Genomic DNA, 72,089 nt, shown 5'->3' on the forward strand with positions numbered 1-72,089 from the left:
AATAAGAAGACAGCATAAAGGTTTGGGGTTTCCGGCCCCGTATACTGAATTATTCTCCACAGTAAACAAAAATTCCAGGTCAATACATAAATCAAAACAAATACATATGCACGACACCGAAAATGGAGTCGGCGGCCATTTTATGAAGGAGGAGCCGGAAGTGGAGGAATGCTGGGAAAGAACCATGGGGGAAGATGGGATCGATGATGTCAGGAACAATGGAGGAGGAAGGGCGGAAGTAACGTGCTGCAGGGAAAATGAGGCTTATGGTGGCGGAGCGTCTTTTTTTCTGTAAGAAAGCAAAGGAGAAAAGTTAGTACCCCGCCACTCCCTGCCGACGAATGTCTTCCCAAGCGTGTTAAGATCTGTCCGCGGTCTCCTACTCACGCGTGCGTGACAGTCTGTAAAGACTTTAAAAAGCCTACTTTGCCATTTTTTCCAGCCATATTTCAATGGCTCAGCGATTTTCAGTCATGTAAATTGACATGGTGTAGCAATGAGACATAGCCAACGACTACAAGTCATGGAATGTGATACCAGCTTTAGGCGATGCAACAAAGAGATCTGACATGATCTTAACTAGGATTCCTTGAAAGAAACTGCTCAAGTCCCTCACCAGTCACTGGTGAGATGAAACTGGTTTTAATGAAAGCATAGCACCATCTTTTCAATATCACACAACTGTTTATGCAGACTTTACTGCATGTTCATCTATTCCATATAACAAATTCTATTCTTCAAGAGTTTCATGTGTCTTTTTGGAAATTATTACTTGTTGAGTAATCTTTGATGTTTTGTAGGTATTGCCATTTCGGTGCATTTGTTTAATGATTTTATATTTAGACACTGGTTCTTGTGGTCATTACATACATTATTAATATTAAATCTAATCAATAAGGAGGATATGTGGGCAGCTTGGAATGGATAGTCTTTGAAATACAGCCTCTCACCACCATCATTTAGCTGAAACTTGATTGTTACAGAATGGTGTCCTCTCTAATTAACAACTTCAGGTTAACAGACCATCTGATTCAGAATATCTAGAACATGGTACCTCACCAGGATGAGAGTTTCATTGTCAGAGCCACCACTAGCAACCACCTTCACTGTTTTGGCAACAGTTTTGGCCATCACCTCTGTTAATTCATTGACCAGTGCAATTTGCTGAAGGCTGAACTTGCTTGATAAAAGCCCAGACTGCCCCAGTGGATCACCTGCTATGTTCCAGTCATGCACCTGCCTCCTATCAGACTTCATGACTGTGCTCCCACCATTGTCTTCTACTTTTCACCCATTGAATTTTGGGATTTAGGCTTTTTTACAAGTAATGGTGTTGTTTAACTCTTATTTTGCAGTCCCTTTGAGCATTTCTGTCCATTCCAGATCCTTTAAACCTTTATGTCTTAAGCCTACAAAAAGACAGTGGGCATACTTTGATATTTTTGCCTTACAACAATGATAGTTCACACTATAATTAAGTGACTTATATCCTCCTCTTCACCCTAAATGAATCTTTCCACTTTTGTCCTTTCCTAGGTTTCAGTGTTGATTGCATATGCCTTCTGTTGGAATGAAAACTGCACTGCATGCGTGACAAATGCCTTGGATTGGACAGGTCAAAGAATGACACCCTTGAGTGACAGGTCAGGAGTGACATTGTATGTATTACAGTTCTGGAATTTAACCAGGTACTAGGAGAGAAAACTGTAAGTCAGTAACCAAGCCAAGTTCATAACCAAAGAAATGTCTCTGTGGTGAAGTCATACGCTATTGGGTCACTGGTCAAAATCCCTAGCAACATGGTGGCAACCACACCACTGCAGAAAGGCCACTATGAAAGCCAACATGGTGTTGAGGAATGACATAAATAATTTTTAACTACATGGACACTAAGTAAAAATAGACAAAGATGCATTAGAAATAGATTCAACGGCCCCAAAAACTATTATAGCCATACATTTCTGTGTAGAAACATCTTCCAATAACAAGGAAAAAAACTAAAAGTGGAGCACAATCACAATAGTGGACTACAGTTCCACTCTGTTCAGTTAATTAGACGATGTTTTTACACCTAAAGTTAGGCACTTGACCAAAAGTACATCATTTATCATTATAATGTTGGGATACCAATAAGATTTATAAAGGGTAAACCATGAGAGAGACACAAAACAGAAAAGGGTCAAAACCAGAAGATCGAAAAGTGCTAAAGCAAAGCTACAGAGTGTCAGGGCAGAAAATGCACCAGAGGTTCTCACATCGAAAAGAAGGCTCTAGGAGTCAGAGGATAGGCAAACAGAGTAATTAGCTTTATTGCAATAAATTATAATGCAGACTCAACCCAATTAGGCCAAACTAAGTTATACCCTGAACAAGCCAAAAGTTACAGTTTAAATAACCTTTTCTTATCATCCTGACTTCACTCAAGACAGCTCATTCACTATGTATTTTGACCCCCTTCTCCAGCTGACCTCTTTCAAGTCCTCATGGAAACCACCAATATTCCTTGTGCTTTGCATCTTCATCTTCACCTTTTGCTCCCCTTATTTTCTAACTGGCCTTCAACTTGTAGGTGTTCCCCCATCTCCCATCTCGGGCTGTCTCTATTTATCATTCTCCCCCTTCTCCGTCCTTCAGGTTTATAAGATATTGGTGGTTTCACGCTGAGCTTAATTAAAAAAGAAATATGGCAGGTGCCTTTATTTAACTATTTGCTTGGCATACCTGATTCTTACACTAAGTTTAATACTTACAAGTTTTCATATCTACTTATGCTAATACAAGAATACATTCAGATTTTAATTTTCCAAAAGAGCAAAATGAATATCGAAGTCAGAAGCATAAAACAAAAATCAGGAACCCAAAAGATCAATTTAGAAAACAAGAAATACAGTATCCATCATAGGTTTATCACACTCTAATCCTCTGTTCTTGATAAGGACATAGAGAAGTAGGCAGCTATTTAAACCCATTGCTGAAATTACCAGTAGGTGACGATCCTGGAAGCAACGCCCCCAATGACAGGAAAGGTTACCCTGACAACTGGAACAACCCTGCAGTGCACTCAAGGCGGCCACCAAAAGAAATAAACTTCAAAGATCTAACAATCATTCACTGGGCCTGCTAGTACTAAATCGTTGTGTAGACGGATCACACAGTGATAAAACTGGCTCATTCGCCTTGTGATCGTCTTCTCTGATACATCATACAGATCTGCAATCTGTCGTACTTTTAAACCGCATAACAGAAGGTGTTCTATTGACTAATCTGGAATGTCAAAGGATGGACGTCCAGAGCAGGGAACTGCGTCACCTGAACTGGAGTGTAGTCGAGTCCGTTCCACTTGTTCTTCGATAATTTCAAAAATAGTTTCATCTATATCGGAGTCTAAAAGGGCCGCCAACATTGTAATTTCTTCCGATAAATCTTCAATTCTCTCTCTGAAATACGTAATATCTTCGGCAGAACCCATTTCATCGGCAGTAATAAGCATTTTTCGAATTAATTCTTGTGCTATCGATTCACCAATCAGTAACTAGAGGGCGTGTTAGAGCCCACCCTCTCAGCTTTGACGAGTGAAAGTGACAGTTTTATTTCAAGTCGCATTTCATGACGGTTTGCAGGAATGTTAAAGACAAAATGAAATAAGTAAATAAGCAACGAAAAACATATTTCGTGACACATTTATTTATTTATGCTCTCATTTCATGACATATTTATTTATTTAGGCTCTCATTTCATGACACGTTTATTTATTTACGCATTTATTTATTTATTTATTTAATTTTGTCCGAAATATTCCTCCATAGTATTAAGTTAGCTTATGCCAATTCTGCTTCAAGGGATATGATGTGATGTTCAAAAACATAAGATGTTTGAATCTGGTTAGTAAGTAGCTAAGCTGTCTGCTTATTTCCTCCAGATAGCTTGATGTCCCTGGTTTGAATCACCACGTGGAGTTTGCATGTTCTTCTTATGTTATTGTGGGTGTTTCTCCCAAGGGCATGCATTGTAGTTAACTACTGACTGGTAATGAGTGAACTCAATGGTGTTCACTTCCCCTCTAGTTTGGAGAAATCACAGAAGTGTTCATTAATAACTAGATTTGACTGGATTATAATGGTGCAATCATCTTTAAAGTGTCCCTGAGGGCTAAGGAAAACATCTGCTAACTATACTGGACTACTTACTGTTTTGCAAAAAGGTGACCCGAGCTGTGCGGCAGCAGTGCTAACCACTGCACCACCATGCCTATGTGAGATCAAAACAGAAAGAACACAGTCAGAGACGTGCAATCAGTTTCATCAAAATAAAGCGGAAATGTCGAAATCTTTGTTGAAAAAAATACATAGGTCTTTTAAAGGCAGAAAATTCAAAGTGGCGTGTCGTCATGACTGAAGCCACTGGCTCGTTCTGTTTTCTGAAGTCGCGCTGAAGGCTCACTAAACTGTCTGCACTGATGCTTTGCACTTTTTCTTCTATCAAAGAGATCGAAACATCTTACAACTATTAATGTCTTGTTTTTATTTCATTGAGTCTCCTGTGTTGGGGGGCATCAGGGTCCTTCACTGTTTGTTTTTTTAATTATGCATGCATAGGGCACGGGCCTCCTTCTCATATATTTCCATGGAACTCGAAGAACAACCTGCACATTTGGCAACAAGCAGTGATAACTTGTTATTTATGCTGTATATCTCTCTATTATAAAAAAAAAAATCCTGGGACGAGACAAGACTTTTTTTTTTTACCTGCGACGAGACTTGATCTTTTGAAGAGAGACAGAGAAGAGAGAGACAGAGAGACACTTTCACGTCCCGTGAAACGGTCAAGTCACGTCATACTTACAACCTTTGGAAGCAAATCCCGTAAGACGTTGACTTTTGCAAGTCACGCCCTAATTACAACCATTTTCAAACAAGACCACGGTCATCTAACCTCTCAGTTGTTGGAATGCTTTTGGCAGACACACTTCCTGTACACTCTTTGTGCCAAGAGATTTAACCACAACCGGGCTGGAAAAAGACAAAGTAGAACATCGTAAAGAATTCAAAAACGTTGGTGCGATACACAAGCAGAGCAGGTTAGAGATAATGAAAGTACGAAAATTCGAAAGTCTCAAAAAAATGACAGTAAAGATCGTATTAGCACAAACAAATGGAAAATAATACTCGGTGAAATAATGGAACAGCTAAAAGAGATCGAATAGTGTTTGAGGATGTCTGAGGGAGAAGAGAGACAAGGCAATGAGTCAAAAGGACATCTGCTGTACAGGCTTTTAAACATTTGAAACGCCTCACGAGATGAAGATCACGCGGCACGGCAGCAGCTGATCGAGCAAAGAGGAGGGAAACAAATAAAACTGTTATCTGTTTTCCATTTTATCACCATTTACGAGGGTTTTCAGAGAAACAACCACTTCTCTTTTGGGTGTGTTCAGCCCCCCTCTTCACAACGGGGCGTAGCGCTGGTGGGGGTGGGGGAGGGGTCGAAGCCCCCTAGCATTTCATAAAAATACATTTTGAAAACCTGTTTTACCACTTATTAAGTACCACAGAATCTGTGATGCAAATGATCAGTATGTACCCGGGTGGGGGATCTGGGGCAAAACGTTCTCCTGAACCGGTCAAATTATCAGTAAATAATTTAATGAACAAGGGCAAACATGAACGTAGCAGAATTGCTGTGAATAATGCTTTGGTGAAATTTGCTGATTAACGCTACTGTTAAAGTCCATCCATCCATTTTCTAATCCGCTGAATCCAAATACAGGGTCGCGGGGGTCTGCTGGAGCCAATCCCAGCCAACACAGGGCACAAGGCAGGAATCAAACCAGGGCAGGATGCCAACCCACCGCAGGACACACACAAACACACCAAGGCCAATTTAGAATCGCCAATCCACCTAACCTGCATGTCTTTGGATTGTGGGAGGAAACCGGAGTGCACGGAGGAAACCCACGCAGACACGGGGAGAACATGCAAACTCCATGCAGGGAGGACCCGGGAAGTGAACCCGGATCTACTGTTAAAGTCATTCAATCATAAAAATTTTGCCTTCCTACATTGCAACTCAAATATGCTTCAGATGCTTTCTTTGAAATCTCCAAGACACCGTAGGACATTTAGTACATACAGTTTTTCACGATGATATGAATACTTCTGCTGCTGAGGATATTAAGTGATTGACAATGTGATAATTTAAAAGAGACATTTCTCCTAAATTACATATTTTTCTTTTTATCTATTTGCCTTTTTCAAAGTACAGTACGACCAAAAAAGATAAACAACATTTTACCATTTTGTGGAGGTGCACACTGTGTGAAAGTTGGTTCTCCATAGACCTCCACTTCACAGAGTGTCAAGTACTGGTTAGGCAGCACAACGCTGACGATATTGGCCTTTCATTCCATTACAGCAGATGGTGTGAGCAGATCCGGGGTAAACTGCAGTGATTGTGCCACATCTAGAAGAGAAAACCATTGGAAATGTATAGCCTGTACTGGTACATTGACTTGATACTTTTTCATTTGTAATTACTCAATGTTTTGCTCCTCCATTTATGATTGTAGAGTAGTGTACAACTTTAACAACAGCATCTACATTCTGAACCATCTTTCCTGTGAACAATAAAACCTGCTTAAAATGGATTGTGAGAAGGCCAAATAATCCCATTTTGCACATTTTCTTTAATAATCCTTCATATTTGGGCCCAATAATATACACAATCTGTACCAGGCAAAAGATCAGTGGCAAAAGGAATGTGCGAGTTACTGATTTTCAGATGTATTCCCTGTAACACTTGTCAGGGATGCCAGGGGCCATGACCCGGCCAGGACGCCAGGAGGGACCGGAAGAGGGTCAGAGCCCTGCCTGGATCACGTGGGGTTTGCCTTCTGGGTTGCTTTGGGGGCCACGGGTCAAGGGCATGGAAGCCCTTCCCTGTAGGGGCCCGTGGTCACCGCCAGGAGGCGCCCCGATGTCTTGGAGACTTGTTGCCCCAGCACTTCCGCCACACCAGGAAGTGCTGGGGGGAAGACCTTGGGTGTTACCCGGACGGCTGTCAGGAGGACAGCCGGCACTTCCGCCACGCTGGGGCGTGGCCAACGGAGGAATGCCGGGAACACCTGCTGCTCATCCGGGCACTCTATAAAAGGGGCCATCCTTCATACATTCGAGGCTGGAGTCGGGTGGAAGTAGGACAAGGCAGGAGCAGAGAGGATGAAGGCGGCCCGAAGCAAGGAATTGTGAGGCCAGGACTTTGAGATAAAGGGTTTGTGCACTTGTGTGGGTTTGTGTGACCAAAGGACTGGGGTCTTTGTGACCAAACAATTGTAAATAGTGTAAATAAACGTGTGGTGGTTGTGCAAAACAAGATGTCTGCCTGTCTGTGCCCAGGTGCCGTTGACACACTGTAAAAAAAAAAAAGAAATACACTAAATTGTCAACATCATGCACTTTGTTTCATAATTACTTTAGTTTTGTTCATGTGTGTGGTGCACCATTTACCAGGATAGAGAAGTAATGTATTTTGTTTCTACTAAAATGCACTCCTTCTACTGTAGTGTGTGATATTTTCACAGTGCACTCTTAAAAATAAAGGTACCAGTGTGGTTCTTCAGAGCGATGCCATAATAAGGGAACCAACTTTGCTTTTTACAGCACCCATGCACTTGGAGATTCCAGAAATAACCTTTATTTATTTGGATACATTACAGGCTCCACACAGTAAATAGCCATGAAAATGGGACCAAATTTGTGAAACACCAGTGGGTTCCTGATCTTCAAAGGACCCTCGCTGCATACAATAACACAGGCCACGTTCAGGTTTTCTTAATCTTTTAGTGTTCTGTTAAGTATAGCCTACCAAACATTAAAGATTTTTGCTTTTTTCTATGTATTTGGAAGTTTTTCAAAGCACAAAGAGCCAACTTTGATGTGCAGAGAACTATTCCAAGATTAACATGGCACTTTGTCAAGGAACATACAATTCAGTCAAGAACTATAAAGTGCCATTAAAGAACCAGAGATGAAAACACTGCATTATGTGAAATACAAACACATTGAAGTCACTTACTTCACTTGCTTTGAGACGTCACGTAAGTCACCCACTCGGATTTCAGCCCCCATCAGTATATTGTCACAACAGTCCTCTCTGTTGTAGACCACCACTGCAGAGACAGCGTAGGTGGCTTTCAGATTCACTCTCCACCAGGACGGAGTGTCCTTCTGAGTGTGGGTGCAGCTCCCCTTCCCGAAGATACCATTTCTATTCCCATCTATGGCATGGCTTGGAGAGCCGAGGTATGAATAGTAAGAAGACTGATCTGCAGTGCCCTGTTTAGCAATATTGATTGCTGCCAAAACAAAAAAGAAAACATTTTGTTGAACACACTTTTGTAGGGTGACACAATTGAAATCAATCGGAGAAGGCTTTTGATAGTAAAGCACTGAAGACATTTTTGCATTTTGTTTATTATCATTAGCTTTTTTTGTTTTAACTAACTATAAAAGCATTATAACATACTTTTATGTCATCATACTAAAAACTACCACCACTGTGTTTGATCTCATTTCACACTTACTGATCATTTACAGAAAATGATAACAATGCTTTGTGTAATAATTGCATTTGGTGAATTATGAACTAACACAAAAGCTTTTAATACACATGTTTGCATCTTGTCATTGTGATCTTTCCAACAAATGGTGCAGTTGTGAGCCAAAAGTAGAGTAAACTTAATAAAGAGAATCACTATGAAGTATCAGACAAACAAACCTGCTTCAGGGAGAACTTCCAAAATGGCAACGGCTCAATGAGTCCCAAAGTGTAAGATATGCAATGTCACGCATGCGCAACAGTGGATTATCTTCCAGGCTCGCCTGTGGAATGGACTACCCCCATGAATTGAGAGGGGCGATGGCGCTAACCTGATTCTCTTTTATTCCCTCCACAGTACTGAGAAGACTCCCAGTGAGGGAAATTGACTCCGCCCCTTCCAGTCGCTACACGTCCTGCGGTTCCCGGAAGAATTCGTCATTCGTTAAGTGAATTTACTGCAGGACAGAGCTCCTTTCCACAGAGATTAATACAAGTTTTGTTGCTCAAGAAAGGTTCCATTTTCAAATGTAAACAATTAAATGGGGATGACTGGGTTGGTGCCCCATCATTTCACCTGCAGGACCTGCAGTTCCTTCCATCAACCACAGTATATATTAGTCACATATGAAGGCTTCGGATTCAATTGTAGTGAAACAAATAGGGAAGACTGAGGGGGTGACACACTTACTAACCTCTATTCTGCTTCTGTCCTCCTGCCACCAAAAAACATCTGAAATCACTTCTGGTCAAAAAATGTTAGGCATGACTCTTCTGTCTACGTGTTAGAAAGTCAGCATTCATTGTGAAACAAGCTACCTAGGATGGCTGAACTTTAAGGCAGCATTTATTGAGCTCTGGCTGAAATACGTCAGGCTTTACATTTTGTTGTAATCAGCCATTCCATTTTTCACCAGACATAAAATATAGGCATATGTAAGGTAGGTAACAATCTAATAATCAGATTGCAATTCAGACTTAAAAAGAATATATATATTGTGACGGATGGCTGGGACCCTTGCTCGGCCAGGTCACCTGGAGAGCTGAAGGACAGGGAGAGAGGCGTTATCTTCCCCACGAAGCAAGAGGGCAGCCCCACTGGATTGCATCAGAGCCATGGGAATGGAGCTTGGAAGCTCAACTCTGTTGGGGCTTGTGACCACCACCAGGTGGTGCCCGGATCATTCCGAAGCCATTGACTGCAGCACTTCCACCACTCCAGGAAGTGCTGCCGGAATGCAGTACTTCTGTCACACCAGGAAGTGCTGCAGGAAATTCATCAGGAAGCACCTGGAGCACATCAAAAGGGGCTGCCTCACTCCATTCAAGGAGCCGGAGTCGGGTAGCAGAAGACAGAGATTGCGAGAGAGGAGTGAAGGCAGCAGAAGAAAGGAAAGAAAGGACAGTAAAGAGGACTGTGAGCTATTTGTGCTGATTTGTGCATTTTTTTGGTGCTGTGTGCAGAAGACAACAATAAAAGCTTGTGTTTGGGACTTTTTATCTCGGTGTCTGTTTGGTGTCCTGGCTGAATCTTCACAATATTATATATATATATATATATATATATATATATATATATATATATATATATATATATATATATATATATATATATATATATATATATATATATATTTTATTTATTTATTTATTTATTTATTTATTTATTTATTATATAGTTCTTGTTTTGTTCTAGAATACCATTTACTAAAAATCATTTCCATCTTCCCCTGGCTCTAACTCTGTAACTCTAGAAGGAACTGGAAGTCTATTTGCAGTTTGTTTTGTTCTGTTTTGCAGTTTTCATCTTACCTTATAACTGCAAGGACTTTAGTGATGTGTTTAGCAAGCAAAAATTACCGGAACTAGCCCCTCACAGGCTGTGTGACTGCACTACGGATTTGCTGTCCAGGGTTTGATTATTCAAGGGAAGATGGTAGGCACTGTTACAGCCAGAGGCAAAGACAAGGGGAAAATACCTCCAAGAAAATCTATGCAATGGTTTTATTTGACTAAGTACCAGTTCTATAGGGAATGATGTCTTGTTTGTGATGAAGGATGGCTCATTACATCCATTGATTGATGTGAATGTGATAACATCTCAGTGATTAGTAATTTCAGTCCTTTTGACTCGAGAAACAGACTCTACTGTTTTCCAAAAACCTAACCTGCATATTGCCAACAACCTAATTCATGTTAGGGAAGGACTCAAGTATAATATGGCATTGTACATTTCCTCAGGGCCTTGCAAATATCTAATAAACATTATTTGGAGTGACAAATGTCCTCACTGTTTTCCCACCATCTGTCCACTTTTAAGATTTTGTAGCATTTAACTGTTTTTGGGCTGAATACTTTTTTCATCCAAATTTATTTAGGTTGAAGTTATGTTTTAAACACAAAGGATTTCAGAGATAATATTAGTTTCTTAAGTTTAAAGTTGTTTTCTGCTACTTGAAACTTGGCACTTTCTTATTTGTTTATTTATTTTTACCATGATGTTTTGTGGGTGCTGCCATTTTGCTGTCCTGTTGCTAGTATGTAGGTAGGTGTTGCTAGGGGCCATGTCCCCAAAAGGTGTGTCAAATGATGTCATCAGCACAACGGTTGACAAGATGACACAATGGAGATCCCATTGCCCAACTTTGTGAATAAAACAGTGTTTTTTTAAATGATTTTTCTGGTAAACAACCTTGTCTTCTGCTCAGAGGAAAGATGGATGTTATTCCTGGTTTCAACTCTTGTTTGTTAAGGGGTTTGTTCTTATTTTTTGTTCCCTCTTAAATTCTTCCAGCTCACTTACTTTCATGGCAGAACATCAACAATATCTTTTTCAGAGTCCTTTGTCTATGCCGACAAAAGTTTATTTTTCCCAAAAATATGGCCACATACAGTATATTTATCGTATCAAAGAGCTATTGTCAGTCTTGAGGGAAAACTAGATACTTGTCAAACTTGAAAAATGTAAATTTAGATTATTATCTGTCTTCTTTGAGTACCACATAACAAAAACGTGACTCATTATGGACTAATGTAAGTTATAAACAATCTAAAATTAACCTATGCCTTCATTAGTCATATAAGTTCAGCTATTGGGCTTGCAAATTAATACCACAAAGTAATATGTATTAATTTTTATTAAAAAGTTTAGTTAGAGTGGCCATTATTGTATAGATTCTTACAGCCTATTCCTCCATCCATTAGAAACCATCTTCATGGATGTCATAACAGACTTGCCATCTTTGCACTAATGTACAATGTTTCATTGCTGGTAATCCATTTTCCAAAAGCTCTAGTGCTCTGTGCATTGTACTGTGGGAAACACTTACAGGGAGGTGTTTATCGAGAATAAAACTCTTGTATTGGCAACTTGTGTCCACAGCCTGTCAGTATATGGTGTATAGGATGCTGGAGCGCCCCCTGGTGTCCACAATAGTTAAACTGTATATATTTGTAAATTAAGTCAAAGTTAAATTTAAGATCAATATGCATTCTGTGGTACAGCTTATGGTAATGCAATACAGCGTATATATATGTCTATGGACAAATGAAATCAATATAAATACCACACCCAGATTTGTGAAGAAAACAGCAGCTCACTGTACCCAAAAGTTATAGATTTCTAGTAAACATGTAACTATTTTATCTCTGATTCAATACAATTCATCCAGAATTTCAAATTAGCTAAAACCAAAACCAATGTTCTTTTTTCTTAAATAGTGCCTCATATAAAAATCACACCGGGCTGAATGGCAGATTCCCTCCCTCCCAAGCTTCTCCTGCTATTTGCCAGTACTGTATTTTTAATTTGTATATACTTTTACTGTTTATTATCCCTGATTGAAAAGGCTGGTTAAAGGAAGAATACTATTTAACCTCCTTGGCGCTAACCCAGAGCGTGACTTGGACTCAGCATTCTATATAAATATGGTTAAACCCATTCAATGATACCGAATAACCCTTGGGACAGTATTCTGCTGCCATATAGTGGATGAAATAACATCATGCTGCAAAACAATACGATAATTTCTATACTTTCTGTTATTCATCAGTATTAATGAGTGGGGCAGAGCCTACAATGACAAACACAATGACAAATGAAAAGCCGTAAATGTAGTTTCAAAATGAACTGAAACTGAACTATTGCTTGAATTGAGCAATAGTGATGACAATGTGAATTGGTCATCAGATGTTGACACAGAAAGTGAAACTGATGCATATGGCATGATTTCCCTGGTGAATTTGGTCATGTGAATTTTATAGTGGTACGACAGTAGCTGCATGGCAAAAAGGCAAAATGATAGCGATCAAGTGCAAGGACAAGTGAGATGTTAGCCCCTAAGCAAATGTGGAAGTCACTAAGCCTTGCACTGTGGTAGCCTTCAACAACACAAGGGGTGCATCAATTGTGCCGATCAGCCACTGATATTGTACCCTCTTGTGCACAAGCAACAGAAAAATGCACACTTCTATCATTACGATTACAACATCAGGCTGTACGTTGGCGAGCGTCTCAAAACGTATTGCAAGAAGAGAAGAACATGTGCTAAATCTGTATCAGTACACCAGTGGACACTGCATATACCTTTCTTACTGTATTTATGCTTCTGTTATATGTCATAGCACTTTTTCTTGATGAAAAAGAAAAGTTGAATGTTTATGACTTTTTTTTTTCGAGGATAAACGTAACACTAAAGAGGCTTAAGAAATACCAGGAAATCAACATGAAGTACAAGGAACAAAAGCAGTCACTAAGAAAGATGGGGTCAGAATGTGAAAAGAGACAAGAAATATTATAATCTACTATATAATACAAATAATATAATAAAATAGTATAAAATACTATAATCTAATATAATCTAAAATATGAATATCATTAAAACCAAAACTTCTAAAGAGAAACCCAGAAGCAAACCCTGATAAAAATACTGTTATCAAGCACCACACCATTTAAATTAGCAGTGAAATGAAGAACATCAAGCATAACACCGCTAACAAGGTGCATCCAATTAATGATGGTACATTAAATTGTGGTGATTTTCTTGTTTTAACAAAATTACATTGGAAAAATATCACTTTACCATTAAGTGCAGGTTTGCACTCTGGGATGACTGCTTCTCCATAGACCTCGACTTCACAGAGGGTCAAGTATTGAGATTGGTCAGGAATGACAACACTCACAAATTGTCCTTTCAATCCATGACAGCAGATGGTATGAATAGATCCTGGATAAGTTCCTTCAATTGTGCCACATCTGAAAGAAGAAATTATTTTAAACAGTTCATTTACATCCTAACTTATTCACCTTCATTTTCAAATGGTTCAGTTTTTTTTTTTTTTTGGTCCTATGATAGATAGATAGATAGATAGATAGATAGATAGATAGATAGATAGATAGATAGATAGATAGATAGATAGATAGATAGAAATTATTTGTCCCCAGGGAGACATTTCTTTTTTATTGAAGCTCTTTAAATACATAAACACACTTTAGTCTGAACAAAGAATAAAAGTAAAAAGAGAAAATTTCTGACTTGGCAGTCCCAGTCCCAGTGAGGTGTTCGTTATGCCGATGTATTTCTGTTGGTATAAAGGAGCCCCAGTCGTGTTTCTTGACACACTTCTGCTGAATAATCCTTAAGCTGAAAGTTGTTGTGTGTCACAGAGAGGATGTGCAGATTTGTTCATAATGGCACTCAGTTTTGTTTTACTTCTCTCTTTTGCATTAAACTCCAGGGGGATCCAAAGTGCATCACATAACTGGGCCTGCCCCTTTAATTAACTTGTTGATTAGGTGGGCCTCTCTTGAAGTGATATCACCAGCCCAGCACACCACAGCATAGAAAATCCCACTGGCCATCACAGAGTTGTAAAAGATGTTATGGATGTCACTTCCTATATTAAAGAACACAGTCTCCTAAGGAAAAAGATTCTGTTCTGCCATTTTTTATACAGTTCCTCTGTGTTACAAGACCAGTCCAATGTGAACCCCCAAGAACTTGTAGGAGTGCACCACCTCTACATCCACTCCTTGAATAGTGACCAGACGTAGAGACTGTTTAGTGTGGTGAAAGCCAATAACCAGTTCCCTGATTTTAAGGTGCAGAAAATTCTCTTTGCACCAAGAATAATATTTTTTCCACCAGACTCCTCTCCACTATCTCAACCCCTTTATCAATTCACCCCATAACTGCAGAATCATCTGAGAATTTTTGCAAGTGACATTACCTGTTGTTATATGTATAGTCTGAGATGTGCACAGTGAACAGTAAAGGAGACAGGACTGTTCATTGTGTGCTCCAGTGTTGCTTACATTCATATCAGAGACACAGTCATTGAGTCTTACAAACTGCAGTCGGCCTGACAGGACTCCACAGGCTCATCCACCTGCATATCTTTGAGTTTACCCCTTAACAGGGATGTTTGGGTGGTACTTAAGGCCCACTATTGCCTTTGTAGGGTACTTATTGCAATGTTTACAGTTTTTGGTGAATTTCTTACTTGGATGTGCTAATGAACACATGGGTGGCAGTAGTCTTTGCCTCAGAGTGGCCCAATGCCACAGGATGGTCTTACTTGGGATATAGAGAACCTTTGGATGTGCTCAGGCATTAGGGATAATAGCAGCAGCAGTTGTGAACGGGGCACATTCTTCTAACAAAGGTTTTAGGCCTTCCCTCCACAAACACATTTATGTGCTTACCAGCTTCCACGAGAACCTGCTCAGGTGACATGGAATAAAGCTTGATGGTCATGCCAGCGAAGTGATTCTACGGTAAGGCCTTTCAAGGAGGGCATCCAACACCTGATTGACCAGTACTACCCTGAAGAAATATTCTGAAAAAAAGACAGCATCGCAGTGGCAACTTTCAAAAAACAATAATGAGAAGCTACCATTCAGCCTAAAATGGTTCAGCAATATGGCACAGTGATAGAGCCACTGTCTCGCAGTAAGGAGATCATGGGGTTTGCATTCCGGATCCTCCTAGCATGGAAAGAGCTTTGAGTAGTGAGAAAATAATAACACATTTTATTTATATAGCACCTTTCCCAGGCTCAAGGCTCTTATAAATAAAGTGCTATATAAATGTAAATAATTCTTATTATTAATGTCTGTTCACCTATGTCTTGCAAAATAACATTAACTTGAGTTTTGAAGGACCCTAAAGTCCTACTCTCCACCACATTACATGGTAATTTATTACTAGGATTTTCTATGTGAAGAAAAAACTTAATAATGAAATTGTAGCTGTGACATTTCCAGGATCTTGAAATGGAGCTGCTACTGAGTTTTTAAGGCAGGGTCAGCACAAGTCAAATGCATACAAAGGATATTTTTCAGTCCAACAAAGTTTAAGTACTAGTTCACTAATTTTGTTTAGTGAAAATTCAAAGCAAAATAGTTCACATAAGAACAGAACTAAACATTGTTATGCACTCAGAATAAAAGGCAAAAAGGGAAAAAATGTGTCTTCCATAAACTTGGCTTTTTCTTGTTAAAACAGTTGCTTTCTATACTTGTGCTGTTTCTCTATGGCAAGCTTACATAAGCTTTACTTATTACCATCAGTACGTTCAATATGTTGTGGCAGTAGGGGGCGCTAGTGCTCCCTTGAACCCTCAGGTACCACGCTAGACACCTGGTAAAAGTCCCAGACTCTTTATTATTTAGCAACAATGTGCACAAAGCACCCTCCACACTACTCACACACTCAATAAATACCACAATAATCTCTCCTCCTCGCCCAGACACTTCGCCCCTCTACCTCCCAGCTCTGCTCACTCCACTCCCGACTCTCGCCCTGAATGAAGGGAGGCGGCCCCTTTTATTATCACCTGGATGCTCTCCAGCTGGGTTCCGGCAATCACCCGCCAACATGCCCTAGTGTGGCGGGTGTGCCGGCTGTTCTCCCGGAAGCTCTCCGGGTGTTCCTGCTCCTCTTCCCCCCAGCACTTCCTGGTGTGGCGGAAGTGCTGAGGTCCAGGGTCCCCAAGGCATTGGGGCGCCCCCTGGCGGTGACCACGGGTCCCTACAGGGTTGGGCTTCCAAGCCCTCTACCCGTGGCCCCCAAACCAACCAGGATGGTGGCCCCCACGTGATCCATGGTGGGCGTAGACCCTCTTCCGGTCCCTCAAGGTGTCCCAGCCGGATCATTGCCCCTGGCATCCCTGACAATGTACAGCACGGCAAGTTCAATAGGGCACAGTCTGAAACCGTGTGCCCCCCTTGCCTAACCTACTACAAGTCAGATCATAAACTAAATCAAAGACTAATCTGTAGTCAGAGAGACAAAATATACCTAGAATATTCCATTTCAGTTTAGTTTGTGGGGAATATAATAGAACCTCTCAGTGACTATGCACTAATATATCGGCAAACATTTTAATGTAACTAGGAAAATATTATCAACTTAACCTAACTAACTAACAAATGGCTAATGCAGGAATGTTCCCTTAACAAGTTTCCATCTGCACCTCCTTTTTCTTGCTGAAGAGCTGATTTCAGAATGACAACTGGGATCCACCATACTGTAAACCTCATGGACTAAACCCTGGGCTGAGAGCACCAGCTTGTGGATTCACTCCTGTGTGGTACTAGCTCTCCAAATGTGCTCAAACTTTTGTGGTCTCCAATTTTGTGACATCCATTGTAACAAGAACCAAGATGGGAAGCAGGTTTGAAGAACGTTGTCATAATAGAGCCGCCACCCTGACGTTACAATAAAGACAAGGTTTCATCTCTAGCTCAGATGTGTTTTAATTCAATTCAATCTTTTTTCTCTTTTTAATTGTTTCGCACATAGAATTATTCATTACAGTTTTCTGTGTTTCCTTGAGGATTATTGTGTTTAAGCTACTGTCCTGTTATTATAAGTTTCTTTTGCCCTTTATATGTTGAAGCTGGTTGGATGGGTTACCTGACACTGAAGCTGCATGGTGATTTGCCCCCAGCAGTATTTAAGGGCCAGCACAGCCCCTCAAAAGGCTGCACTGCCATTGTTACAGTATTTGTTCTTGTTTCTACTTACATTTTGGATTTATGTGTTGTGGATGGATTATTCAGTACAATATACGGGCATTTTAGCTCTGTTTAAGATACTAATTTTGAGATTATGGACTTATTTTGTTGGCCTTTGACTTGCCAGTTGTAGGGGAAAAAACTTTTGACAATTTAATGCAGCACTTTATGAATAAGGGTGCACTTTAGTGGGCTGACAGTCTTCTAGTTTGGCAGAAAGAAGCATGAACACACAGATGAAGGTGCTGTATAATACTACAGTTTGGAGTATATGCTTCCATATACTGTAGCAAAAACAATATGTTTTTGGGTTGTGAGAAAGGCAAGGCATTTTTCATATTACAATTGGTGAGCAAGCAGAAAAATTAGAACATGTGAACACCTGAAGCTTCAGGTTTTCATTTTTATGAGATGTTGCACAGACTGGCAATGAATGCAGGTAAGACAGTATGCAAGAAAAACAAAAAACAAAACATGTTTTACTGTTGGTTGTTCTGTGAACAAGTCATCAATGTGTTCCTAAAAGGCCATGCTTTTTTCTTCTTCCAACAGATGGCAACCTTGAGCATTTGTTCTTTTGAGTATTGATGAATGTGAATCCTTTTAGAATTGTCGGTGTAGTTGGACTGATTTTTGTACGTCTAACTAATTAGCACAGAAGACCAGGGCAGAATATGGGCACTGGGGATAAAACTGCTGACCTAAGGAATCAGGTGTCCTGGGTCCCAGTCAATGTGAAGTCTCCATTTTAATGCCCATATCTGCATAGGCTTTACAAAGAGTTCAATAAAATGGAAGTAGTGTCGAATCATACAGAGATTTAAATAGGGTTTTCTTTAAGAGTAAAACAGAAGATCCAGCAATGTGATTAGCAGAAGATGATACCCGAAAGTAGTTTTTTTAGAGAGTTGTTCATAAAAATGTATGCAGGTTCTACATTAGATTGTTACCCATGATAGCCAATTAACTAGACATAACAGCAACTAAAATGACCCATGCATCTGAGCTAATGATAGTAGTATTAGAATCACCTCAGCGTTCTAAGGTGATCTTCATTTTAGCTACTCATTTCCCGAAACAACATAAGTAAAAAAAAATCCTGACAGGAAAGATTGGATTTAAAGAGGTCTTCCTTTATGGAGAAAACATCAGAATCACTGAAGTCATTATTATTATGATTTTGCTACATATTTTTTTCTGGACTTAATCATTTTTTAGCTAATTTCTTTAGGGTGGCTTTAGGTTTTAAGCATCATGAATTCCAGGGATATTATTTTATTGAGTTTTACTGGTACTTTATTTATTTTTTTACTGCATTCCATTTTGTTTTTGTGATCATTGCCTTTTCGAATTCCTGTTGCTAGGATGCAAATGCATGTTGCTAGTGGGTGTGTCCTCAGAAGTGACATCATTGACGTGACGGTTTATAGACCAATGTGATGGGGATCTCATTATCCGTGTTTGTGGACAAACAGTGGTTACTTTGTGCGTCTTTCCTAAAAGATTTTCTGGCAAACAACCTAAAGTTCTCTCCCTTTTGACTTCTTTTCATTCTTGATCTACCTATTTGGCATGATGAACAAACAATCCACCAGAGAATGAATTTACACAGGTTCCACATCAAGCATGGCAACACAGATGTTCCTGTAGCTCTGACTTCAGCAGCCTTGGACACTGTGAGAGGGACTTTAAAGTCACAGGGCTTATGGGCAACTTCAGAACACAGCAAGAGAGAAAAGAATAATGGGAAGTCAAACTCATGCTAAAATTGAACACATTACAACAGGTTTAAATAATGACAAGAGTTTCATGGCCAGATATGAGAATTGTTTACATCTCTCGGAGTGACAGAGACAGCCTGACTACTGATCCACATTATATAGAAAAACTCATCAGAAACTCCAGAAGACTTTGGTGGACAGTTATCTTATCCAAAGATCTTGACCATACACTGTTCTCCTCTCTTGCTTAATGAATCTTAGACCTTTTCAGGCTATTATTTTTTTACATCTAAGATGTCTCACTTAAAGGTTTTCCATTGTTGCTATTTTTTCCTAGTGTGTATATAAACATAGGGAACTCCAGTTTCTGTATTACACATTGCCTTGAAAGCTTGCATATTGTAATCTTTTTAGTTAGCCAATAAAAGGTGCCATTTTGTTTGACTTCTCACTATTTGGCTTGATGAATGATCAGCTTTTTTCCTGGTTTTGACCCTTGTTCGTTAAGAGGCTTGTTCTTATTTCCAGGTCCTTCTTAAATTTTTTTCTGCTTACCTACCTGGGTGGCCAGAACAGTTATCAGTAGTTAATACATGGAAGTCACTTTTTGTCCTTCACCACAATTATTTGAACAATGACAAACTCAAAGTGAACCAAACCAAACATCAAAACCAGAAACATTTCCTAAGAAATGTATCTGCTCAAGAGCACAGTCACATGTGAAGGGTGTTGCTTTAATCACATTAAAGTTTGAATACTGTGAGATGCGTGCCACCATCTTTAATATCATGTCTACCGTGATGTAATAAGAAACACAACATGCATTTTGCAGGCCTAACAACCATGTAACATCATAGCAGTAAAAGGACTTAAATGGTAGTGACCATGGAAACAAACACACAAAATGGCAGCACCCATAAGAAAACACCTACACAAAAAGGTGACATGATTATATTCGGGATATAATACTAAAAAATTAAAAAAATAAAGGGAAAACGAATAATACATAAACAAAAAGAAACACAACTGCTAACTAGCTAATAAAATGCCATACATTTACTAATAAACCATTCTAGCACACCAGTTTTCCTATCAAATTTCAAAAGATTTGAAGGTTAGGGTAATTTTCGACTCTAAACTGACCCTGTGTGGGTGCAGGAGTGAGCCATCAATGTACTGATGTCCTGTCCAGAACTTGTTCTTGTAATGCCATCCACAAGGAGGCAGAGGTTGTTGTAATTTAAGTGAATAAAGATTAGGAGGGAACATCACTCAAATTTTTAAAATTATGAAAGGAATTAGTACAGCAGATACCAATTGTCACTTTTTATAATAAATTCAACAAGAACATGGGGACATGTCTGGAAACTTGTTAAGGGCAGATATTGTACAAATGTTTGAAAGTTTTTCCCCACGCAATGAATCATAGCCACATGGAATAAATGAGCAAGTGGTGTGGCGAAGAGCTGGACTTTTGAGACCTTCAACACTCAACTTGCTCTATCTCAGCAGATAGGATTGGGTTGAATGGCCAGTCCTTATCACAATTTTACTTCTATCCTAATATTCTAATGATCTAATTTAGTGACTAGGAGACAGACATAAACCAAATCAAAATTCACTACAGACACTAGTTTCAAGCACAGGAGACTGCATGGGGACCTAATCCAGGTATTTAAAGGCATCCTCAAAGGCATTAATAAAGTAAATCCAGCAACATTTTTTCAGCTTAAGGGTGAATCATATACTCAAAGACATCAGTGGAAATTAATAGGAACTGCACTTAAGACTGAAGCCAGGAGGCACTTCTTTAACGCAAAGAGTTGTGGGACTCCAAAACAAACTACAGAGACACGGAGTTGAAGCAGAAACCTTGAAGAAGGATCTGGATGTGATATTGGGACAGCTTAGGTATTAATTAAACAAACAGGCTTGATTGAATGAATGAGCTGCTCTCGTTTGTCAAATTTCTTATGTTCTTATTACCGAGAGGCAGTCCTACATTCATGTTTAATTAAAAATGCTAACCAGAAATGAAAGTCTACAAAAAACAGTGCACAAAGATAATAACACAGCAACAAAGACATCTTTGAATAATTTGAAATATTGGATATGTTGCTGTCATTATATGGAAATATGACAAGCATTTTTTTGGCTACCTAACCAGAGTGAAACAAAGACAATGCTAACAAAATGGTGACGTCCATACTATAAGCAATATGGTGTTCTGATAAGATATAAAAAATATTTCAACAATTGTGCAGCAGTGCTCCTAGAATTTGAAACTGCTACTCCCAGCAGTGGCTCCAATTGGTCTTCTGCTGAGGTTGCAGGGGCTGTTGGGTTCAAAGGAGGTCAGCACGGCTTTTAAAAAGGGGGCCAGTGACCAAAAGAAAAAAAAAATTTTTTTGTAATTTGTGTTTCAAGTTCCTGTCTGTCTACCTTCTGTTGGGTTATCTGTACTTATTCATTTTGTCCTGGATCGTTTTGTGGTTGGGGTCTGGATTGTCTGCTACCTGCCTGTGTACATGAGGACTGTAAGTGGATTCATGGCCATCATGCGAAGAAAGGAGCGCTCCTGAACCCGTCCACCCGTCTTCACCATTTCAGGAACTACCAGTAGGACTATCTTTACATTCCCATTCAGCGTGCAGATCTCTGGACTATTTATTTTCATCATTACATTTCATTCGTTGCCGTTTTTCATGGACTTTGCTGTGTGTGTTTTGTTTGTGCTTTGTGCATTTAATGTATAGTCGCCGTAAGGGGGACGGGGTGGTATTGTTGTTTTCATTTATTTCATTTTTTTCATTATATTCTTTAATTGTTGTTTGATTACCAGTTTGCTTTGTTTTTGTCTCTGTTTGTGAGTGTGTGTGGGTCGGGCCAAGGCTGTGTGCGTCCCTGGAATTTCCGCCATAAAAATAAATAAATCAACGTCTTCTCGATGGTGTGAATCTTAGTGGCACCGGATATCTACAATAGCCTACTGCATGTACTACAAAATAATTAATTCCAATGAGCTCTATGTGGATGAAAAAAACCCTTTGATAGATTTGAATACAATGCAAATATCACTCTGAAAGGGCAGTATTAAAAATTAAACAAAATATGATCATAACAGTTTCATCCTGGCACTTTGTGTTTCTATTCCATTTTGTTCTATTCTGGGGACCCTGAATGAACGTGTTGGGGTATGAATGGATGAATGTATGTAGAATAAGACTTTGGGATGCCTGATTATTGCTTTGCCAGATTATATGAAATGTGGAGGCACTGAAGTCACTTACTTGATGTGTGTTGAGACATCAGGGGAGTCACCAACTCGGATTTCAGCCCCCATCAGTCTATGATCACAGCAGTCCTGTCTGTTGTAGATAACCACTGTGGAGATGGAGTAGGTGGCCTTCAGATTGACTCTCCACCAAGCAGGATAGTCAATCTCAGTGTGGCTGCAGCTCCCTTCATTGTAGGTGCCATTTCTTTTTCCATCGATGGCCAGGTTTGGCTCTCCCTTACGTGCATAGTGAGAAGACTGTTCTGCAATCCCTTGTGTAGCAAGATTGATGGCTGTCAAGGACAAAAAAAACTTGCTTTATCATTTTAACAGAAGTGCCAAGATAAACAGATGTCTAACGCAGTCTTTAAAAAATGTTATTCTATATATATATGGGTTTTCAGTTGTATATTTCTCACATATATTATTTTCATTATTATTATCATCAGAAAATAAAGAGGCATAAAAAATACATAGGCTAAAATGCTAACATAAACTCAAAGTCAAAAATGCTTAGGAGTTAATAGCACCTTGTGATAAGAGCTCCATGGCAAAGCTTAATTTTAAATAAATTATCGAGGTGTGTGTGCACACGCCATCCCATGTTTAATTGGGGTGCTTGACATATCGTGCATTCACATGCAAATGTAAGATGGTTAATGAGATGCCTTATTCACACCTCGGATTAGGTGGAGGATAGCACCTATACCCAATCAGGCAGAACAAGAGAAGACTGCATGGTAGAAAGGAGATCATATCAAAAAATGAAAAAAAATGAATTGAAAGAAGAACAGAGGTTAACGGAGAGAAAGAGAGGCAGGATTCATGGGGAGCCCAGGTGAGGAAATGGAATGGAGCTAGGCTCTAGTGTAAGGCTGAGGAGAGGCACGGCAGTAGGACTTAGAGGAACAAGACCAAGTGCGGGGAGCCTGAGACAGGCAAGGGACCCAAGCCTTGTAAGACTGATTGTGTCTGTTAGAGGACGTCTCCTGTGGCTGCTGAGATCCCATCTGGGGTAATCGGAAGAAACATTGGTTTTAAGAAAGCTGCAGTGAGGCTCAAGGGTTTCTTGAAGGACAGATTCTTTCTGGGATTTTTAACTCTTTCTCTTGGCTTATTTATTGGATTTTAACTTCCACATATCAGTTTGTTTTTATGGATTTTTTATTAAAGATATTTTTCAGTGATCTTGGGACACTTTGGCTTGGTTTTTAACAAAAGCACTTTGCACATTCCTCACACCACAATTGTTTTATTTCTTGCATTGAATCACAAAACTGAGCCCAGTCTCCTCATATATTTCAGGGAAGTGACATCAGGACATGCAATTTACTGTCATCACATTGTGGCAATGAGGCTTCATTGCTATGCATGAAATGGCAGTCAAGACCAATGGAATAAAAAATATGATACTTCAAAAAAATAAATAAAATAATAATAATAATAATAATAATAATAATAATAATAATAATAATAATTGCACAGTTTGCAATGGATCATACCTTATCAGACCCATGGAGATTTTTAAATTCAAATTCAAGAGCATATTCTTTCTTCTCACCAGTTCATCACAGTTACTCAAGAATTGATTGTTTATCAATGATAATGTATTGCCCACTACGAAATCCTGCAAGTACGACTTGTTTTCGCCGATCATGCTCCTGTGATCATTGAGCTTAAATCACTAGACCCTACACATTCATCTCATAGTTGGCGTCTTAGCTCCCAGCCATTAGCTGATAAGAACTGTACAGAATTAATTTCCAAGCAAACTGATCATTGTTTAAAGACAAATGCATTATCAGAGGTCTGTGCAGAAATACCATGGGAATCTCAGAAGGCTTTTTAAAGAGGACTGATTATTTAATATCTCGTCATACAAAAACAAATTGGACACCAAGAAGGTGTCCTAGTTAATTAGAGAAAACACCAGAACAGATCCAGAATATGCCAGGTCTCCAAATGAGACACTTTATAGGAGAGTTCAGATTTTGCAATCAGAATTGTACTTCTTGACAACAAAAGACACAGAACAGCTCATCTTTAAATCACGATCTCATTATTATGAACAGGGAAAATACGCTAATAAGATCATTGCTCAGCAAATCCACAAACAGGAAGTTGGCAAAACAATAACAGATTACAAACACAGAAGGAGATAAAATAAATCATTAACCATGAAAATATAACCCACACATTTAGAGAGTATTGTAAATCTTCATATTTTACTCAATTTAAAGAAGATAAGACATAATCTAATGAGTTTTTTGATGCATTACAAATACCACAGCTAGATACACTTAGTGAAGAGGAACTGGATAAACCTCTGACACTCTCAGAATTACTGGATGCTATAAAGTCACTTCAAAGTGGGAAAACAGCAGGCCTGGATGGCTTCCCAGTGTCATTTTATAAAAAAAAATGTTCAAATAACTTAGCTCCACTATTTACAGAAGCTAGGGACAACAAAACTCATATTTTTCAACAAGCATTAATTACTGTCTTTCCAAAAGAAAAATAAGGACTTACTACAATGTATATCTTTTTAGACCATTTTCACTTCTGAATAATGATGTTAACATACTCCAAAGTTCTAGCTAGATGGATTTATAAAGTGCTTCCTTCTGTAATATCACAAGACCAAACCAGATTTATTAAAGCACATGGTATTGTAAATATCAGACCCACAAACCTCAGAACCAGTAGTCCTTAATGCAGTAGCAGCAGTGGTAGTGCTACTGCCTCACAGTAAAGAGATCATGGGTTTGTGTCTCGGGTCTTCCCTGTGTGGTAGTGATTTGAGTAGTTAGAAAAACGCTATATAAATGTAATGAATTATTATTAATAGAAGAAGAATTTCAAAAGATTTCTGGACTCAAAATAAATTGGAATAAAAGTGTGCTTTTTCCAGTGAACTCTCTTGCACACACTATTAAACCGGACACCTTACTGTTTATTTAATCAGAACACTTTAAATACCTGGGGTAAACATTACAAGTAAATATAAAGATCTTTTTCAGCAAATTTTGCTATCTGCATGGAAAAAATTAAACAAGATCTAAACAGATGGTCTACCCGCCATCTGACATTAGCAAGGAGAATCAACACTGGCCTTCATAAGCTTCTTTTTCTATTTCAGAGCATCCCCATATGTATTAACAAATCATTCTTTAAGAAATTAGACACAGTTATAACCTCATTTATTTGCAATTAGAAACATCAACACATTCAAAGGGTGACTCTACATAGACCTAAAGCAAAAGATGGGATGGCACTACCCTAACTTTCAATTTTATTACTATTAAGACCTGTACATTGATACAAATTGATGAATATACACAAGCCTGGAGTGTAACAGAAATCAAATCTTGCTGTACCTCTTTATATGCCCTGTTTTGTGCCCAAGTATGTTCAAATTATCACCAATGTTGTAATAATCCAATTCTCCTACAGTTACTCAGAATATGAAACTAATGTGGGAAGCACTTTAAGGCAGAGAAGCATTTATCTATTGCACCGCTAAAAATATTCACCTTTTTCTAACTTCTCAAACCTACACAGTATTTAACCATTGTAAAACGTCCAGGATTAAAACACTTGAGACATTTGTATATAGTTATATTATAACAATTACACTTCAAATTTAACTTCCCATGAGCACAATTTTTTCACTGCTTTCAAATCAGAAACTTTGCTAAACAGAACCTACCCAATTGTCCTCACCTCCCACCCAATTCAATTCCAGAAGAATTTTTTTTTTTAATAATTTTATTGAAATCACACATCATTCCATACAAATAGATCAACTTTACAAAAATATGATTCACAACAAATCAAACCCCCACCCCTGAGAAAGAGAGCATGGGCAGCAGAATAAAATTTAAAGTTAGTAAAAATAAGTAAATAGATAAATTAATAAGTGAATAAACATAAATGGAGAAGAAAAAGATATGGGGAGAGAATTTGCTTTCTCAGTGCTTTAAAAGCTTATTCTAAAATGTTATTGATTAGATCCTGCCAGGTTTTGAAAAATTTCTGCACAGAATTACATTTTTTCCAGTTTCTAATAGTATGTAACATCAGTTACCCACTGACTTAAAAGAGGATTCTTCCAGTTTATCAAGATAAGTCTACGTGCCAGTAGTGTAGTAAAGGCAATCACAGTTTGTTTGCCCTTCTCCACTTTAAGACCATTTGGAAGAGCACCAATTAGGAGGGATTGTGACACCTAGGATGTCTGAAAGGCATTTAAAGATTTTGGTCCAGAATGATGTTAATTTGGAGCAGGTCCAGAACATATGGCCTAGTGAGGCTGGAAATTGATTGTAACATTTGCAGGTTGAATCTTGCCCTGGAAACATTTTGGACAATTTTAAATGAGACAGATGTGCTTGATATATAATTTTGAGTTGAATAATTCTATGCTTTGCACATACAGTATGGAGCTCAAGTGAATTCTCTGCATTGCTACCTTCCACTCCTTTTCTGAGATGTTGAGTGAGAGATCCTTTTCCCATTGTACTCTGGGATCTTTGAAAGTGAGGGACTGTAAAATGGTTTTATATATTACAGAAATGCTGTCTAAGTCCTCAAAACAGCAATATTTTTTCCAGCATAGAGGGAGGTGGGAGGTGAAGAAAATCGGGACGGTTCTGTTTAACAAAGTTTCTAATTTGAAGGTAGTGAAAGAAATGTGTTGCTGGAAAGTTAAATTAAGAATGTAACTGTTTGTAGGACGCAAAAATGTTGTTGATGTACAGATCTTTAAGTGGTTTAAACCCAAATGTTTTCCAGACATTAAAAACTGCATATGTTTGCGAGGGTTGAAAAAGGTGGCTCTCATGCAGAGGTGCCACAGATAAAAGATTCTCTATCTTAAAATGCTTCCTACTTTGGTTCCATATTCTGAGTGAGTGAAGCACAATTGGGTTATTAGTATATTGGCGATAACTTGCATTTATTGGAGCACAAAACTAGGAGTTTAAAGAAGTACTGCAGGATTTTATTTCTATTGCGGACCAAGCCTGTGTATGTTCATCTATTTGTGTCCATGTCCAGGTTTTTATAGTTTGCATGTTTGCTACCCAGTAATAAAACTAAAGTTAGGTAGAGCCATGTCACCTTCTGCCTTAGATCTTTATAGGGTTGCTCTTTGGATATGTGGATGTTTTGAATTCCAAATAAATGAGGTTATTGTTGAATCTAATTTCTTAAAAAATAATTTATTGATGTATATTGGAATATTTTGAAATAAGAAGAGAAGCTTAAGGAGGATATTCATCTTAACATTAATTCTTCCAGCTAAAGTGAGATGAAGGGTTGACCATTTATGCAAGTCTTGTTTAATTTTTTCCATACAGATAGCGAAAGTTTGTTGATAAAGAGCTTTATATTTACTTGTGATGTTTACCCCTAGGTATTTAAACTGATCTGCGATGATAAAAGGGAAGGTGTCCAATCTAATATTGTGTGCTTGAGAATTCACTGGAAAGAGTACACTTTTAGTCTAATTAATTCTGAGACCAGAAATCTTTGGAAATTCTGTTAGTGCTGTTAGGACTGCAGGCACAGTATTTTGTGAGTCTGATATATACAGTACCATATCATCTACATATAGAAAATTTTCTGTTCAAGTCCTTTTCTGTTAATCCCCTTTATCTTATAAGCATTTCGAGAGTGAACTGTCAGTGACTCAATGGCGATTGCAAAAAGTAGTGGTGACAAGGGGCATCCTTGCCTGGTGCCACTTTCTAGTTTAAAGTAGTCTGAATTAATGTTGTTAATACAAACTGAAGCTTCTGGATTGGTATATAGTAATTTGATCCAGTTCTGGCCAAACCCAAATTTCTCCAATGTAGTGAAAAGGTAGTTCCATTCAGTTATATCAAATGCTTTTTCTGCATCCAAGGATAATACCATCTCTGGGATGTTTGACTTTGCAGGTGAATATATTACATTAAACAGGTGTCGAAGATTGGACGCTAAGTGTCGGCCTTTAATAAATCCAGTTTGATCTTGTGATATTACTGAAGGCAGCAAGTTCTCCATTCTTCTAGCTAGGACTTTGGAGAGTATCTTAACATCATTATTCAGCTGTGAAATTGAAGTGAAATTGGTCTATATGATGCACATTGTAATATGTCCTTATTTTTTTTAGGAAAGATGGTGATTAATGCTTGTTGAAAAGTTTGAGGTAGAATTTTATTGTCTCTAGCTTCTGTAAATGTTGCTAATAAGAGGGGAGCTAGCTGAGTGGAGAACTTTTTATAAAATTTGGCAGGGTAGCCATCGGGGCCTGGTGCTTTACCACTCTGAAGTGACTTTATAGCATCAAGTAATTCTGATAGTGCCAACAGTGTATCCAATTCCTCTGCACTAAGAGTATCTATTTGTGGTATCTGTAATGCATCCAGAAATCCATAAGATTGTGTCTTGTCTTCTTTAATCTCAGTAGAGTATAATGTTTTATAGTAGTCTGTAAATGTGTACATTATATTTTTATGGTCAATGATTTTGTCCCCGTTTGTGTTGGTGATTGCTGGGACTGCATTGCAAAGTTCATGCTTGTGGATTTGTTGAGCTAAGAGCTTATTAGCTTTCCCTCCATGTTCATAGTAATGATGTCTTCATTTAAAAATGAGTTGTTCAGTTTCTTTAGTTAAGAGGTTGAGTTCTGAATGCAGAACCTGCCTTTTCCTATGAAGACCCTCACTTGGACATCTGGCATGTTCTTGATCTATTCTAGTAATTTCACTGGTTATCTTTGATACCTTCTTGGTTTCCAATTTATCTCTGTGGGATGAGATAATCTATCCTCTTATGAAGGCCTTCAAGGTTTCCAAGAGTATTCCTGCAGAGACCACTGAGGATGTATTTGTCTCTAGCAAATAACTGATTTGTTTTGATATAAATTCTGTAGAGTGGATTAAGACGCCATGTGCGAGAAAAGTATGTGGGGCATAATTATTTTAGCTCCAAGATCAGAGGGGCATGGTTGGAAATAACAATAGTGTCGTACTTTGCAGGATTTAATCGTAGGCAAGAAATTATTATCTACAAAGAAATAATCAATTCTTGACTGGCAATGACGTACTGGTGAGTGGAAGGAATATGCTCTTAAGTTTGGGTTTAGAAATTTCCAGGGGTCTGATAAGTTGTGGCCAGTTTCAGACTGTAATTGTTTTTGCAGTGTTAGATGTCATTACCCTTGTCACAGGAGACTTATCTATTCCAGAAGAAATATTAATCAGTCTTGAAGACTCAGACAGCATCTCAATAATACAAAAATATTTTAAAGTCTTTTCCTTTCAAAGATCCCAGGGTACAGTGGGGAAAGTATCTTTCATTTAACATCTCAGAAAAGGAGTGGAAGGCAGCCATGCACAAAATACACTCTAGCTCCATATACAATACAATACAATACAATTTATTTTTGTATAGCCCAAAATCACATAAGAAGTGCCGCAATGGGCTTTAGCAGACCCTGCCTCTTAACAGCCCCCGAGCCTTGACTCTCTAAGAAGACAAGAAAAAACTCCCAAAAAAACCTTGTAGGGAAAAAATGGAAGAAACCTTGGGAAAGGCAGTTCAAAGAGAGACCCCTTTCCAGGTAGGTTGGGCGTGCAGTGGGTGTCAATAGAAGGGGGTCAATACAGTACAATACAATACCTCAAGACAGGTACAGAACAAATCCTCAATACAGTATAAAAATATATTTTTTTTTATCACATAATATGATTTGGATTTGTTTAGAGTCCTGGAGACCTCATTTATCAAGCTGCTTCCTCCATTTGGCCATTCCACAGCTGAAATAGCGCTAATCAGATGAAAAGACCCCTGTGGTGGCCGGGACGACCAGGAGGACGTGAGGAGAGCTTGTGCCTCCTCCAGACCGCGAGGGGGCGTCCGTCCTGGTTCTGTTGGGGGCCTCGGGTAGGGGGCTTTGAAGCCCAGCCCTGTAGGGACCCGTGGCCACCGCCAGGCGGCGCCCCAGTGCCTAATTGTCCCTGGAGCCCAGCACTTCCGCCACACCAGGAAGTGCTGGGGGGAAGACTTTATGTGGCGCCCGGAGAGCTGCCAGGAGGACAGCCGACACTTCCGCCACGCTGGGGCGTGGCTAAGGAGGGGATACCGGAAAACCTGGGGCTCATCCGGGAGCATTATATAAGGGGCCGCCTCCCTCCAGTCAGTGGTGGATGTCAGGAGGAAGCAGACAGAGCTGGAGAGAGAGGACGGGAGGCGGGCAGAAAAGCACAGAGACTGTGGGCCTGGACATTGGGGAAATCGGTGCAAGAAGGCACTGGGGGTGCACGTGAGCAAAAACTGTAAATAACAGTATTGTAAATAAACGGTGTGTGGGTGAAAATATGCTGTCCGTCTGTCTGTGCCAGGGCCAGCTTTCACACCCCTCTTTCCCACGATTCCTGCGATCCTCCATTAAGGAAGAAAGCTTTCAATCATTGAACTTAAAATCTTTTATTGAAAGCAACCTATCTTGTTTAAAATTGTCCAAAATGTATCCAGGCCAAGATTCAACCTGTGAACGTTACAATTGAGCTCCAGCCTCACTAGGCCACATGTTTTGGGAGAGCATAAATAAACATGTTTCTGGACAAAAATCTTTAAATTCCTTTCATAAAGCCCTGGAGATACAGTCGTTCCTAACCCATTAACAGCTGTATTTTTTGTGAACACCAAGATGGACTTAAAATGGAGAATGACAAATGGACTGTAATCGCCTTTACCACACTATCAGCACGTAGGCTTACCTTGGTCAACTGGAAGAATTCCAGCCTACCTATTATAAGTCAGTGGGTAATTGACATTATATACTATTTGAAATTGGAAAAAATTATATTCTCACTTAGAGGATCAGTTCAAACCTTTTTAAATATGGCAAGATCTAGTAATAAAAACTTTTATAACCAGGGAAAGGATTTTCATTCCCCCTTCTTTGTTGCTTAAATGATTAGCTCTTGCTGTTAGCTTTCCTCTCTCTCTCTCTCTCTCGAGAAAGGGGGTGGAATTCAGGTTTGTTAATTTTGTCTCGATTGCACGTAATGTTATTTTCTTTGTTGTAAAAGTAAGTCTTGATTGTATGAAATGTTATTTTCCTCAAATAAAATCTATATAAAATAGAGCCCTAAAATTAACAACAGAATAAAAAATACTCCGAATAAGCAATGTAATATTGAAAATTATTGCAACATGGCTAAAAATGAAAAACAGATCTCACAAAGTCATAACCTTAATAATTTAGTCACCCTGAAGAAGATTTAAGAACTTTCATACACCTCTTCGCTGTGGCATTGCCTTTGACCCCTCTTCATTTTGTTGTTCCCAATGTACAGTACTTTGTGTAAATCCTTGCACTGATAAAACTTTTCAAATTAGACTAAAAGCAGTGAGGAGAAATACCACCTTACCGTTTGGTTCAGGTTTGCACTCTGGAGTGATGGCTTCTCCATAGACCTCCACTTCCACAGAGGGACAAATAATCAGCTCGGTTGGGTAGGACAACGCTGACATATTGGCCTTTCATTTCATTACAGCAGATGGTGTGAACAGATCCAGGGTACACTGCCTCAATTGTGCCACACCTAAGAAGAAGGAACCAATTTAAACTTACAGTCAGTCAGGCAGTCAGTTGATTTTTTTCTTAAATGTACAGGCTTTCGCTCTTTCATCTATCCAAAAGCTTGTGTCATAACCTACAAAACATAACTTTGTTATGTAATGATCATTATTTAGATTTTTGCTATTAGATTTGTTCTGAATGTTGTCACTAACACTTGAATAGGGAACATTCTTAAGGCCGGTGCAACGGTTGTAATTCCACCCCAGAACAAGAGGGGGAGCTGTTGTTTACATGTTCTCCTTTTTAAAATACAGACCAGAAGCTAGAAAAGTTGAGGATCCTTGAAGTCAATTCCACTCCTTGCTAAACTCTGCCTCTTCCACTCTGAAGACCATATAACAATCATCTCTGCCTTCACTCACTAGTCATGAACTCATATCTGAAAAGGTGTCCTCTAACCCTACATGCATTTGCTGCAATCTTTTGCCATTTTGCCAATACAATATACAGGGATTACTAGCTGGTACCTTTACTCTTTATTTTGGTTTTGTCTATTTATTACAATGTAATCAGATTGAATTGTTTGTAACATAGCTTTTAATTTAGCATAAGGAAAAGCAGTACTGCATTTTATCTGCCGAGGTTTCAATACTTTCAGGATGTAAAAAGTACAAATAATGGCTGAAATCTAATGAATCTAATGAATCACCAGGGACCTCATTTATAGAGGTTGTGTACACACAAAAAAAGGTCTGAAATGTGTGTATGCAACTTCCCACGGAAAGGTCGGAACTTATAAAAGAATATTTGACAGGAGAATGTGGGTATATTTATGGCAACTCTGACCCATGCATACCCAACAGTTCAGAAAAATTGGAAAACGACAAAACCCTGATCAAGTAGGGAAATGCAGCCAAATCAGATAAATGACGACTCACATCTATACTAATAAAAGGCAAAGCCCTCACTGACTGACTGACTGACTGACTGACTGACTGACTGACTGACTCACTCACTCACTCACTCACTCACTCACTCACTCATCACTAATTCTCCAACTTCCCGTGTAGGTAGAAGGCTGAAATTTGGCCGGCTTATTCCTTACTGCTTACTTACAAAAGTGAAGCAGGTTTCATTTCGAAATTCTACACGTAACGGTCATAACGGTCAACAACATCCACCATATTGAATTTTCTTATTTATGGCCCCATTTGGTAGGTGGCTTATCTGCACTAACCGAAACTGATGTACATACTTATTTTGGTGGTATGACGTCACTGTCGGCCGCCATATTGAACTTTCCAACATCACTAATTCTCCAACTTCCCGTGTAGGTAGAACGCTGAAATTTGGCAGGCTCATTCCTTACAGCTTCCTTACAAAAGTTAAGCAGATTTCATTTCGAAATTCTATGTGTAACGGTCATAATGGTTGACAACATCCGCCATGTTGAACATTCTTATTTATGGCCCCATCTTCACAAAATTTGGTAGGCGGCTTCCCTGTGCTAACCGAAACCAATGTACGTACTTATTTCGGTGGTATGACGCCACTGTCGCCCGCCATATTGAACTTTCCAATGGTCTTTGTTACTTATGGGCCCATTTTCAAGAAATTTGGTACGCGGGTTCCCAACGCTAACTGAATCCTACTTACGTACATATATACGTCCATAGCCTGCAGCTTAGTCACCGTGTGAGGCGGCGTTGGGTCCCCCATCCCAACGCCTTCCACGTTGTTGGCTGCCTGCCTATATAAGGCTGTCCGTCGCTCCGGTCTCTACATTCCCTTCCTTGCTTTGCCATGGGATTCACGTCTCCCTGCTGATAACTGCAGCCTTTTTATTTAATCCACGGCTTCTCCACTGTTTTATTGTTCCTTTATTACGATTATAGTTATTGTGTAGGTATTTTAGACTTACTTTATTTTGTTCAGGTACCCATTTCCTTTATCGTTCCAACCATACCCCCATTAACATGTCTATCAATGTGATCACCATCGATCAAAGAGCTATCACTTACTGAGTGGTTTCCATGCCCAGAGATACCACCTACCTTTTCCATTCTCTTTGTTACATATTGCACGGCCATATCAGCCTCACTCTTGATAGGAACATTCTGTCTTATGTATTGAATAACTGGGACAGGTTCAAGGTGTGGACTGATGACGGTACAGGAGATAATTATACAACACAGGAGCACTTGATGAGTGAAATGCTTAAGCCCTTCACCTATGGTTCTGCATGTGAGTTGATGGCTGCCGCTGAATTGTTCGGATGTCGCTTTCAAGTGTACCGAAATGGCCAGATATTGTACACCTTTCGACAACCACCAATGCCTCTTAAACATCTTAGATTGACAGGTGACTATTTCAGTAGTGGACACTTTGATGTTTATAAATGTTTAAACTCTCAAAAGCTGGATGTGAAGTTATCGATAAAACCAGTTGTATGCTTACAACGCTTGACAGATGCCGAATGTCACTTCAACACAAGTCCTGCAAATACTGTCGTAATTGAAACAAACCATGAAACTCAAACTGATTATGACAGCAGCAATCCAAGCTGTGAGATTTGAAAAAAATTATTTTTCACATGGCCAACTTTACGTTGCATGCTCAAGAGTAAGCTCAGCGCACAGCTTGGTCATATTACAACTGGAGGGCCGAACTGACAATGTGGTATACAAAGAGATCCTTAACAAATAATTATTGGTATATTTTCCCTCAGTTTAAAAAGGTTTAATTTTCTTCTTAATAAAATTTTAAGGCAGTACTTCGCCACTGCGAAGCGCGGGCATTTTGCTACTGCATAATAATTCAAATTAATCCAAGCTGCTATTATATTGTGTGTTGACGTGTCAAACATATTAAAGCTCAGATGTGATGAGTATGATGCTCAGCTAGGGCCGCCGAGAGAATATCCGGGCCCCGGTGCAAAGAAGGTGTGTGGGCCCTTATACAAAATTCTACACACATGTATGTGTGTATATTATTATTTATTTCTAACAATCGTAGATTACATTGATATATTTAGATAAGTATGTATAGGTATAAATATAATAATAAAGTAATATATTTATAATAGTAAAAGACGTTTATAATAATATTTATTGTCTGCTGAACAAAGGTGCTTTCCTGGCCTTTTTCCTGATGTAACTCCGAATTACATAATCAAAATTAATCAATTTTGCTAGATCAGACTGAATACTGAGTCTTGCCAAATCTGTTAGTCGCACTTGTGACATAGTGGATCTTAGAAAAATTTTTTACCAGCTTTAGCTTGCTGAATGAGCGCTCTGCAGAGGTGACAGTGGCAGGAATTGTCAACAGAATACGCAGACTGATGCATGTATTTGGAAAGAGTCCTTTTAGTTTGTACTTTTTCAAGCAATTCAGCAGCTCCAATGGGCTCAGTTATTACTCTCCAAAATTTGATCGATGAACACCTGGCAGATGACTCATCTCCATTACAAGATCTTCACTGATATCAGCAGGATATTGATCTGCCACTGATTTTGATTTTTCTATCAGCTCATCCACAGGAATTGTTAGGTACTTCCAGAGGAAACTGAACTGCTCAGAAATGCTCACTGCAGCATTGAAACAAATTTGTGGTGTCTCAGAATGCTGCGACTACGTGACGTACTTGTTTGCTGGCTGATGACTTTTTTCTCAGTGCGCCCAGAACCCCTTCCTCCTTGTCACTTCCCAGCAAGCGGGGAATAACCTTGTAGACCACGTGACTTCTCTTCCAGGGCAGCCTTCATGAATGTCTCTTATGTTGTAAACTGTTGACTGCTGCTAAGTACTCTGTGACCCAGGTGTCTTTTTAATTTTGAAACTAAACAGACTTGCAAAATTTAAAAAAATGCAATAAAAATTAAATGAATTAAATAAATAAATGTTCAAATTATAATAAAAATTATGGGACGCGTTGGGCTTCATGGGCCCCCTTGAACTTCATAGGCCCTGAAGCGATGTACCGGCTGCACCCCCCTCTCCTCAGGCCTGTGCACAGCCTGTATTTTAGTTCCATTTGTAAGAGGACTAATGTTGCGTATTTGCACTAAAGAACTTTGTTTTTGTTTTTCCTCAGTTTGGACTACCTATTGTCACTTCTCTGTGAACTGGTGGACAGATCAGAAATATCTCAAGCTTCACTCCATCACTTCATACCTGCTGTTCTGGAAGCCTTTAACTGACAGAGGAGGTGCTACATCCAGTTTTCATTTGGCGTGGTTGCATATACATACAACCTAACATGTAGTTACCAACAAAAAAAAAGGCAATTTGCACCAGCGTCCGTCTTCATAATGTAATTGGAGCACTTTAATGTACTCATATTGCAATAAGCGCACCTAGAGAGAATAGAACTGCTTTTGCTAATCACAAGCAGTGACATTCTGTTAACAAGCAAGACATTTGTGATGCCAAGATGAGACTGACAATCATGTGGCACATAAAAAGGCTTTTCCAATTACAGACAGCATCTCACAGAAGTCAGAATGCATAGATGTGTGTTTTTTTCCTCCTCAGCTTACAAACATACTCTGCCGGTGACTAGCGATCCACTTCTAGCCAGTGGTTGGACCTTTAATTTTTTTTAGGCAATGTGCAGCTGGAGGTTGCGGCCTTTACAGCAATTGTAACATGTTGCTACATCATTTTTTGCACTTGTTGCTCACAACCACACTTAGGCCACCAAAAATAAGCTCTTGGTGGGCTGCTAATTTAGAAAAAGAAATTCTGCACTACTGGATGCATCATGAGGTTGCAGTACTAGCCAATGAAGGTCTGCAGCATCACAATTCCATATGTATGAGGTTAATTAGCATGCTCCATATATGGCTGTTTCAGGGTGGAACCAAGCAGGGTTTGAGGGGCGTTTAGTAACACACATTTACAAGATGATTATGATTTACAAAGGCTAAACTGTGTAGGAATGTACGTCTTGTAGGTGTTATAAATCTGATTTTTTTTTTGGTGCGCCATACGTATATTTTCATTCTCAAAATCACTCAAGGTTTTATAAACGAGGCCTCAGGACCGGATAACATTTATCTCTGAGGCGAGTGAGTACAAATATAACCCTTTGTAGTATCTTTTTGGAATATCACTGCAGACCGGGGAAATTCCTTACAAATGGTGGCAAATAAGTAAGATCTCATTGTATGAAAGGCAGATGTGGGTAACTATAGGCCAGTAAGCTTAACATGCATCAATGGTAAATTAATGGAAGTTATTATTAAGGAGAAGATTGGGCAGCACGTGACAGGAATAGGAGTGAAAGGGAACAATGGGTACGGTGATCATGTTTTACTGATATGCTGAAATTGTAAAGTAAAAGAAGGATTTGATGAGAGTGGTGCATATGATTTTATTTATCTTGATTTTCAGAAGGTACCACAGTAAAGGTTTAGCGATGAAACTAAAAGAAGTGCGAATAAGCGGAGTTCTTTTATCTTAGGCTCATAAAAAAATAACTATTTAATTAGCTTAATACGGTAATAAAATTTAATCAATCAATTAAAGAATATTCATAGAAAATTAATCAAGCATAAATAAAAATGCAGAAAAAATGTCAACTGAATGTTGCTCTCTCACATCAACCTCCATGGCACAAAAACTGAACCATGAGACCAGAGAGCACAGTGATGCTCTGTCATGCTTAGTTGTAGGAGTGATGTAGATCATTAAAATATGTAATTGTAGCTATGTACACAAACATCTTGTGTGTGTATGTCTGAGTAAGAGAGTCATGGAGCTGCGATTTTAAGAACTAGACATTAGATGGCAGCAGAGCGGCTGATCAGGATAGGAACAGAATACGGGGGGGAACTCTGTTGTTTGGGGTGGCGGGGACGGACGGAGGAAGGAAAAAAAAAAGGGAGGACGGACTTGCGGAGGGGAGAGAGAATCGACCTGGAGGAACCGGTGAGAGGAGTGATTTTATCGGAGCTTCGAGAGGGCCGCTGGGGATTATTGGATCACTGAGGAGCGTCTGCAGCCCGCGTCTTCCGGAACCCAGGAGTGGTGAGCTGTATATCGGACAATTATCCCTATCTTTACTTTACTCTATTGTGGCCACCTATTTGGAGAGTCCAGTTGGAGGACAGATATCTTTTCAGTGGATTACAAATGCTCCATTTGGAGATAGAGCGCTCCAACGATAGAAACAAAGGGCCCCAACGCCATTTTTTTTTTGTCTTCCTGGTATCACTAGCCAGTGAGGTGGGAGGGGAAGAAGGTTTCCTGAGGGACTGGGAGCATAAAGGGAACTTTTATTAAATACTGCTTGCTTAGAGGCACAGGTTATAGGATTGTATATAACATATTTGCATAAGATACTTATTACTGTTTATTAATTTTCACTGCATTGTTGTTAAGCTTTTATCCTATTTCTTTGTTTGGATCACCATTCTATTGGGGGTGGCTCCTTTGAATAAAGTTGTTGTTGTTTCCCTGTTGGTGTGTTGGACTGGGGACCTGGTGGAGTGTGCCACTGAGACGGAAGGAGAAGACCCGAGTAATTATAATATATCAGCAGCACCCTAGGGTGCCATTGCTACATTTGGGGGCTCGTCTGGGATTCTTTTTCTCTCAGTTAGAGGTGGTTAAAAAAAAAAAAAGAAGGGGAATGACATCGCCAGGGAATATCAGTCAAGTCGAGGTGATGGACCTGACCAGTGCCGTCCAGTGGTGCCGGAATCAAAATGGCCGACCAGAGCAGAGCGTGGTGATAGATATTCCTCAGCTGGAGTGGTCAGAGGATAGAATAAGACAGACCATCTCCACCCTAGTAACAGATCAACGTGTATTCGTGCTTGACATCCAGGTTGACCAAAACACCTCTCACACCTATGCATTAGTTGAATGGAGAAGAGATCTCCCTGGTGGGTTCCGGGATCAGACTGTAATGCTAACGACTGAGATAGAGGCTAGACTGATACAATTAGGCTTGCAGAGCCTTTTAACGGGAGGACTTACCCAAGGTGGGACAGAACTCTAACACTCTCTCTCTTGAACCCAGTACAGCCATACCAGGGTATCCTCCTGCATCGTTCTTCACTGATATAGGAAGACTGGTAGAGACCTTTGTGCGCAGTTCTTCTTCAGCTATTAATTATGGATACCGAAAACTGCGATTCTTCAGCAGAAACCTACCTGTGCCGAGTGGAGAAGAAGCATTTGAGACCTGGATTGATCAAGCCACACAAGCTCTGGGTGAGTGGGAAGCTCCTGATCCCATAAAGAGACAGAGAATTGTGGAAAGTCTTCAGACCCCTGTGTCTGATATTATCCGAAACGAGACAAACCTGACTGCACCGCGACAGAATACCTAGAAGCTTTGAGGAAGATTTATGGGTGTGTCGAGAGCAGTGAGGAGTTGAAGTATTTGTTTGAACATACTTACCAAAAGGAAGGGGAAAAGCTATCCACATTTGTCACCCGTTTAGACAAGATCTTACACCAAGTGATCTTGAAAGATGGACTGACACCTGAAACCGCCAGCCAAACGCTGTTACGCCAGATCCTCAGAGGAGCTCTACCTCCGGACCCTATCTTGCTGAAGCTGAGAGTGAGGGGCCAAGATGAATCTTTGACCTACTCTAGGTTGATGAAAACTATTCGGGAGGAAGAAGCTTTGGTAGCAGCCAAATGTCAGCCAGCCACCACTTTGAATTCACTGAACATTGGGACCTCTGCATATTCTGCATTGACCACTCTGAACGTGTCAGCCGATGACGAGCAGCAGCAGATAAAACCCCCGACTCAGGGTCCCCTTGGCTCAACGGGTAAAGTATCGACTCTTGACATTTTGATGCAGGCAGTGACTCAAGTGGCCAAATCCCACTCTACCTTGCAGCAAGCATTCAACGATTCACAGAGATCGGTTACACAGGTCATACAGACTCAAGAGGAATTACGACAGTCTATTGAAGATATCCAGAAAGCTGTAGTATCCCTGGCCTTTGAGAAGACAACATCGGGGGCTCAACACGCGAACAAGAAGCCCTTAGATCGGAGACAATGTTTTCACTGCGGGAAAACTGGACATTTACAGGCACAGTGTACAGAGGATAGAGTTACTTTCGACCCACTAGAAGAGATATTGAGTGCTCTCCAAGAGAGACTACAAAGTCAAAAGTCATTGGAAAACTCCAAAGGGCCCCGGTGAAGGAGCCAACCGGGTGCCTAAAGACTTCAGCTAGCTCCAATTCAGTTTCTCCAAAAAGGAAAAAGAAGAGTCCCAGAGGGCAGAATGGTAATGTCTCCGTAACAATTTCCGGACCATCAGGGCCACATTCTCCGACTTCCAAGCCTGAGTCTGTCTCCTTACTACAGGAGAGACACACACATAAAACAATAAAACAGAGATGTTAATTGTTGGAGGGAATGACGCTGATCACAGCAATATTTTGTCGTCATTTAACTCAGTTGGAATCCCAATTAATTTTACTGAATCAGCCCGCAATCTAGGAGTTATCTTTGACTCTAGCATGTCATTTAAAGCATATTACAAAGTCGTCCAAAACCTGTTTTTCCATCTTAAAAATATTAGGAAATTAAGGCGCTTTCTAAATAAACAGGATTGTGAGAAATTAATTCATGCATTTATCTCTAGTAGGATTGACTACTGCAATGCGGTGTTCACTGGCTGTTCAAACTGTTCTCTATACAGCCTCCAGTTAATCAAAATGCGCTGCAAAATTATTACAAGAACAAGAAAATATGAACACATAACCCCAGTTCTTAAATCTTTACACTGGCTCCCAGTTAAATTTAGGGCAGATTTCAAAATCCTCCTTTTAACATATAAAGCATTAAACGGCCAAGGTCCGGCTTACTTGTCTGAACTTATCATGACTTACAAACCTGAGCGCATTAAGATCTCAAGATGCCGGTCTGCTTAGGATTCCAAGGATTAATAAAATAACAGTGGGAGGTCGAGCTTTTAGTTACAGGGCCCCTAAACTGTGGAATGGTCTTCCTGCTTCCATAAGAGATGCCCCTCGGTCTCAGCCTTTAAATCCCGGCTGAAGACTCACTACTTCAGTTTAGCATATCCTGACTAGAGCTGCTGATTAACTGTACATACTGCATCTCTGTTGTTAGTCATTAGCACTATAACATAAGTAACATGATAATTATATTTGAATACTAACCCTCACCTATTCTGTTTCTTTTCTCGGTACCCAAATGTGGCCATTGGTGCCACGGCCCACCTGCCAAGTTGTTTGCCTGCCAAAGGTAAAGTCATCCCTGATGGAGGATCACAGGAATCATGGGAAAGAGGGTCCTTTCATCGGAGCAATGTTTCAGCCGTGGCATGGCCAAATGGAGATGCAGCTAGATGGATGAGGTCTCCAGGACTCTAAAAATATCCAAACCTAATTATGTCATATCATCTACTGTTAAACCGTAATTCTAAAATTTTTATTATGCTGTCTTAAGGAATTGTTCTGTTGTGTATATTGTATTGTATTGACCCCCTACTTTTGACACCTACTGCACGCCCAACCTACCTGGAAAGGGGTCTCTCTTTGAACTGCCTTTCCGAGGTTTCTTCCATTTTCCTACAAGGTTTTATTGGGAGTTTTTCCTTGTCTTCTCAGAGAGTCAAGGCTGGGGGCTGTCAAAGGCAGGGCCTGTTAAAAGCCCATTGCGGCACTTCCTGTGTGATTTTGGGCTATACAAAAATAAACTGTATTGTATTGTAACTGTACATAAGTCTTCTACCTATTCTCAAGGGAGAGAGAGGGCCACCGTCCAGAACTCAAGGGCTGCTAGTTTCGAAAGTTCTTTAAAAGTTCCCAAGGACTTAATTGGGCCTTCTCCAGTGGTCCCTATTCAAGTCGAGGGGATCTACACCAGAGCTGTCCTGGATTCTGGGGCTCAAGTCACTCTGCTATGTCGGGACTTCTATGATAAGCACCTTAAACACCTACCTTTACGCAAGATAGAGAATTTGGAGATTCGAGGTGTCGGGGATCAGAATCTCCCCTATGATGGTTATGTGGAAGTTAGACTGACTGCAGGTCCTCAGTTGGCTGCATCCGAAGGTACTTATGACACCCTTGCGATCGTATGTTCCCGTCCCTCTGGGTTCACCGGAAGCTCATTGATCATAGGAACAAACTCCAACCTGGTGAGAAGGATGCTCATTCCAATAGTGGGACAAAGAGGCTGTTCGGGAGAGAACATACATCCATCTTTGAGAGCTGTGTACCAGAGTATTGTAGAAGAGAAGGACGCCCCATCAGAAAGAGTGGGAAAACTCTGGTTTCTGAGCAAAAGAGAAAGAGTCTTGCAACCAGGGGAGGTTGTCTGTTTAAAAGCCGAAGTACGACTGACCTGGAAGCAGCCGGGACCCTATGTGATGCTGAAAGGTGCCTCTGCTGGAGACTCAGTATCCACGGTGGACCTGATGCCAGAGGCAATATCCACTCGGGCCTTACAGTGCAATGGAGGGAAAGTTACTGTAAGTGTCAGGAATACCACTGATTTTCCGGTGAGACTTAAAACCCGGATGTTATTGGGCGAAGCGAAACCAGTCACCCTGGTCGCACGTCTTTTCTCAGTGGGGGAAGCAGCCACTGAATTTTGTGAGGAGGGGTTTTATCCAGAGAACTCTGCAGCTCCAACTGAGTGGAAGAAAAGGATCCAGGCGATATTGTCGGAAACAAAAGACATGTTTTCCCGATATGAGTTTGATGTGGGCTGTGTGAAAAGTGTCCAACACCGCATCCGACTCACGGATAACAGACCATTCCGGGAGAGGTCTCAGAGAATTCCTCTGGCCGACTTTGATGACCTCCGGGAACAGATTGGCGAGCTGAAGCGGACTGGGGTAATCAGTGACTCAAGGAGCCCCTACGCTTCTCCAATTGTGGTGGTCCGGAAGAAGAATGGGTCTCTCCGTCTGTGCATTGACTACCACACTTTGAATAGGAGGACTATACCTGATCAATATACCACTCCCAGAATTGAAGACGCTCTCCAGTGGCTCACAGGGGCTAAGTGGTTCAGTGTGCTGGATTAGAGGAGCAGGTATCATCAGATTCCCATGCATTCAGATGACCAAGAGAAGACGGCTTTTATTTGTCCTGTCGGCTTCTATCAGTTCAATCGGATGCCCCAGGGTCTTACTGGAGCTCCAGCAACTTTCCAGCGATTGATGAAAAAGACAGTAGGGGACATGCATCTTCTGGAAGTACTGGTATACCTAGATGATCTAATCGTCTTCAGGAGGACACTTGAAGAGCACGAGCAACCTCTGATTAAGGTGCTGGACTGTCTGAAAGGCGAGGGTTTGAAACTGTCTCTAGACAAGTGCCAATTCTGTCTGCCATCAGTCACTTACCTGGGACATGTGGTCACCGCAGAGGGAGTTGCTACTGACCCTGCGAAATTGGAAGCTGTGACCTCTTGGCCACATCCTCACATGGTGGAAGAGCTCAGATCGTTCCTCAGGTTGTGTTCTTATTATATAAGATTTGTGGAAGGGTTTGCCAAGATTGCTAGGCCTTTGAATGAGTTCCTAAAGAATGAGATGGGAGAAGGTGACCTTTTTTCTGTTGTTTCAAAGAACTCTATGAAAGGGCCTCGGGGGTCGAAAGAGAATATTCAGAGCGAATGGACCTCTGCTTGTGAGCAGGCTTTCAACCAATTGAAGTGGAGTCTTACTCCTGCCCCAGTGCTGGCCTATGCGGATCCAACGAAACCATATGAGTTGCATGTTGATGCTTGTCGAGAAGGAATTGGCAGAGTATTGTATCAGAAGTTTGATGGGAAGTTGAGACCTGTCGCTTATGTGAGCAGGAGTCTGTCGCCGACTGAAAGGAATTACCCTACTCACAAATTGGAGTTTCTTGCCTTGAAGTGGTCGGTGGTGGACAAGTTGCGGGGCTACCTCTACGGCGCCAGCTTTGAGGTAAAGACAGACAATAATCCGCTCACTTACATCCTCACTACAGCTAAGCTGGATGCCACAGGACACCGATGGTTGGCTGCATTATCTGAATTTAACTTCAGTCTGAAGTATCGGCCAGGAACAGTTAATCGCGATGCAGATGCCCTATCCCGCAGACCCTATGCCACAGATGGCTGGTGGGCTCAATTAGGCCCGGAGGAAGTTCAGACCATATACCAAGGAGTGGATTGGCAGGCAAAGGGCACAGTGGGAGCTCAAGTAGTCGGAGTCATGGCTGCCGGGGTCCCAGAATTGTATTGTGATTTGGTGCAATTGAGGAAGGACAGTCTACCCACTTTAAATCGTCAGGACTTGAAGAAGGAACAACAGGAAGATCCTCTTTGTCGGTTGGTCTCACAAGCATTGGAGTCTGACAACCAAGAATTGCTGTGGACGGATAAAGTTGAAATGGCAAAACTGGTGCATAAAGAATGGCCCAGATTGCAGTTAAACGAGGGTCTGGTCTATAGGAGAGCCCCCTCTGGGGACTCTCAAGAGAAATTACAGTTGTTTCTGCCTGAGAAGCACCGTCACATTGCTCTGACAGCGTTGCATGATGATCATGGTCACATGGGAACAGAGAACTTTCCAACTGGTTCGAGATCGGTTTTACTGGCCCTGCATGCATGCTGAAGTAGAGAACTATTGCAGTTCCTGTTTGAGATGTATTCAACGGAAGGTTCTACCTTCAAAGGGCCGCCACAATGGGCTATCTGCAGAGTCAAAGCCCAATGGAATTGGTGTGCATGGATTTTTTGTGTTTGGAACCAGATACTAGTGGTCAGGGAAACATCCTTGTTATCACAGATCACTTCACTCGTTATGCCCAGGCATTTCCACAAAAGACCAAAAGGCCTCCACCGTTGCCAAAGTTCTAGTCGAGAAGTACTTTGTCCATTATGGTTTGCCCCAGAGGATCCACTCAGATCAGGGAAGAGACTTTGGAAGCAAGTTCATTAAAGAGCTGATGAGAACGTTGGGGGTGTCGAAGTCCAGGACCACTCCATATCACCCCCAAGGTGACCCTCAGCCAGAGAGGTTCAATCGAACATTGTTGGATACACTGACTTCGGAGAATAAACAGCATTGGAGTCGGTTTGTGTCTGCTTTAGTGCATGCTTATAACAGTACCAGACATGACTCCACTGGGTATTCACCTTACCGTTTGATGTTTGGACGGGAAGCTAGACTGCCTATCGATCTGGCTTTTGGCATCTCATTGGATGGGACGTCCGCTACCACTCATCAGAATTATGTCAAGAGATTGCGGAAGGACCTCAAAGTGGCTTATGAAAAGGCGCGAGAAGCTTCGGAGAATAGAGGGCCCCAAAGTAAAAAACGTTACGACTTGAGGGTCCGGATTCATGATTTAAAACCCGGAGATCGAGTACTGTTGCGAAATTTGAATCAGCGTGGTCTCCAAAAACTTGTCGATGGAGTTCTCAACCGTACATCATCTGCTCTCAGCTACCAGGCCTCCCGGTATTCCGGATTCGTCCTGAGGGACAGACTGGTCCCCTAAAAGACTTGGCACCAAAATCACCTGCTACCGTTAAGTGAAGCCGTACGAGTACCCCCTACTGAGGAGCCAAAGCCTCAGAGACGACGCCCGATCACCCGATCTCAGTCGAGTGTTCAGAATAATCAGTCCAGTGAGATCGCAGTGGAAGATGAGGATTCTGATGAAGAGTTCACTTCTGACTGGTTATGGTTTCAGGCGCCCAGGAATGACCATCCCTCTGAGTTCGAATTTCCCTCTGGTACACTAAGGGCAGAAGCTCCTGAGTTTGTACCTCAAGCTGTCATTGAATCTGAGGATTTAAAAACTTTCATCAGGCCACCTGAAGAACCCTGGGTCGAACCTTCTTCGCTGGTGACAGGACCTTCCGTAGAGCCCTCAGAAGCACTTACTAAACACACCTCGACTCCACAGTCAGAACCTGCAGAAGCAAGGGAAAAGCGCACCATTCAGCCTCCCAAAAGACTGACCTATGACTCTTTTGGAAACAGCACAGAGGAGGTTGTCACCACTGTGCACCGTCGAGCAGAAGCTAAGGAGAAGCCTGTGAGTGATGACAAAGTCTACTCTTCTGGTTCCTGGTCTGACACACCATGGTGGGCAGTCCCTTTGCGAGACGATTTTCTTATTCCTTGTAGGGGTTAAATTGTGATTTACTCTCTTTGGGGACAAAGGGTTCCTCAGTGGGGGAAGAGTTTAGCTATGTACACAGACATCTTGTGTGTGTATGTCTGAATAAGAGAGTCATGGAGCTGCGATTTTAAGAACTAGACGTTAGATGGCAGCAGAGTGGCTGATCAGGATAGGAACAGAATACGGGGGGGAACTCTGTTGTTTGGGGTGGCGGGGACGGACGGAGGAAGGAAAAAAAAAAGGGAGGACAGACTTGTGGAGGAGAGAGACTTTTTCGGAGAGAGAGACTTTTGCGGAGGAGAGAGAGAATCGACCTGGAGGAACCGGTGAAAGGAGTGATTTTATGGAGCTTCGAGAGGGCCGCTGGGGATTATTGGATCACTGAGGAGTGTCTGCAGCCCGCGTCTTCCGGAACCCAGGAGCGGTGAGCTGTATATCGGACAATTATCCCTATCTTTACTTTACTCTATTGTGGCCACCTATTTGGAGAGTCCAGTTGGAGGACAGATATCTTTTCAGTGGATTACAAATGCTCCATTTGGAGATAGAGCGCTCCAACGATAGAAACAAAGGGCACTAATGCCGTTTTTTTTGTCTTCCTGGTATCACTGGCCATTGAGGTGGGAGGGGAAGAAGGTTTCCTGAGGGACTGGGAGCATAAAGGGAACTTTTATTAAATCCTGCTTGCTTAGAGGCAAAGGTTATAGGATTGTATATAACATATTTGCATAAGATACTTATTACTGTTTATTAATTTTCACTGCATTGTTGTTAAGCTTTTATCCTATTTCTTTGTTTGGGACACCATTCAATTGGGGGTGGCTCCTTTGAATAAAGTTGTTGTTGTTGAAACTTTCCCTGTTGGTGTGTTGGACTGGGGACCTGGTGGAGTGTGCCACTGAGACGGAAGGAGAAGACCCGAGTAATTATAATATATCAGCAGCACCCTAGGGTGTCATTGCTACATAATGTAATATTTAATTGATGTCATCAATTATATAATCCTTGTCTCTAATTGGAATTAGTCATCAGAACATGAAAAGGTAGGAAAGCAAACAAAGCAAAGTATCCAAATCACTAAGCAAGGACAAAACACCAAAAGACTAGGCAATAATCCCAAAGCCCTTCTTTCTCATCACTGGACAATTGCTTGAGTCAGCTGGACAAAGCTGCTTTCAAACAGGGGAGGCACAACAACATTTATTTATGGAGCTAATTTTCATACAAAGAATGTAGTTCAAAGTGCTTTACAAGATGACAAAGAGAAAAGAAAGACAAATAGGATTAGGTAAGAATAAATATATAAATTAACAAAGAAACAAAGATAAAAAAAAACACATATTATCTTATAAATCATTGATATATAATTAGTAGAACAGTCATCAGTCAGTCATTGTCTAACCCACTTAGCTCTGAACTGGGATTTTGTGGGGGGCACTGGCGCCTATCCCAGCTAGCATAGGGCACAAGGCAGGAGCAAACCTTGGACAGGATGCCAGTACATTGCAGGGTGAACACACACTCACACACACACACACACACACACACACACACACACACACACAACACTAAGGCCAATTTAGCATTGACAATTCATGTAACCCAAATGTCTTTGGACTGTGTGAGAAAACCCACGTGGACACGGGGAGAACATACAAACTCCATGCAGGGTGGACCCAGGACATGAACCCTGGTCTCCTTACTGTGAAGCAGCAACACCACCACTGCACACCATGCTGCCCTTACTGGAAGAGTAGCATCCTTATATACAATGTCATATAGTGAGTCTCCATAGAGGAGTCCAGTGAACACAGAAAGAACCAGAGTTACTGGAAGAGTAAGTCTGCTGCAGTGCACACACTGACATATAAATTGTGTAATTTTAGAGATGTTATTCTTGCATTTTCTTCAATTTATTAAGGCTCTTTGTAGTCTGTGTAAAGATTTTTAAATGCAGTAACACGTGCAAAGCATTGTTATTCTTCAATTCAGTTCATATTAAGTGTTGAACAGGACCGGATTAAGGTGGGTGCTATTGATACTGCAGCATTAGGCCCATTCCTGAAATAGGCCCAGATGAAAACAGACGAGAATTTTCCGGAAGCTGAACAGTTTTCCTTTGCTATATTAACCTCAAAATAACTCTTAGAATGAAATTTGGAGTCCGACCTTCGGATACCTAGACACAGCGTTACTAATTATACAGTTACTATTGTTCTTTGCGCTGTGACGTAACTATAACGTTGTTGTGTTTATTGTTAACCGAAGATTTCAAGTTAATGCTATCAATTTTACGTTAAACAGTTTATTTAGTAATTTAGCTGCATTTTTTGCAATATCTTTGGGATTCTTGCCACTTTTTTATTGGTCGGTAAGTGCCACGTAGTAAATTTTTCACCTTGAAAGTTAGTTGTACAGTAAAAATTGATGGCTATTTAAATGGTTATCTGAAAAGGTAAAACTAAAAGCCGGCCCGAGGGCCCGGCATGGATGTTTAGAGTTTTTAAAATCCTCGACAGGATTCTGGTCTACTATGAAATTTAAATCGTGGACAAATTTTTACCCTCAAGAGCCTGAACTGAGTCACTTTGACCCAATGTCTCTGCAAATTCAGTTTTTCTTACTCTGTTTCGTAAGAGAATTGCGAAATTTACTGTATTTCATTGTTACGTTTTCTGCATTAATTTTCTTTTCAGACAATTGCTATTGAATGTTGATGTTACAAAGTTTGATGTTAATCTTGAGTTGTTACAATACTACGTTATTATTATTCATTGTTCAATAAAGGCTGGCTGGTTGCGTCGCAAGCAATTAAAGATCCTTGGTCAGTCTGAGTGCGCATGTACGGTGAGTGTTGAATGCACGTGCACCAATGGCGAGAAAAAATAGGCCTTTTTTGCACTGCAGCATCAGGCCCAATTTCATCTTAATCCGGCCCTGGTGTTGAATGACCCTTATAGCTGTATTGCAAAGAATGACATTAGAAACTGTCAAATTATGAATCCACTAGGAGTCAGAACATAGTAGGCAGCATCTGGTGTAAGGCAAGAAATGACTCTGAGCAGGACCCTAACCCTAAGGCCCCAGACTAACTTTGAATTGCTAACCTTGTTTCAGTGCTGCCATGGGAAGAACTCCATTTCCCAGCAGCTCAGAGGGGATTACCCGCATAGGTTGACTGAAACAGAAGTAGGGGCTGCTGAGGAGGAAAGAGGCCAGAGGGAAAGTTGAAAAGGGAAGCCTGGTGTAGCAACTGGAGATCGGTGTTTTTGTGTATCCTGTCCAACGTGTTGGCTATTTAGTCAATTGTGCCCTGGATCGTTTTCCGTTAGGATGAATGGGCTGTCTTGTGCCTGCCTGTCGTGTGTATGGTGGTGGATTAATTGTTGTGCATCATCAAAAGGAGCACTCCTGGAAGTCTTACCCCTCACTGCTCAGGACTACCATTAGGACTGTTTCACTCATTTACTGTGGAAGCTGTTCTCAGGATTTTCATCTTCACACCAAACCATTTCACCTTCTTTTGCTGTACTGGACTGTATTAGGACATTGTCGTGAGTTTTATTCTTTTGGTTCATTGTTATTTTACAACTGTATTGCCGTAGGGGAAAAGGGAGGTTTGTCTGATTGTTGTTGTTGTGTATTGGGTTTTCATCTATACTAATAAAAGGCAAAGCCCTCACTGACTGACTCACTCACTGACTCATCACTAATTCTCCAACTTCCCGTGTAGGTAGAAGGCTGAAATTTGGCAGGCTCATTCCTTACAGCTTACTTACAAAAGTTAGGCAGGTTTCATTTCGAAATTATACGCATAATGGTCATAACTGGAACCTACTTTCGTATACTGTATACGGCCATAGCGGGCAGCTTGGTCGCCGTGTGAGGCGGAGTTGCGTCTTGCGTCCACGTCATCACGTCTCCCACGTAATTGAGTGCCTACCCATATAAGGTAAATATTCATGGATGAAGGACTGTGCTTAGCATATTCATAAGTATAGCTACTGCGGAAATCAGCACGCCTCCCACGTAATTGAGCTAAATATTCGCGACCACACACTCGGTATACGAACAAGCCAGTTTTCCTTTCGGTTTGTACATGTTCAGTCTCTCCCTGTGCATTTCCTGTGCAGCGAGCAAGAGAGACCGCAAGACAGCATGACACACACACACACTCAGCGCACACACACACAGTCAGCGCGAGAGAGAGCTAGACGCATTAAGGTAGGAAGGCGGTTAAAGAATGGACTGGTCTTGATTTTGTTTTCACTTCTGTTTCCAGCGATCTGTTCGTAGTGTGCATTGTTGCAATGTTATTTTTCTTGGTGGTTTATTAAATTACGGAATTTTTCAAATGTTCATTTTTTCCCTGTGCTTAAAACTCACTAAAAAAAGTGCTTTTAGCCAGCGGTTGGTAGCACTATAGCGCGAACTATTGCAGTGTTAGTTTTCTTTGTTGTTCAAGGTTTTCTCAGTGTTATTCAATGTTTTTACATTTAGTTTACTATTACGCTGTGCATTCTATGGTATAATTATATTATATTTGTGCTTAAAAACTAAAAAAATATATATTTACATACAACTCGTATGGTCTGGAACGGATTAATTGTATTTACATACAATCCTATGGGGGGAAATTGCTTCGGTTCACGACCAAATCGGTTTACCTCCAAATACAAACCTGATTGAAAGAAATAATGATAATCAAATCCTTGATGACAGCAACACTCATAACAGTGACAAAACAATTACATTGATAATCATGTTACATTATTTTTTAAATGTTTCCTTTTCTTTTTCATAACTTCTTTAACACACTACTTCTCCGCTGTGAAGCGCGGGTATTTTGCTAGTTTAATATATTATTTATTCATTTGTTGGTTTTTTGTTTATACTTGTGAGTGTGTGCAGTTCGGGCCAAGGCTGGGTGCGTCTGTGGAAACTCCACCAAAAATAAATAAATAAATCACAGTCTCATCGAAAGTGTGAATCTTAGTGGCACCGGAGCGCTACAACCTAATTTACAGTATGCCAGAGGGAGTAAACAGGAGTAGCAGAGAAAACCCACAGGAACTCATAGGGTGATGATTTACTTCATCGAATGTTCTTCTCTGTATAATCTTTTAATGTGACTGCATTCAAGGTCTGGCTTTCTTGAAAAAGTAGGATGTCAAGGCATTTACTGCGTATTCACCCAAAGTGAGGAATGCCCTGCCTAATTCTATCAAGCTTTTCTTATTTATTTTTTTATTGATTAATACTCCATATGTTTAAGTCAAACTTAACAAAGCAAACAAGCAAAGCAAAATTCAACCCCCACCCCAACAAATTCTCTTAAGTTTTTCAAACATTGCTCCTTTCACGTTTAACATGTTTACTGTATGGTGTGTTCAAACAGGTACAGCATGGTGGGACACTGCTCAACATGAAAACGCATCGTTATATAAATTATGAATGTACTGAAGTCACTTACTTGACATGATCTGAGACATCTGGTGTAGCGCCAACTCGGACTTCAGCCCCCATCAGTCTCATGTCACAGCAGTCCTGTCTGTTGTAGACAACTACTGTGGAGATGGCATAGACAGCCTTCAGATTGACTCTCCACCAAGAGGGATAGGTGATTTCAGTGTGGCTGCAGCTTCTTTTAAAATAGTTAGGATTTCTTTTTCCATCTATGGCCAGGTCTGGAGCTCCTCCATGTGCATATTGAGAAGACTGCTCTGCTAGACCTTCTGTAGCAATATTGATTGCTGCAAACAAATAAAAATAAAAATTTGTTAAACTTTTTTAGGATGACAGAACAGAAGCAAATTGGAGAAAGTTGATGTTATAAAAATATGGAAACTATTTCATATCTGAAGTTCTAAATTGTTTACTGTTACAGTACATCTCTAACATGATATGACAGAATGACAATTAAAAGGATTTCTGCCTTTGGTCTATTGAGACATTATTCAGTTTGCCCAAAAGTACGAATAAGCCATTATACTATTATACACAGCCTCATCATAATTGTGGTGCCAGCACGGTGTTTGATGGACATTTTCACACTGATTCATCATTTAGATTAAACAAAAAAGAAATATTCCAGTAAGTGTAATAATTACATTTTGTTTAAACATTCAAAAGTGGATAGACACAAGCTTATCAATACATCTCCTCATCCCTTCTCATTGTTATACTGTCTGTCCTGGAGCTGATGGATTTCTAAACCACAAGTAGAGTGCTACGTTTCAAACTAGTTAAATGTGTACATATTGGCACTTTGCCTTGCTGTAAGGAGAAATGCCAAAGTGCTAAAGGTTCAAGGGATGGACAAGAGTTAAACAGGAGGAGCAGAAATGTTAATTAATCAGTGAGTCAACCAATGTAGAAACCAGTAAATCGTTTAGGATACTTGCCATCAGATTAAACTGCTTGTCTGTGATTTGATACATTCCACCATCATTTAATCACAGGAGAAATCTTTACTGATGCTTTAATGGAAATATTTTCTAGCATATAGATGGATAATATTTGTTTTATATTTTAAATGTCTAACAGTTGTGATGTTCAGCTGGGGGCCTTGACCAGCCGGGATGCCTCTACGCTGGAAGAACTGGGGGAGGGAGTGTGTCCAGAGCATTACCTGCCCCGGAGTGCTAGGTGCCAGCCCCCCTGGGTTGCAGCAGTACCTCAGTGCTGCATGGGAGCTGGAGTTTGGTGCAGCCCTGTTGAGTTCCATGGGTGCTGTCAGGTGGTGATGAAGCTGCTGCTGAGCCTTTATGGGCAGCACTTCCACCACACCCAGAAGTGCTGCCGGAAGTGGGTCAACAAGCACTTGGAGCACTACCGGGTGCCTTATAAAAAGAGCCAGCAGCCACTACCATGGGAGCCAAAGTCTGGAGGTGTAGGACAAAACTTGCCAGGAGGAGTGGAGGCGGACAGTGAGGGAGAGAAGGAAAGAAGAAACAGACTGTGTATTTGTGCTTTGGTGCTGCTTAATTGTACTTTGGTGCTGTGGGAACCAAGGGAAAAGTGCTTCCCATGGGAAAATGAAATGTGTGTGTTGGACTGAAACTTGTGTCTGCCTGTCTGTGTCGGGTTGGGGCGGCAGGTGTACCCCCTGGTGGACCACACAGTATACAATTTTAAACAGACAGTGAAGCTAATGGTTAATAAAATCAAATTTTAAAATGCAGGAAAGTGGAAAACTCAATCTTATAAGAGTGTTAAGTGATTGTGATCCATCTGTGGTTGGAAGGGTGAGAGATGACCAGAGTAGGCCAGGTGTGCAGGTACAATTTATATTCTGTGAGCCATTCCCTTAGGATGAAAGCCTGCACTGGAAGGCAGTTTACGACTTAATTACCTGTATATTTCTTCGCTTTTTTTATTTTGTGTTTGTCTAAGACTATATTTGTGTATCTCTCTCGAAACTGGTGACCGGCACAAAGATGGACTGAGGGGGTTGGTCATGCCCGAACTAAGACTTTAGGAACTGCACCCCACTCTGAACCGAGATGTGCATCAAGAAGCATCTGAATTCTTTTAAATTAAGGCTGGTACAGGGGCTCTCTCTGCCATTTCCATCCTAAGTAAGGTCATTTCTGCTGCCATATGCCGATGGCATACTGGCTCATAGGTCAGATTAGAAAATAATCAAATATTAAGACAGAGAGTCACCTATTATAGGTTGTAATATTTTAATTAACACATTTTTATTTGTTATATTTTGGACATATAATCTATTAAGCTTGATTAATAAATTTCCATCTGTTTTTCTCCTGCTTGTTCTGATTCTCTGTCATGTTGCTTAAGGTAGATATAAAAGGTAGTGTAATATAAGAGATGCCCCTTCAGTCTCAGCCTTTAAATCTCGGCTGAAGACTCACTACTTCAGTTTAGCATATCCTGACTAGAGCTGCTGATTAACTGTACGGACGGCAACTCTGTTGTTAATCATTAGCACTAAAACATAAGTAACATGATAGTTATATTTGAATACTAACCCTCACCTATTCTGTTTCTTTTCTCGGTACCCAAATGTTGCAATTGGTGCCACGGCCCACTTGCCAAGTTGTTTGCCTGCCTATGGTAAAGTCATCCCTGATGGAGGATCACAGGAATCATGGGAAAGAGGGGTCCTTTCATCTGAGCAACGTTTCAGCCGTGGCCTGGCCAAATGGGGAGGCAGCTAGATGGATGAGGTCTCCAGGACTCTAAAAATATCCAAACCTAATTATGTCATATTATCTACTGTTAAACCGTACTTCTAAAATTTTTATTATTATGCTGTATTAAGGAATTGTTCTGTTCTGTGTATTGTATTGTATTGACCCCCTACTTTTGACACCCACTGCACGCCCAACCTACCTGGAAAGGGGTCTCTTTGAACTGCCTTTCCGAGGTTTCTTCCATTTTTCCCTAAAAGGTTTTTGGGAGTTTTTCCTTGTCTTCTCAGAGAGTCAAGGCTGGGGAGCTGTCAAAAGGCAGGGCCTGTTAAAGCCCATTGCGGCACTTCCTGTGTGATTTTGGGCTATACAAAAATAAACTGTATTGTATTGTATTGTATACGAAAGCTATATAGGAATTTTGTGGCATTTTGTTCAGGTCTATGTAATAAAGAGAATAAAAAATAAAACAGGGTCACCTTAGTAGCCTACCTGTCTGTCTGTCTATATATATATATATATATATATATATATAGTCATTTTATATACAGTTTTTGTTTGTCCTATGGAGCACCTTGTGACAGTGTAGGCAAAGAAGGATGGCTTGTTTGTTCTGATGGAATTACCCCCCACCAAAAACATTCAACGCTTTAAAAAAATGAACATAGAAAATACATCTTTTTTTACTAGTACCTTTAAAATATTTAATCATTTTCACTTTTTTGTAATTATTTAGCAGAAGCAATTAGAGTAAACACTATATTACCATTTAAAGCAGGTTTGCAGGGTGGGACGACTTCTTCACCATAGACCTCCACTTCACAGAGTGTCAGATGATCAGGTTTGAGCAGGTACAATGCTGACAAACTGGCCTCTCTTTCCATTACAGCAGATGGTGTGAACAGACCCAGGAGAAGTTGTCTCAATTATGCCACATCTGGAAGAGGAAAACATCTCATAGGTTAAAAAAAAAGAAGGTCAATCAATTAGCTCCAAGATCCACCTCTCTCCCTTAGTCATTGGTCAGGAATCCTAATTTTAATTCATATATACAGAAATCCACTCAGGAATTAGCCAAGTATATCCAACCCAATCCAATTCAATTCAAATATGGGAATGACGTATTTTCTTTTGATACTCAATATGGAGTTTCCTGAATGTATTAATATTTCAGCAAATAAATGTACACATTTTGCATGTTTTGACCATACAAATGAAAAACAGACATTTGATTAGATACATTTTACCCAATCCCAAGAGGAAATTTACAATGTGAATTTTGTATGTGGATTATGCAACACAAGAAGAGAATTTTTTTTTTTCACATTGATTGTTGTTAGTCTAAACTGTTCACAATTATTGACTCTTATGTCGTAAATGGTTTTATCTCTGTTCTGAATGAAAACAAAAGATTAACATTTTTTCTTGGCCATCAATATAAGCACATGGGGTAAGTAACATTTAAGCAAAATATCGTTTTTGGTTGGAGTATTCTTTTAACATCTTAAATGTTTTGTATTTTTCATTTTAGAGATTAACATGATTAAGACTGAATTAAATGTAACAGAACAGAGTTATAAAATGTACTTAAAGGGCAACAAAAAGTTTCTAATTTCACAAAACAAGAGGTATATGGGTTGAAAGGCAGAAAACAGCAGTCCTGTAAAAATGAGTTGAAGTCCCTGTCAGCTCTACCTGTTGTCATTAAGTTCTGCTGAGGAAGGGTTAGGTTTAGGTTTATGATCTACTCAGTCACTGCCTTTCAAAAGTGTGAGGAATACAAATACTCATTTCCAGTCATGCAAGAAGTCCGAGACTTAGTGCCCTAGATGAAGCTATAAATGCCCCCCAAATCGTATGACCCTTTCTGTGGCACAGGAGTTTTATTTTGCTCTGCTGGTCATCTTCACAATAGAGGATGTTTATTAACAAAATTGCAAAAGGAGTTGCCAAAGGCTACCTAGAGCTGACAATGTTCTAAAAAGCACAATCTGTAAGGAATCCAAAGTCCAGAGCAAAAAAGGTCGAAAGCCAATAATCAAAATAAGAAAAAAAGCACAATACTCAACAATTCCATACCATAACAGAGCACACTGAACATCATCCATGAAGGGATTTCATTTTCCTGGTTGCTTTTATCAGGAAAGAAGAAGAAACTAAATAATAACGTCACAGAATAAAAATAGCAGAAAATCCATAAATAGGCGAATAATAAAGGAACAGAACAATACTATAAGAAACAACAGAAAATAATAAGCAATAATGAAAAAAAGAAGATAAAAAGAACTCTTTAAACATGAGCCAGGGAAGGTACCCTGGCACTCTGTGGTGGTGTTTGTTAGCTGCTGTGTTCTTCTTCAGTCCCTCTTTGAAAGTTTTTCTCTGCTTACCATGTCATGTAGAGCTGTGTTTCTCAACCACTGATCTGTGACCCACTCTTGGGTCACTGGCTGATGCTGGTGGGTCGTGAGTTGCTAGAGTTTATAATGGTTGTGGGATATGCTGGATTGTGAAGTGAGTATTGGTGGGTCGCAAATGGGATGCAAAGTGTGCTATTCTAACAATCATGCTCAAAAATCAAAAAAAAAGACCACCAAGGGGGCCCCATGAACACTTACATGGGACAAAGTAGGCCGTGACACCACAGACATTAAAAATCACTGATTTAGAGACTTCTTGTTTAGAAATTTTGGGTACTTTTGAATTTTTTCTTGCCTTTTTGAATGTTTTTTGTTGGATTACCATTCTGGTTTTGGGTAACTGCATCCAATTATTTTCTTGATTGTCTTCAGTTATTCTTATTTTTGATTATTTCATTCATCATTTCTTTTCCTTCTTCTGGTAGATCAGTTTGTCAAGTTTGGTGAGACTCTTTCCTCTGTTCCAACTAATTGAGTTTTTTGACTAATGACTTAGTTATTCTTTTGAGTTTTTGATTCAGCTATTTTTCCGATGTACATTTATCTGCAGAGTAATCTTTAGATTTGTAATTTTGGAAGAGAATTTTCTATGGTTTCAATTTTGGCTAATCATTATACATTATACTTACTTGACGTGCTTTGAGATATCGGGTGAGTCTCCGACACGAACTTCAGCCCCCTTCAACCTCGAGTCACAGCAGTCCTGTCTATTGTAGACCACCACCACAGAGATGGCGTAGGTGGCCTTCAGATTCACTTTCCACCAGGATGGAGAGTCACTTTGAGTATGGGTGCAGGTTCCTTTAAAATAAATGCCGTTTGTTTTCCCATCTATTGCCAGGTTTGCAGCTCCATTGTGTAAACTACTAGTAGACTGCTCTGCAATGCCTTGTCTAGCAATATTGGTGCCTGCCAAAGATTAAAAAGATTCAAAAATATATAAATTTGTGCATTCAGATTCATCCAGTCTTCACAACCAGATAAAGCTCCAAAATTACATCACTAGGTAAAGGCATAATCTATTGTTATAATATGTAAACATAAAAAAATGGTTGTGCATTCTCTTGCTAAAGTACTGGAAAGTTATAAATTGCTTCTGGGTTTAAAGACTCAGAGATTTTTTTATATAATGAACAGCAACACCATTTTGTTTAAGTCAAATGTATTCACCGTTGCAATGCTAATCCTTAACAGAATTCCCAGAAAAGGAGTTCATCATTTGTGATGTCAATGAGGTGACAGTATAAAGCTGGTCCCAAATACAACCTGGATGTCAGAGTCAAGTGTCAAGTTGACTCACTGTGCAATGAAACTTTATTTTGAGTTTTCTGGTTAACAAATCTTTGCCTTGGCTGGGGATTTTTGATTGTGTATTGGTTCTGGTGAAAGAGGACCTTTTGATTCCCATTTTCACCAATGCCCATTCTTTGACTTATACATCTCCTGATCATCGTAATTTTTCATTTATTTTCTTTTGCAAGTTACTACATCTGTACATTTAGCCAAATTTTAAATTTTATGTATGTATATATATATATTGTAAATGCCACATGGGTTGAATGGGCGTCCCGGCCAGAAGAGGGGATGGTTCCTCACCTGGACAGGAGGCTCCTAAAAAGCAGACAGGCATCCCGGATGGAGAGGAGAAGGGGATCACACTCAGAAGAGAGAGCCAGAAAGGATGGATGGACAGCCCACCAGAAAGAAATAATGTGACTGGAGTTTTTTAAATCCCCCAGCACACTACATGGCAGTGGCCCTGGATATCGCTGCCTAGTGGGAAGCCAGCAGAGCATGCCGGGAAATGTAGTCTGGCACAGCCCTGCTGCGGTCACTGGGTACCGCAAGAGCTCCCTGCTGTAATGGACCTTCATATAACCCAGAAGTGCTTCCATCGGGCAGTGGACCCCTACACAGGAAGTACTCCCAAGGTCCTTAATAACTCCCTTGTTCAGGTAAGTCAGAACTGGGAGGAAGAAAGGCAAAACTCAACTGGAGGAGGGCAGTGCAGTGGTAAGAATTGGAAGCAGAGAGAATTATGTCTATTGAAGAGAGAAATCTGTGTTTTTGTGATAGTTTGTCGTACTGTGGAAGGAATACGGGTGAATAAACCATCCTTTATTTGTACCTGGGACTCTTGGTGTGTTTGTGTTAGGGGTTTGGGCCACTGACTCCCTGGAATCCTTCACTATATGTATATATGTATGTGAGTATGTATTGGTGTATTTATGGAAGCTGTACTATAAATTAAATTGACTTGATGAATCTTCTATGTATCTCTAGTTGCTCTCATGTGCTACTTACGTTGTGCCTTGTACCTCACTTGGATTCAGACGCTACACCATCTGCCTCACTTTCCTCAACTCGATGAGCAAATTAAAGCCACGATCCTTAAGGAGACTCACAAGTGGTCACCCACACAGGCCGGTGAATTTTAGAAGAGGGGAAGTAACTTTTGCTTGCAGGTAAGAGCTCTCTATCTGTGCTCACTTCTTCCATGCCCTACCTGAAGTACTATAATGGCAGAGTACTCCGTTCAGTGGTTCTGCTCTATGGTATTTCTTTTTCTCCAGCTCCTACCACCTCTTTATAATCTGCATGTCATTAAATACCAACAGCACATTGTACATATGAAATACAGTGCCATCCTAGACCAGCACTCAGGATATTAATAACAAATACTATTTAAAGTAGGGAAAGCCACGGTGCTCTAGTTGACAGCTTCATGAACTTCACACTGTAGCTCATTTAATGCTAACTTCAATATAGAGGAGTTTTGTTCCCAAAGAATTCATTATACCAGCTGTTATTGAATTGGGTTTCTTTCTCAACTACCTTTATGTTTTCTAATTTGTGTTAGTGGAAGCTAGTGTTCAGATGTATCATTAATGTTTTTTGATCACGATTTTGGTTTTGTGTTTTTGTAGCTTTGATGAATATTTCTCTGGCTATTGCTGATATTCTGACCATTATTTGACTCAGCTTACTCCTTTGTCTTACTCCTTCTTTTATGTCTGTCAGCCTCTATGCATTTAAAAAACATAGCTTATTATTCAAGTAAAGACTTGCTAATTGAACATTACAAGAAGGATCTTTCTGCTTTGGAGTAACTAAAGAAAAACAAGAGACAATAAGCACTTAAGTTTTAATTGGGCAATAAGGGTTAAAGGAAGACTTTCATGTTGTTAGATAAGATTAATAGAAAAACTTATTGGAAGTTAATGTCATTTCAAAGTGGTTTACTAACATGTGAAGTATAGTTTAGAAGGAAATGTGAGCTTTCGGTTAATGATGATTATGGAAACATGACAAGATGTGCAGTGCCGATCAGCAAAATAAGGTGCTGCTGTGGGATTGAAAACCTTTGGGGGAAAAGGCACAGTCCTAACATTATAAAACAGCTGACATTGCCCTTTGGATCTTGAAGCTCACTTTTTGACAATCTGGAAACATCCACTGCTACCCTTGCCTAGAAAAATGCCTCTGGCTTGTGTGAAAACTGACATATGATAATCAAACATTATAACAAAATAATGCAATTCCATGAGCTTCCTTCAAGTGTTTACATATGGGAGTGAAAGCTGCAATAAAAAAAAATAAGTCAAATGTAACCTTTCTTCAATGTCATTCTCGTTTGTTAAGTTTGAGTCAGGATTTGTTCCCTAACCTATGCATGTTTCCTCAGTTGATTTTGAATGATTATTTGTAATGCTTTTGTTATTATAACATAAAGAGCAACATTTATTTCTAAAGCACACTTTCACACAGAAGTTGTAGCTCAAAGTGCTTTACAAGTTAAAATAAAAGAAAAAAAATAAAAATGAGATTAAAAATGCATAAATAGCATGCAAAAATAAATGCACACACAAACATGACATGTTTACAATTAATAGAAAAGAATATATAGAAATGGTTTAAAGTCTCTAAAGATGAGTCTGATGATAAGGTCAGATGGCCAGGGAGAACAGAAAAAAAAAAAAAAAATCTGCAGGGGTTCCAAGGCCTAAAGACCACCCAACTCATACTGGTCATTCTGCTTAACGTAATGTTTTTTATTTATTTATTTTTTTATTTATTATGCTTTGTTTTAGGGGATTCAATACAATGGGTCTTCTTTGAAGTTGGCTACACAGGCCTTTGATCAGGCAGTGGCAGAACAGAACACCACCACAGAAGAACCAGAAAAGAAAACATTGTTTTATGTATGTGTTATTGTTAATGTTTCATTTAAATATTATTTAGTAGTTATATGCATTATATATATGTATCTCCTAACTATGTATCTTGTGTTTTGTGGGTAGAATCACCAGAAGGTGACATCAATGTGACATCATTGCAACCCTCACCCTCTGTATTCAGGCAGAAGAGTAAGTCATTCAGAGACTCATTGAGTGTTGTGGATATTTGTAAGCACTGCTCTTGGTTGATCTCGTTTATTGTGGATGTTTGCACTGGCTTTGCTGCTCCCTTGATTTTGGATTGGACTTACCATATCGGGGCTTGATTTTACCGTATCATTTCCGGTATTTTATAATGTCAGCCATATAAATCAAATGCGTAAATCTCACACTATTGGTCCAAGAGATGATGATATGCTAACATCCACCTGAGAGAGTAACCACGGAGCACACAGCCTTTTTTTTTTCTATGTTTTGTGCCTACGTGACCACACGGTAATACCCAAACTGTTCCGAAGCGATATTTGCACTGTTTTGTGCTTTTTGTATCTCATGTCCTTATACACTTTTATCGTAAGAGCATCCCTTATCTATGATTGAGTGTTTGATCAGAAGAAAATATGAAGCTGGTTTTAAATTAAAAGCCATTTAAGTGGCAAAAGAAATTGGTAACTGCGCTGCTGCAACAAAATCTGATGCGCCTGAGAAACTGGCGCGAGACTGGTGGAAGCAAGAAAATGTAAAAAAATAAAATTTAAGTGTCGTATTTTTGAACGGGCATACAATTCGGAGTCTGATTTTATGATTGATTTTTCGGGTTTCAAGACTCGACTTATACGTGAGTATATACGGTATTAACTTTGGGTTCCCATTTTAGGCAAACCTTTCTTTCCTTTTTTCATTCTTTTTATTTTTAAATTAGTAAATTTCTTTTGCCTTTTAATCCAGTGGTTTACAGTCTTCCTTTCCCTTGAATGCCATTTTGTGCATTTTTAAAGTATTTCTTGAAGTTTTACAGCCTGAAGCCAATGTTTGGCCTGTCAGGAGCTTTGAAACGTGTCTTTTAAGTTAGGAGACAGGCCTATTTTGAGGCCTGTTCATCTTCTTCCATCTTTGCATTACATAACTATAACACTTGTAATAGTAATGAGTACACTGAAGGATAATGTGTTCAGAGTTTTATTTATTGTATTTCTGTTATGACTTCAGTTTCATTTTCTGTGGTTTTCCTGAAGCCGGGTGTCGTTTTGGGTGTTTTAACATCCAAGGAATCCAATTCTGCAATCAGAATTTATTTAGAGCTTCGGTTTAGAAACTGAAATAGCTTTTACCATCTTTCCCAACACCATTCTTTCCCAATGGGCACCGCTATCTTGTGAATTTTGCGTCATCTGTTTCTGTGGGGATTTCCCCATGATGCATTGAGGCCGCACTGCTTGTGACATTATCAGTTCGCCAGTTTAAAATTTGCCCCAAAATAATCACAGGTGTCAAAACCTGGTGAATTACATACTGTGAAATTTTGATTACTGGTTACTTTAATCTACAGTACACTCTGCCTTTTGCCTCTGATTTTTGGTTTACAATTTGGCTCTGACATTACTCTCTTTTTTTGACTTTTGGGTTTGATCCTTGCTCTTTGACTCTGTTTTTTCTCCAATATCTAATTTTTTGACTGAGTACCCTTTCTTGAAGTTTGTGTATAGCCTTGCATTACCATGAGTAACCCTGAGAAAGGACTGGAGTTTTTAAATTAAAATAGATGTCACAGTGCATAATAGGAAATCCCTATGAAATGGACATTGCAAAAGCCACAAGATAGCAACACACTGTAATCAGAATATAAGTTTAATATGTCACTGCTTTTCTCTCTTCTCACATGTACAGCTAACACAAAGCCAGATTTAGTACACAGGGGCTCATCATTTAGGACTACTAGGCAAGCATTAGAAGACAAGAAAGGGACAACTGAGAAATGGGCATTGTACTACTTCTGTGTGTCAAAGTCATCATGACATTGGATCTTTTCCTTGTTTGGAATGGCATGATTCACCTAAGTGGGGGCCTGCACATGGAGAAAGCCTTGGAACATTGCCCAGTACACCTTTAAAGCTGACGGACGGATGGGAGATAACATCATCCAATCCGGAAAATCCTTCCAACGCAGCGACGAAAATGGCAGACTCTACACAAGGTCTTGCAATTGCCTTCCTTCATCTGTATGCAGTGTAAACCATTATTAAAGAAAGCTAAGTTATTTCTTCTATGTGATTTCTTATCACTTATCACTATCACTATCGCCTTTTTATATTATATCTATATAGATTCGGGTTATGTAAGGTCAAGTCAAGTTAATTTGGTACAGTGCATTGCCGCACCCAATACATGACTAAACAACTCGGCATCCCGCTTTGCAACCCCCAGGCAAACACACGGTCCAGTCCCACCCTCCGGAAATAGCCCTCTATCTGCCAAAGCCAGGTGTTGCGTTGGCGACCCCTTTGCCAGGTCCAGCCACTCAGGTCCCCAACAATGAGGGTCCTTTAAGCCTGATCACCCTCGGGGAAACACACCACATGGCCGTAGTGCCATAACTGATGCTCCCTCACAATGCAGGTAATGTGCCTCATTCGGGACTCCATGAGCAACCGCTCATTCGACACAAAGTCAAACCAATGGTACCCAAGGATTTTCCAGAGAGACACAGTACCAAAGCAGTGCAGTCTTCATCTCAGGTCACTGAATAGTGTCCATGTCTCACAACCATAAAGCAAGACAGGAAGCACCAGGACTCTAAAAACTTGGACCTTCGTCCTTTTGCATAGATATCGGGAGCACCACACACCCTTTTCCAGTGACCTCATGACCCCCCATGCTCTCCCAATCCGTCTACTGACTTCATAGGAAGAGTCACCAGAGACATGAATGTCACTGCCAAGGTAAGTAAACCTCTCAACAAGGTGGACACTCTAACTGTAGACAGACACACTGCTGATGGCCGTGCCCAAGAGGTCATTAAAGGCCTGGATCTTGTTTTTATCAGGACACTCGCAAGCCCAGACACTCAGACTCCTTGCTCAGCCTCCATTGACTCCTAGAAGATCACAGCATCGTCAGCAAAGTCAAGATCCGTGAATCTTTCTTCACCAACGGATGCCCCACAGCCGCTGGACCCCATGACCTTGCCCAACACCCAGTCTATACAAGCACTGAACAGAGTAGGAGCAAAAACACACCCCTGACGAAGCCCAGATTCAACTGGGAAAAACGCAGAGGTTCTGCCTCCACTCTCCACAACATTCACAGTACCAGTGTACAGGCCGGCCATGATATCCAGGAACCCTGAGGGGATCCTGTGAACCCTCAGGATGTCCCACAGGTCAGCTTGGTCATCTGAGTCAAACACTTTATGAAAATCGACAAAGGCTGCAAAGAAACTCTGCCGATATATGCGTTTGTGCTCCAATTACAAAAGAACTTATTCCAACCAGGGAGCTGGTGCCCCCTGCTGGATTCACACACATTGGCAAATACGAAAAGAAAGGCTTTGGAAGGGCTGGTAAAAATTAATCAAATTCTAAAGCAACGCTGTAAATTAAATTCTGATTACAGAATTGGATTGCTTGGGTTGTAACATTTGCAAAATAACAATAGCTTTTGGGAAATCTGGGGAAAATGAAAAAGAAGCTCGAATCAACACTTTTAAGCAAAGCCCAGGAAGTAAAATTCTGGGAAAAGGTGAAAATCATGGACAAAAAGAGTCTGAGGTCAGACATCAAAAGTTCAAACAAACAAGAAATCAAGGACATAATATTGTGCAAAAAAACTGGAAACAAATCCAAATCTAACAGAACAAAGTTTCCATTGAAAAGGTAAGCATGAGGCACATGCACAGTGCTTGTTGGCTTTATTCAAAATCTAGGAAAGCCATATCTGCATACTGCTGTCTTATATACAGTGGTGCCCATAAGTTTACATACCCAGGCAAAATTTGTAAGATGTGTACCATACTTTAAAGCCGGGGTGGGCAAAGTCGTTCCTGGAGGGCCGCAGTGCCTTCAGGTTTTTGTTCCAACCCAATGGCCTAATAAGAAGCACTTACTGCTCAAGTAACACTTCTGCTTCATTTTAGTTGACTCACTCGTTAAGATTTTGAACCCGTATTGCTTATTTTAGTCTTAAACAGCTGTATGCTCAGTTTTTAATTGCTTCTTATTAGCAATAAAATTAGCAAATGTTCTCCATTTAGCTTGTGACCATTGACACCTGTGTGTATTTATCATGCACTGTTTGGTTTAGTTAAATACTTGGAAGAAAAGCGAAAAGAAAAAAAGTGAAGGACTGAGAATTAGTCATCCATTTTAGCCTTCAAATCATTTGGATGATATTCTTAGAAAGGGGACAAAAAAATCGAATGGCCTGACATGGCAGAGTTAAAGCACTAACAAGCCATGACATTTAATTATTAGCAAGAATTGTTTTCTAATTAAGCAACTGGGTTGGATCAAAAACCTGCAACCACTGCGGCCCACCGGGACTGATTTTGCCCACCCTTGCTTTAAAGAAAAGATGACGGATCAGGCAAAAGACATTACTTTTACTTTTAATGAAACCCAAATTAAACTATAAGGCATCGCAGAACAGCACAACAATTAAATAAAACACAGTAATAAGGAAAATAATGAGATGGTCCCTCTCCAAAGGTTTGCATACCCTTAGTTCTTACTATTGTTTATTGCCCCCTTTAGCATCAATGACAGTATGCAGTCTTTTGCGATAGTTGAGGCCCTTGATTTTCTCAGCTGGTAGAGCTGCCCGTTTTTCTTGGCAAAAAGCCTCCAGGTCCCATACATTCTTGGGTTGCCTTACATGAACTGCACGTCTGAGATCTCCCCAAAGTGGCTCAGTGATATTGAGGTCAGGAGACTGTGATGGCCACTCAAGCACCTTCACTTTTTTCTGCTGTAGCCACTGAAGGGTCAACTTGACCTTGTATTTTGGATCATTGATATGTTGGGAGATCAAAGTGCATCCCACGTGCAGATTCGGGACTGATGAATGCACGTTGTCCTCCAATATTTTCCAGTAACATGCTGCATTCATCTTGTCATTGATTTTCACAGTTACCTGTGCCACTGTAACTTACACTTCCCAGAGCATCAGAGCTGCAACTCCATGCTTCACAGTACTGATGGTGTACTTTTCATCATGGGCCTTGTTGCCTTCTCTCCAAACATATTGATTATAGTTGTGACCATAAACATCAATTTTGGTCTCAATGCTCCAAATGATTTTTGTCCAGAAGTTTGGAGGCTGGTCTAGATACTGTTTGGCATATTATAAGTGGGTTTTTTTTGTGACATTGGCACAGAAAAAGGCTTTTTTCTTGCAACTCAATCGTGCAGCCCATTTTTGTTCAAGTACCTCCTTATTGTGCGTCTTGAAACAGCAACGCCATTTGTTTGCAGAGAAGCCCGTATCACTGCTGAAGTGGCTTGTGGGTTTCTCTTGGCAGCTCCACAAATGATCCTGGCAGGTGTGGCTCAAATCTTGGTTGGTCTAACTGACCGTGGCTTGGTAACACATAAACTTCTAACATTCCACTTTTTTATCGGGCATTTTCACATCTCTGGATATCTTTTTATATCCATTTCCTGATTTATACCAATGAACAACCATTTCTCGCAGGTCCTTTGACAGTTCTTTTGCTTTCCCCATGGCTTGGTATCCAGCAAAGTCAGTGCAGCTCTCCATGAATTTAAATTGACAGACACTGATTACAATCAAAGACGTTACAGGCGGGTACACTCGCCCTTAATTACCCTTCATTTGAAACGGTGTCTGTCCACTTGTGTGTATATTATCAGCCCCAGCATTCAAGGGTCAGGCCAATCTGGGTGATTTCAGTTGTCATTGTGATTTAAAAGGGGCACACACAATTATGTAATAAATTTGCTGAGCCCAATCTCTAATTAAAAGGAAAGTTTTCTGCATGATTATTTAGATTTTCCAAATAATGGCCAGTACTTCACAATTTCTGCCTAGATATGTAAACTGGAGATGGGGAACAATCGAACAACTTGTCATGTGACCTCAATAGCGACCACAAACAATATGGCCACAGCCATTTCACATTATTACAAAATGATTCCACCAGAATAATGATAAAAATAATAGCAAATAAACCTGAATTGTCTTATATAAATGATCAAAATAATGACGATAAAGTAAGGAGAATCATAATAGTCCTAATATCTCTTATAATGGAGAGGTATGTACTGATTTTAGTATGGCTGCAGTTGTTAAAAGTCACGTGTACACAGGATATGCGCCCTCTGCTGGATTTGCTGTGAAACATTAAATAAATCTCTGCTGTGTGAGCTTTCTTTCAGATCTAAATGCATACAATTGCCTAGCCATGTTTTGCCCTTTACTTTATTGTGTGTTGATCAGTCCTCACTCTCATGGTATTCACATCAAAGAGAATAACAACAAAAAATAAATAAAATAAAAAAACAACTGAGGAGCACCAAACTTAAAAGAATAAAGTGGAGTCAAATTATCACTCACCATTGGAAGGCCTTTCGCATACATCAGCAAGGCAGATCCCAAAAAGCCAAAGCAGGGCCAGGATCTTCATTCTGTTAATGAAATGTGCTTCAGTTGCAGAATACCAGACTCCTGAAAAGTGTCACAAAATGAAATGGTCAGGAATGAAAACTAACCCAGACTGGGTGACACTAAAAAATGTGTGTGTTGAGAGATTGCTCTTCATTATATTTAAGCTCTTCACACAGCTCAGTTTTCTTTAAACTCTTTGATGATACCCATGAGCATGACTTGGGTTCAAAATTCTGTGGAAACACGAGTCAGATTCAGAGTAACAGGTAATGATCTGCTTTAGAGTGTTAAGCCTGAATGGCTCTCAGGTGAGTATTTGTCTGCCATCTAGTGGATGACATAAAATCGGGCAATAGAAATCATGAATATGTCTGTACATTTTTCCTTTTTAAGGTTAGGGGTTGCCACAGTGGATCATCTGTCGGCATATTGATTTGGCAAAATTTTACACTGGATGCCCTTCCTGACATAACCCTCCCCATTTATTTGGGCTTGGGACTGGCATGAAGAAACACACTGGATTGTGCATCCCCTTTTACTGGGTTATTTTTCCAGTTTAAGGTAATTCATCTATATTCATGAATTGGGCGGAGTCTTCAACAACATCACAATGGTGTATAAAGGAGAAGCTTTAACAGGTAAAGTACAAGGAAATACTTCTCATGCCTACTAGCATGAAACTTTAAAAGTTACTATTTACTTTTACTCACTCAAATACACCATAATCAAATGCCCCCTATTCTATTTACGATTTGGAAGAAATGTAACCCAGTATGCACTAAAGAAAAAAAATGTGCAACTGGGTTGCAATGCTCCATTTTGTTTCCCGGTGTCTTAGCTTTGTCACATTATCTGCCTTTATTCATTTTTTCAGTATTTTTCTTATTTTGTGTGCACATAATGCGGAGTGTTTTATTGATACTGTGAACTCCGTGACCACATGCAGGTGGCCAACTGGTTGGCTCTTTCAGAATATGAAAAACAATGCATTGCTCTCAAAGAAATAAATCTATGGACTTAGTTAACTTTATTATGCTGCTGCCATGGCCTAGGCCATTTCCTGCCTTGTGCCCAGTGCCTGCTGGGGTGGGCTCCAGTGTCCCTGTGACCTTGCTCTGGATAAGCAGATTTAGAAAATGCTTTCATGGAGGACAAGGTTTTCCACCTAATCAAATTAAGTAATTACTTCAAAATGATATTCTACTTTTACTAAATATATACTTATGCTTACTTTGATGAAATTAATGAATCCAGCGTTTCTCAACCTTTACGTATTTGCGACCCGAGTTTTCATAACAGTTCTAATCGCACCCCCCTAATGTTTTTTTTTTTAAAGGAGCCCGCCAATACCAATTTGTTCTTTTTAAATTAATGATACATATTTTATTATACCTACTTAACTTTTATCGACATTTATCTAACTCTATATTTGTTTTTCTAGTATCAGAATGTAGTTTAAGTTAATTTGTTTTGGTTTCAACAGATGTATTTTTTATATTTTTAATTCTTGTTTTCTTTTTATCACATCTTTGCACCCCCCTTTTTGTTACTCCCACAGGTTGAGAACCACTGAATTAATCCGTACATAGATGATTTTAATAATTCCACTCAAAAAAGTAGTCTGTAAGCTAGCCTGGATGTTGATTACACCATTTTTTTAACTCGCCATTTATACTACATTAACACAAGTAATAAGGAATAGACCACATATTTCAACAATACATAGAAATAGAAATTTAGAATGATGCACACATCACGGTAAAACTGTGAGAACATTGAATTTGGATTAATGTGTGTCAATTTCCTTCTTTTATATCTCGTCCTTTCAGATGCAGTCTTCCATACATCTATCAACTGAACTGCGATTCAATGTACTGTACTGCGAGTCTCTCGTCCGTATTTCGTGAACAAACCTGCAATGGTTCTCCATATCAGTAGGGGGCATACTCGTTCATTCAATCAGTCCGCCTACTGAGACGGTCAGAGTCGTTTACTCAGAGTGAAACAGTCAAAGGGAGGTGCTCGGTGTCAGCTACCAAGTCCGTCACTGCCTAGTTATCATCATGACCGTTTTGCTGAAACAGTTTATTGATATGCTATTTCCCGAAGACAGCAGCCATTTAAGTGCAGTTAAAATGATAGCTCCGGACTGTCGCGAAATGCACTAGCTCGCACTGCGCATGCCTCGAAAAGATTTGTCTTTTAATGTCAGTGAACCACTACGTTCATTCAGACACAAAGTATAAAAGGACCCGTTCGTTCGTTCATTGCATATCACTATTGCAGTGGGTACAAAATAGTTTTTTTAAAAGCAGCTGGAAGACTCAGTTATATTGAGAGATATTGAGAAGTGCGGATTCGTAGCTGCTAAAGGGAGATGGAAGGGTTTGTGGATATTGGGGAATGGAATATAGGAAATTTACCGGGAACTGATGTTAAATCAGAGATAAATGTGTGTATAATGAACGTTGGTTCATTGTTTCCGAGGGATGGCGGATTCGGTTAAGAGAAGAAAATGAGTGGAAAATGAATGTTTCTTAACAAGCATGTTTTTTTTTATTATTTGGCGCAATGGAATTGTTTTGAACTTTCAAAAAGACAAAGTTGTTTTGCGGATTGTTATTTAGGTTGTCTAAATAAAAATGACTTTCACATAGAAAATGAATAGCTGTTATTTTACTGGTGCAAACTGTATAGTGGCCTGTGGCTTTTGATGGTTTAATGATTGGCATATTTTTGCAGTGCGCGTTTCAGCTTCCTGTAAAACCTTCATTTCTGTTATGATGTGCTGCAAACAAACAACTATCCATCCCGCTCTATCCTAACTACAGGGTCAAGGGGGACTGCCGGAGCCAATCCCAGGGCACAAGGCAGGGCAGGGCGCACACACGGGACAATTTAGAATTGCCAATGCACCTAACCTGCATGTCTTTGGGAGGAAACGCACGCAGACAACATGCAAACTCCACGCAGGAAGGACCCGGGAAGCGAACCCGGGTCTCCTAACTGCGAGGCAGCAGCGCTACAAATAACTACTTAGTGTATAATATACAGGTTCAAAAAGTTATAGACTGCTGTGCCTTTTTACAGAAGCACTGTGTTTATTTAAAGAGTTTCTGTAAAACACCTAATTTTCCAATGTGGGCAAATAAAGTTCTAACTAATATAAATATTGTCATTGATTATTATTTTTTTTTTTACACGTTTAAGATGTCGGATATTTTCCTGCATATTAGGAAGTTTTTCAAAGCACAAAGACATTCATATGCACACAAAAAAATCCATCCCAGAATTAAATGATGTCTGGTCAAGCAATGGTGTTACAATGAACCACACAACTCGGTAAGAAACCATAAAGGGTCACCAAAGGCAGTAGTTACCAGCAAACATGATTACGTTATATTAAATAAAATAAGGTACAAAGTAAACAACTCCTTAAGGGTTCATTTTTGGAGTAAAACTGTGTTGCAAAACGTTTGAGCAGCCATTGCCTACTGAATGGAAGGAGTTTGTATGGAAATGAATTAACAATTTCGCCCTTTTCCTCTCTGTACATTGAGCCACAGCTCAATGAATGCAGCTTCCCTTCATGAAACACATCAAGCAACTGTGAGGATACTGGACGTGTGAATTTGATTTATTTATTATTTATTTATTTATTGAATAGTTGGTTTTCTAAATAGCCATTCATGGCTGGCTTTTTGGACATCAAATCTGAACTGGCATCGATACTAACTACTGAAAATCCACCTCCAGCAGCAAATGAGTGAAAATATTTTAGTAGAAAAACAGGAAAAAATGATAGAAATTAGGCAACCCATGTGAATGCTCATCTTGAGAAAATGGAGACTAGTTTAAATTAGATATTATCAAACGACCTTAAGTAAACTCGTGGGAAGGTGGAGCCTATCCTGGCAGATCAGGAGCGGGGATCGGGTCAGTTTATAACCGTCCATTAACGTAACGTGCGTATGACCCAAAAGGAAAAACGGAGTGCTTGGCGAAAAGCCGCATAAAGATCATGTCCGCTCCAAGAATATCATGTCGGGGGACCAATGAGGTAAAAGAGCTAAACACCCAATACTGCGTGCTACAGTATCACTAAAAGCCTAGGCTAAATGTCGAAGCTGACATGAAGTGTAAAGAGCGCTATATAAAGGATCAAGGAAGAAGTAACTTTAAACTGAGTAGACACAATTCCCTGCAAATGACAAAACATCATATTAAACCAATCCTTCTCAGAACTGATAGGCGTTGGGCTGAGCCAATCCCGGCAGCTTCGAGCTACCGAAATATGGGAACGAAGGAGCATGCGCGAGCACACACACGAGTTATCAATTGTAATATTCAATCTTTATTTTATATAACTAATCAAAAGAATCCTGAATCAACGAAGCACCGT

General features: G+C 40.1%; 3 protein-coding genes and 2 long non-coding RNA genes across 7 annotated transcripts in view; 1 reads left to right on the plus strand and 4 right to left on the minus strand.

Annotated features, from left to right (window-relative positions):
- The window catches only part of LOC120534627 (fucolectin-1-like), a 19,160-nt gene extending 17,903 nt beyond the window's left edge, over positions 1-1,257 (minus strand). Inside the window, exon 1 of the mRNA XM_039762218.1 lies at positions 1,055-1,257. Within this exon, the coding sequence (XP_039618152.1) occupies positions 1,055-1,257 (203 nt within the window). The remainder of the gene's footprint in view (positions 1-1,054) is intronic.
- A 6,809-nt stretch (positions 1,258-8,066) lies between these two features.
- LOC120534628 (pentraxin fusion protein-like) lies at positions 8,067-32,137 on the minus strand. The gene is made up of 4 exons (XM_039762219.1): positions 32,035-32,137; positions 22,623-22,902; positions 13,674-13,846; positions 8,067-8,350 (listed from the first exon to the last, which is right to left on the minus strand). Exons 1-4 carry the CDS (start codon positions 32,135-32,137, stop codon positions 8,067-8,069), a joined length of 840 nt encoding a protein of 279 aa, XP_039618153.1.
- A 14,382-nt stretch (positions 32,138-46,519) lies between these two features.
- Positions 46,520-62,996, plus strand: LOC120534419. 3 transcript variants are annotated; one of them, XR_005634742.1, is made up of 5 exons: positions 46,520-46,736; positions 59,172-59,353; positions 60,980-61,090; positions 61,190-61,255; positions 62,954-62,996. It is a non-coding gene; the product is annotated as an uncharacterized LOC120534419 (long non-coding RNA). The 3 variants fall into 3 exon arrangements; XR_005634743.1 differs by lacking the exon at positions 59,172-59,353; XR_005634741.1 differs by lacking the exon at positions 46,520-46,736 and having other exon boundaries at positions 57,791-59,353.
- LOC120534415 (fucolectin-3-like) lies at positions 51,756-55,402 on the minus strand. The gene is made up of 2 exons (XM_039761989.1): positions 55,235-55,402; positions 51,756-52,065 (listed from the first exon to the last, which is right to left on the minus strand). The coding sequence occupies exons 1-2, from the start codon at positions 55,350-55,352 to the stop codon at positions 51,782-51,784; spliced, it is 402 nt and encodes a 133-aa protein (XP_039617923.1). The 5' UTR covers positions 55,353-55,402; the 3' UTR covers positions 51,756-51,781.
- LOC120534420 overlaps positions 57,524-72,089 on the minus strand; it is a 15,077-nt gene continuing 511 nt past the window's right edge. Inside the window, exons 2-3 of the long non-coding RNA XR_005634744.1 lie at positions 67,637-67,747; positions 57,524-57,797 (exon numbers count right to left, since the gene is read on the minus strand). This is a non-coding gene — a long non-coding RNA (uncharacterized LOC120534420). The remainder of the gene's footprint in view (positions 57,798-67,636; positions 67,748-72,089) is intronic.

Source organism: Polypterus senegalus, chromosome 8 (assembly GCF_016835505.1).
Source record: "Polypterus senegalus isolate Bchr_013 chromosome 8, ASM1683550v1, whole genome shotgun sequence".
In the NCBI taxonomy this organism is placed as follows: Eukaryota; Metazoa; Chordata; class Cladistia; order Polypteriformes; family Polypteridae; genus Polypterus; species Polypterus senegalus.

Excerpts from the sequence above, each read along its gene's own strand:
- LOC120534628 (XM_039762219.1), bottom strand. The coding sequence starts at position 32,137 with ATGTCAGCGTTGTCCTACCCAACCGAGCTGATTATTTGTCCCTCTGTG. Across the intron at positions 13,847-22,622 it reads GATGTCTCAACACACATCAA|ATGTGGCACAATTGAAGGAA; the intron begins GTAAGTGACTTC and ends TTCTTCTTTCAG. Across the intron at positions 8,351-13,673 it reads GTGCAAACCTGCACTTAATG|CAATCAATATTGCTAAACAG; the intron begins GTAAAGTGATAT and ends TTGTTTTGGCAG.
- LOC120534415 (XM_039761989.1), bottom strand. The coding sequence starts at position 55,352 with ATGGAAAGAGAGGCCAGTTTGTCAGCATTGTACCTGCTCAAACCTGAT. Across the intron at positions 52,066-55,234 it reads CTGCAAACCTGCTTTAAATG|CAATCAATATTGCTACAGAA; the intron begins GTAATATAGTGT and ends ATTTGTTTGCAG.